A 72,089-nucleotide genomic window follows, 5' to 3' on the forward strand; every position below is an offset into this window, starting at 1 on the left:
CTCCCCATGGTATACTTTCCCCTCCTCCTATGCAGTGTAACACATAGTTAGAATTTATTCATGCATCTTCCATGACGGGATAAGCTTAGTGAGACCAGCGTCCACATCTAGCGTATTCACCTCTGTCATGCTGCATATAACACAGTCCTTAGCACACAGTAGGTGCTCAATAAATATTTAATTAATGATTGCCGCAGATGTTCTCCTATTGGTTTGTTTTCGTGGTCATTTTAAAGAGCAGTTTGAAAATAAATGGCCCCGCATCTACACTTATGTCACCGGTTTTTCACAGACCCTGCCAGAAGTGGGTGCTTAATTGCAGCCCCCCCTCTTACATAAACTAATTTCTAGAAGTAAGCTAACCAAGTCTTAGAAGATGTGTTGTCCATTTCGAGTTTCCACGTGAGGTATCCAGATGGCCTTGGAAGCATGAAAATGGCTTCAAAACCTGCCTTGCGTAATCTCAGTGAGTAGTTTATGCATTGATAGACTCCGATTCAATAAACAGTAGGGGCCATCTTTTAATTATGCTGGGTTCATTCTGTCATCTAAAACACTGCTGCACAAATTGTAGGTGTCTTATAAACGCTTATTGATTTAATCATCAGTTAATAGATGTGTTTTCTTGCAGAATGGTAGCTTAGTATTTCTTAATTTTTCACAATCATTTCCTCTTGCTGTGTGGATCTTTCTTTCCCACCAAACTGATGAACTCATGAAATAGGAGGAGCTCTCTGCTAAAAACAGTCATTCAAATCATGTTTCCAAACGCCTCTAGCCATGTTGTGGGTATAGTCTCTTTTTTTTTTCTCATAATATTTGTATCAGTTATCTACTACTGCATACCAAATTTTATGCTGTTGTTTTAGCTTGTCCTATATTTTAGTCACATAAAGTGGAATAATTATTATTTTATAAATTTTTAAATATTACACATTCTGAAATTATTATTAGACTTTACAATAATCTATTAAAATAGAAGACATGTGTGATCATCTCAATAAAAGGGAAAAAAACAATAATGTCATTAACATTCAATACCTTTTTATTATTAGAAATCCGCAGCAGGAGCACCAGGGCAGCTCATTTGGTTAAGCGTTCAACTCTTGATTTTGGCTCTGGCTGTGTTCTCACAGTAAGTGAGATGGAGCCATGTTCGGCTCTGCACTGACAGCAGGGAGCCTGCTTGGGATTTTCTCTCTCCCTCTCTCTCTGCCCCTCTCCCACTTGTGTACACTCTTTCTTTTTCTCTCTCAAATAATTTTATGACCACCTTTCCTATGTCCCAGAGGTTTTGGGTTGTGGTGTTATCATTTTCATTGGCATCCATGAACTTTTTATTTTCCTCTTTAACTTCTTGGTTAAAGAAGTTAACCAAGTTAACATTCTTTAGTAGGATGTTCTTTAGTCTCCAAGTATTTGTTACCTTTCCAAGTTTTTTTCTTGTGGTTGATTTTGAGTTTCATAGCGTTGTGATCTGAAAATATGCACGGTATGATCTCGATCTTTTTGTGCTTGTTGACGGCTGATTTGTGTCCCAGCATGTGGTCTATTCTGGAGAATGTTCCATGTGCACTGGAGAAGAATGTATATGCCGCTGCTTTAGGATGAAATGTTCTGAACATATCTGTTAAGTCCATCTGGTCCAGTGTGTCATTCAAAGCCATTGTTTCCTTGTTGATTTTTTGATTAGATGATCTGTCCATTGTTGTCAGTGGGGTGTTGAAGTCCTCTACTATTATGGTATTACTATCAATGAGTTTCTTTATGTTTGCGATTAATTGATTTATATATTTGGGCACTCCCACATTTGGCGCGTACATGTTTACAAATGTTAGGTCTTCTTGGTGGATAGACCCCTTGATTATGATATAATTCCCTTCTTCATCTCTTGATACAGTCTTTATTTTAAAATGTAGATTGTCTGATATAAGTATGGCTATTCTGGCTTTCTTTTGTTGACCATTAGCATGATAGATGGTTCTCCATCCCCTTACTTTCAATCTGAAGGTATTTTTAGGTCTAATGTGGGTCTCTTGTAAACAGCATATAGATGGATCTTGTTTTCTTATCGAATTCTATTACCCCATGTCTTTTGATTGGAGCACTTAGTCCATTGATGTTTAGAGTGAATACTGAAAGATATGAATTTATTGCCATTATGTTGCTTGTTGAGTTGGAGTTTCTGGTGGTGTTCTCTGGTCCTATCTAGTCTTTGTTGCTTTTGGTATTTATCTATTTGTTTTTGTTTTTGTTTTCATCTTTTCTCCCCTCAGAGAGTCCCCTGTAAAATTTCTTGCAGGGCTGTCTTAGTGGTCACAAACTCTTTTAGTTTTTGTTTGTCTGGGATACTTTTATCTTTCTATTTTGAATGACAGCCTTGCTGGATAAAGAATTCTTGGCTGCATATTTTTCTGATTCAGCACATTGAATATATCCTGCCACTCCTTTCTGGCCTGCCAAGTTTCTGTGGATAGGTCTGCTGCAAACCTGATCTGTCTTCCCTTGTAGGTGAAGGACTTTTTTTCCCTTGCTGCTTTCATGATTCTCTCCTTGCCTTAGTATTTTGTGAATTTGACTATGATATGCCTTGTTGATGGTCAGTTTTTGTTGAATCTAATGGGAGTCCTCTGTACTTCCTGAATTTTGATGTCTGTGTCTTTACCCAGGTTAGGAAAGTTATCTGCTATGATTTGCTCATATAACACTTCTACCCCTATTTCTCTCCCTCTTCTGGGACCCCTATGATTCTGATGTTGTTCCTTTTTAATGAGTCACTGATTTCTCTAATTCTTAAATTGTGCTCTTTTGCCTTAATTTCCCTCTTTTATTCTGCTTCATTATTCTCCATAAGTTTGTCCTCTATATCACTGATTTCTCTGTTCTGCCTCATCCATCCTTGCTGCCATGGCATCCGTTCGAAATTGCAGCTCAGTTATAGCATTTTTAATTTCATCCTGACTAGCTTGTACTTCTTTATCTCCACAGAAAGGGATTCTAATCTATTTTCGACTCCAGGTAGTATTCTCATTATTGTGATTCTAAATTCTGGTTCAGACATCTTGCTTGTATATGTGTTGGTTAAGTCCCTGGCTGTCGTTTCTTCCTGCTCTTTCTTTTGGGGTGAATTCCTTCGTTTCGTCATTTTGAAGGGAGAAAAGGAATTAATGAGGGGAAAAAATTGAAATTAAAAAATATTAAAATTAAAAAATATATTAAAATTAAAAAATTAAAAACAAACACACACGCACACAAAAATCGAATAAATGATGCTAGATCCTAGGTGTGTTTTGGTCTGCCTGTTGAAAGGGGCTTGATAGATTAGAGAATAAAGGGGAAAGGAAAAAAAAAGGAAATCATTTGAAAATTTGAAAAAATGAATACACTGAAGTACACTAAAATGAAATGATGGAAGTAAAATAGAATTTGAAAAAATTTACACAAAAGTAAAAAATATAGTAGAAAAAAATTAAAGAAAAATATTTTTAATAAACATTGAAAATAAGAATGATTTTTCTCTTTCTGTATTCAAGAAAAAGAAGCAAAAAAGAGAAAAACGAAAAAAGAAAAAAAGAAAGAAAATTGAAAAGATGGACCAGCGAACAGACTGAAATATGACTGAAATTCCTTCGTTTTCCCCTAGAAGTCAGACTATGAAGCACTTTATAGTCCATAAACTAAGGAGGCAGAAGAGACTTGGGTTCCTGAAGAGCAAGGTTGGCCCAGGTGGGCGGGGCTTAGTGTAATGGCTCCCTTCTCCACTAGATGGCGCTGCTTGGCTTACTGAGGTAGATTGTTGTGGTGCTTGTAGGTGCGTATGCGCATGCACCGGAGGAGTGAAAATGGCGGCAGCCAACTACTCAGTCACTGGGTCAGAACTGTGTTCTCCTGGATCAGCAATCGCGCACCCGTCCTTTGTCTTCGGCTTCCGTCCACTCCCCACTTTCACACAGTCTGAGACCAACCCCCAGGCAGAACCTCCCTCATGAGTTTTGTCTCCGACGCGGCTGTTTTTCCTGACCCCTTACTTCTGAGGGACTGCGGCTTTGACCCTTTCCGCCCCTCTGTGGAGTGTCTCACCGAGCAATGGCCGTGTGCTGGCTGCACCCAGGAACGTTTGCGGTCTGTGCTGCTGCTGATGTCCCGAGACTGCGGCCGGGTGCCAGCCCGACCCAGAAAAAGTTCGCGAGATAGTGTAGCAGCGGCGTTTCGGGGATTACGGAAAATCACAACACACGTCTGGCACCAGGCTTCACCCACAACGACCCTGTTCCAGCACCAGCGAATGTGGTTGTTCTCTGGCGTCTGCTGGGACCGGGAGGCCACAGTCTCCGCCAGATGTCCTCCCAGCAAGGGAGCCGCCTGTCCCGTGTGGCCCGAGGACCGCCCGGACCCCACTCTGCTCCTGGGGATTCGCCCTTCCCACCAGAGCACCGCCAGGTATGGAGCTGCGGCGTTTCAGACTGCCCTCCCCTGTTTACAGTCTTAATGGAAGTTAAACCCTCTCCTTTCTCCTTTCTCCCTTTTTAGTTCGGTCCCTGTGGCTGTTTACACTTTTCCACTTTCTCTCCAGCTGCTTTTTGGGGGCGTGCTTTTCCGTATCCCCCCCAACCCCGTCTCCGTCCTCTCTCTGCACACAGAATCGGCTCCCTGCCCTCCGCGGCTTCTCTCTCCCTCAGTTTACCTCTCTACGCCGCGTACCCGCTGAGTTCTGTGGTTCAGGTTCTGCAGATTGTTGTGTGAATCCTCAGATCAGTTTTCTCGGTGAGCAGGATGGTTTAGTGTCGGTCTGGCTGTAGTTCATGGACAGGAGACACATAAAAAACTTCCATGCTGTTCCGCCATCTTGGCTCCTCCCCCTCAAAATAAATAATTTTTAAAAATCCATAGTAAGCTAGGATAATTTTCAGAAACCTATGAAGAATATTTGTCCCAAACCTCAGCCCACATCATTCTTTTTATTTATTTTGTTTATTTTTTTTAGTGTTTTATTTATTTTTAAGAGAGAGAGAGAACGTAAACACGAGTGGGGGAGGGGAAAAGAGAGAGAGAGGGAGACACAGAATCTGAAGGAAGCTCCAGGCTCTGAGCTTTCAGTACAGAGTCCGACATGGGCTTGAACTCACTGACCATGCAATTATCACCTGAGCCGAAGTCAGATGCTTAATTGACTGAGACTCCCAGGCGCCCAGCCAACATCATTCTTTATGGGAAAACTTTAAAAGAGGTCCCTTTATATCAGGAAAGGATAAGAATGCCCATTCTCATGTTCTGTTTTACCTTGTTTTAGAAATCCTAGATGGTGGAATATGATAAGGGGAAAAAATTAAAGTCATAAAGATTAGAAAGGAAGAAATAAAAGTGTCACCATTTGTAGACAATAGAATATTTCTAGAAAACCTGAAAATCTTCAAATTATTAGAAATCATAACAAAATCTAAGTTGTTATATTTAAGATCAATATATAAAAACCACAAATGCCAACCATGCTTAGAAAATGCAAATAAAAACCTTGTGTGTATGTATGTATGTATGTATGTATGTATTTATTTTTCAATATATGAAATTTATTGTCAGATTGGTTTCCATACAACACCCAGTGCTCATCCCAAAAGGTGCCCTCCTCAATACCCATCACCCACCCTCCCCTCCCTCAAAAACCTTGTATTTATAACAACAAACTATAAAGAACTTAAGAGTAAACCTAACAAAATATATCCAGACCTGTATATAGAAAATTATAAAGCTTTATTAAAAAGCACTAAAGAAGGCCAATAAACAGTAAGATAGTTCATGTTTAAAGATAGCATAAGCCCAATATTGTAAAGATGTTAATTCTTTCCAGATAAATTCAATTAATTTCCAAACAAACTCTTAAGAGTATTTTTCATTGATTTTAAAATGTATATGTAAGACCATACAGTCAAGAAGAATCAAAGTATTGCAGAAAGGATGGGAAGAACTTGCTGTACTTAGTAACAAGGGTTATAAAACTAATTAAGAGAATATAGTATTGATTCAGGAATAAGCTGATGAATGGAACAAAAGAGGGAATCCAGAAATAGATATACCTATTTATGGAATTTTTATATGAGACAGAAATGTTTTAGATAGTTGGGAGGAAAGGACAGAGAGATCAGTAAATGCTAGGGAAGAACTGGTTTTCCATATGGCAACGATGAAGCTTAATCCTACCTCACACCATGTACAAAATTTGATTACTGAGTTTAAATATGAAAGACACAATAAAAGCTTGAGAAAAAAGGTATCTAATATTATCTTCTTGACTTCAGAACAGGGAAGAAGTCTTTTTGACTTTTTCAGATGCACAAAATAGTGTCAGCATTAAAATTTTAAATGTATTCATAAACACTATAAAAAATGAAAGACAAGCCATAAACTCAGAGGCATGTAACACATTTAATTACAAGGTAATGTTATATGTGTGTATATGTATTTCTATAAACCAATGAGAAAAATGGAAAAAAGACATTAAAATCATTTCTTATTTCTAATTTTATCTTTGACAAAGATTTTAGAAACTTATGGATAAAAATCTGTTGACTTGAACCTTATACTTTGACCTACCTTCTTTCTTAATTTATTAGAATTCACATTAAAATGTCTAACACAACTTTAAACTCTGTAGGTATTTGGCAGTAACTTTTCTTATTGTGGTAAAATATACCTAACATAACACTGACCACTTTAACCATTTTTGGGTGTGTCATATGAGTGCTATCAAGTGCTGTAGCCATTACCACTATCTATTTCTAGAACTTTTTTGTTACCCCAAAGAGAAACTCTGCCCAGTTAGCAATAATTCCTCATTGCCCCTCTTTCCAGATCCTGCTAACCTCTCTTCTGCTGTCTCTATGAATTTTCCTATTCTAGGTACCTCATATAAGTGGAATCATGCATTCATCCTTTTGTTCCTGGCTTATTTTACTCAGCATAATGTTTTCAAGGTTCATCCATGTTGTAGCATGTATCATAATTTCATTGATTTTTATGGCTCAGTAATATTCCATTACACGTATATACCACATTGTGCTTATTCATTTATCTGTTGATGGACATTTGGGTTGTTTCCACCTTTTGGCTATTTCAAATAATGGTGCTTTGAGCATTGATGTACAAGTATCTGTTTGAGTCCCTGTTTACAATTCTTTGTGGGTGTATACCTAGGAGTGGAACTAGTGAATCATACAGTAATGTTATGCTTAACTTTCTGAGGAACTGCCAAACAGTTTTCCATAAAGCCTGCACCATTTTAATTCCCACCAGCAATGCAGGAGGCTTCCAGTTGGGACTATCTTTACGTGTCACCCTTTCTGATTTTGAAATAAAAACAAAGCACGTAGCTTAGTTTTTGCCTGTAGGTGAAAAGCAATAGTTAAATAGAGAGCAAAACCATGAGATCATAAAACCGAAGATTTGTTGATTTCCTCTTGTTTGGCGGACTTTTCAGGAATCCGCAAGTGTTGTTGGCACAAGCTTCTTTGTCAGTAGGTAATGTGAAAATTGAATTTGTTGTTGGTGATAAAGTTCATGTCTGCTTTCTTTGGGGGGACATTGATTTGGGAATATGGTTTACTGTAACCTGGTAATTTCAGTAATGCAAATGCAACAAAATGTTACTTAAAAACAAAACATAAATTCAGTCGGGGGTGGCAAGGCAATTAAGGGGAGCTCTCTCCGTTTGGTTGTCCTTCTGGGGCATTATGGCAGCTGCAGCCAATACTGAACAGGGAGCTGCAGCTGTTTACAGATGCATTAGGAAGGAGAGGCTTTGGAACTCAGTTGCAGGATTTCTCCTGTGCAAAAGAGAGGCCAAAATTGTCAGAGAGGGAGCATATCTAAGGGATATAAGTAAATTTAATTTTCAGCCAGAGTGCAACGTGCTAATACTGAGCATTACAGTTGCAATAAATCACAATCTAGGTTTTGAATGGCCAAAAGAAAGGTGAGTTAGGTTCAGAATAGTCAAGCCACTTCTTTATTTCCCATATATCAGTTACTTTTATACAGCCCCACGAAAGCAGTGTGTACCAGTCAATTTTTCATTTAGAATATTTCTATAGTTCATTCATGCCACCGAATGGTTAGTGTTTGAATCATCTGTGGGTTGTAAGGCTGTCCATTTCCACAAGTATGCACCACGATAAGACACCAAATCTTCTGATATTTGATTATCCTTAACATAGAGCTTTGGTAATAAAAAGATTTTTGTTGAAAACAGTATAACTTCAAACTAGAATCCTAGGACTTAAAATGGAACATTTTTGACTCAGGGATCTTGGTTTTGATTTGTGCCTGGATGCTTAACAGGTGGTCTGCCACTTGCCTTACAACTCTGGTGACATCATCTCTTTGCCAAGATGTTGAAGCTGAACACACGCCCAGCAGAACAGGAGCTACCTCTGTAATTCAACAAATTATATTTATCGTCTCATCTGGCTATACCCAGTTGCCCAGGAATATGACTTTTGGTCATTACTCTTCACCATATATGTGGTTGTCATGTAAAAAAGCCAAACAAAACAGTCACAAAATCAATTTGTTAGCCGGGCAGAAAGGGGGCTTCAAGGCATGGAGGAGGACCCCAATCCCCTTGGGAAAAAAGCAGAAAGGTCAATTTGGTTTATTAAAGAGCTGATCCTTTTAGGTTCAGGATATAATATACTTCCTTTAATGCCATCTAATAGGAAATAAGAAACAGTCCAAAAGCATACTATTCCCTTAGGAGGAGTCAACACAAAATTAGTATCACCAGGCCAAACTCCAGTGCTTTCTGCTGCCTTAAGCACAGAATCCTGCAATGCAAATGTCATTTTTGACTTCTTGGAGTCAAATTTGAGGCCTGGTGCATGGAGGTGTTCTGGTGGGCATATATATGTATATATAAAGTAAAGGCAAATAAAGTATACTTCAGAATGATCCGGTAGCTTTATGCCATAGCCTAAAAAGCACAGAGAAATAAATGTATTTTTCTCTGAAACAACACATCAATGAACACACACTAATTAGGCTCTTGCTATTGCTCAGGGTGGGTTTCTCTGAGCAGATTCCTCAAAGGAGAAAGAGGAGGGGATCCAAAGCAGGCGTCCCAGGACCAAGGCGAGGCAGAAAGGGGATTATCTAAGGTAGAGCACCCCATAAGGGGTGGGGGTGAAGAGAAGACTGTGGTGAGAATCAGAGCTCAGAGGCACAGGGAGAAGGGGCAACGATCTGAATGGGGTGGTAAACTGCTCCTGAGGAGTGGCAGAGCTATAGGCCTCTTGGCCTGGCACCGGCTGTGCACTAAAAAAGGCACAGTGGCTTCCAGGTCCCATGCAGTGTGTGCCAGCAGGGGTTGATACGGACATGTGCCACAGGTAGTCCTCGATCTCAAATGACTCCCAGTGTAGCTGGGCAGACTCCATCATCACATGAGAAGCAACCAGGGAACAATTCAAATGAGCAAATAATGATGGACTAAATAGTGGGTTCCTGACAGTGTGAGGCTCAGAGAGGGTAGTTGGGGCAGTCTTCACAGAGAAGGGAGCTGGAGCAGGCCTTGATGAGGTTAGGGTAAGGGAGAGGGATCCGGGGCATCCCAGGCAAAGTACAGCATATGTGAAGAGCCTGAGGGTATAGGAACATGGCGGCTGTATGGATCCTGGGGGGCTGAGCCACAACAAACATGGTGCTGCAGAGATGGCAGGAGACTGGCCCTAATGGAGCAAATGGTGCCCTGTGAGGGCCAGTGGGAACTGGGCTGTCTGGAGAAGCTTGATGGCCAGCGAAGGACTGGATGAAGTAGGAAAGAGGGAGTCCTAAAAACAGTGTGAAGGGGAGGCTAGCCAGGAGGGGAACATGGAAAATGGGAGATGTAAGAGATAAGAGTCTGAGGAAATTTCACAGAAAGCGGATGAAGTTGTCTAGCCGTGATGCCCAGTTTAGAACCCAGAAGTGGGACAGGGGAGGAAGGGCTAAATGTTAGGACATTTTAGAAGAAAAATTAGTCAGTTTTGTGTTTTGACTGTACATGAGGTATAAAGAAGTAAGGAGTTGAGGAAAAATTCCAGAATTTCAAGTCTGTGTAAAAGGGAGGTCAGAGAAAGGAGACTTCCCATATGAACATAGTTTTGAAAACAATGATTATACGTGTAATAGTGGGCATACTGATGTTAAAGTGACATGTAAACAACCAAGTGGAAATGCCTAGTGAGCAGGCAGAAAGAAGGGAATAAAGCCAAGATGAGACTGGAATATGGATGTGAGCCCACACAAGGTAATTCTCAGCAATTTGTATGTTCATATATTATGATCCTGAGAGAAACTACTTTCTATATTCCACATGGGTTGTGAATTTTGTGTCCTTCAACTACTTGACTACACTTTCCCTTTTCAGAGGAAGCAATAAAATAAGTCAATCTCTCTGCTACCAGAATGCGAAGGAGACAAATCAGTTCACATATAATCCATGAATCCAATGGTTGACTTGGATGAGCAGTTTCTTTGAGTATTGAGACTCCTCAACCATTATTTGAAGGTAAAAAGGGAACCCATCAGAATTCTTCTCAGTTTTCAAAGATACTACTGGAAAACTCAACGTAATGAGCCAGAAGTAATTCTTTCCCACTGACGCCCAGCCTCTTGGTCTCAGTATCACTTCTGCTACTGAATGGAACTTCCTTCATGGAAACAGGTTGCTTTGTTTCCTTAGTGTGGTGTTCTCATCAGACAAATCTGTTGTTTAGTGTATACAGGTTGATTTGGTGGAATGATATTTGTGTGTGGTGTTATGTAAATAGAGTTATAGCCCATGTTCCTGATACTAGCATAGGCTATAATTAGAATGTATGTGTGTGTAAGGAAAGGGTGTGTGTGTGTGTGTGTGTGTGTGCGTGCACGTGTGTGCCTGTGCATGCTCATGCACATGTGCGTGCTGGGTGCAGGGGTAGAGAGATGTGTAAGCAAGCCCATGTTAAAGTTCTTGATGTAAAGAAAGTCACCAATTCACAAAGGAATTTGATTACCTCTATCCATTATACACACGCAGTGAGTGAGTGTGCTAGTCACCATCTGTCATCCATTTCATTTGCATCACCAGCACCTGGCCTGTTTATCTGCTACATTCGTTTCTTCACCGAATTCTTACTCTGCTTTAATAAAATACAGAAATGTTATTGTTAAAAACCAATTAATTTACAATCCTCTACAGAGATAGTATTACTTATAATTCAATTTGGCTTCTAATGATCTGCTTTCTTGCAAAATGACTTAATTCTTGTGTCAAAGATTAGTTATTAGATATTACCCCACTGTACCAGTCATGTACTGCTGAGGTAGGCAAAGCAGCTTGGAATGTCCCTGGCCATTAATCAGAAGTCTGAAACATTTTCTTGTTTAACTCCTTCAAGAACCTGATTGCAGGCATAATGTCCTTAACTCTTCCCTGACCAAATGCTCAGATACTGCCCTCCCTTGATTAGGTCTGATACGAGGAGATCTGGAATTTTCAGAGAAAGCTTTTGGTCACTGATCTGAAAACATGGATAAACATATACAACCCGAGACTCTTTCCACCTCCACACGGCCACATACATTTTTGTTGGACCGTTTCATGCAGTTTACGTTCCTGGGCAGCCATCTTGTGAATGAGGTACGGAAAGATGGCTCCTCTTTCCTTTAAAAGCCAAGGTGTTGGATTTCCCACACAATGACAGTGCTGGGTGTCATTTTGCTTATTGTTACAGGATTATCCACACCCATCATGCAGGCCAACCTGCTCACGCAGTGGCAGTCTGGCAGCCTTCAGCCACCTGGTCCACACATTTCACCAATAGAATCACCAAACATATGGCTATGACCAGCACATTCTAGAAACATCAGCTTGGGCCAGAGGTATCTGAGAGAAAATTTATTCTTACAGATGAAAAACCCTTAAAAGCCTTCAAAAAATTGTTTTTCAGTATAACATTCTCAAGCTGCTCATGTCTTTACTTTTTTAACCTTCTGATGTAACCCAGGATTTAGTGTGAGAACTATTATGCCCTTTCTCAATTCAATTTTAACACATAGCAAGTGACACATATCCTAACAGGGGGAATATTTTTATTATTTTTTAATTAAAAATTTTTTAGCATTTATTTATTATCAAGAGACAGAGAGAGACAGAATATGAGAATGGGAGGTGCAGAGAGAGGGGGAGACACAGAATTCGAAGCAGGCTCCAGGCTCTGAGCTGCCAGCACAGAGCCCACCGCGGGGCTCGAACTCACAAACTGCAAGATCGTGGTCTGAGTCGAAGTAGGACGCTTAACCGACTGAGCCACCCGGGTATCCCCAGGGGAATATTTTTAATATAATTTTTAATATCTTCTTTCCCACAGGGATATAATGTAAAATAAAAATATATTTACATATAAAATTATGAGTATAGAGACTTGGACCTGCCCTGAGAAACCTAATTAATTGCTATGAAAAATAGCCATGAAAATAATCACTGAAGATTAGTAATAGCTATGTGAAGATACTCCTCAAACCTTGAAATGACTCAATTAGCTTAACCTGAAGGGGCCAGAGAATTAAATAATACAAACAGAAAGCAGAGCAGTATTTTGATGTAAGAGTGTGTGTGTGTGTGTGTGTGTGTGTGTGTGTGTGTGTGTGTTGGGGGGTCTTTTTTTGTGGTTTTAATGAACTAAAAATCCAGCTACATTCTAGATTTACAAAATGTATTTTTTAAATGATACATTCATTCTGCTTATACTTTTCTAGTTTTATAAGATGTGGCTGCAGCCTGCTCTGGAACGTGTACCAATTTGAAAACCAGTTGTCGGGGGGTGAGGGGTGGGGGGGGGGGCTACCAAGATAGTGGCAGTTTGGTTTGACTTCTTCTCTGGATCGTGCCACAGTTGAAGCATGAGGTGCTCATTATTTTACAAAGGCAGAGAAACCAGCTTTGCGATTGAGACAGACAAAACTCGAACAGCTGTCTTATAAGAAGCATTTTCTTTTTTGTACGTTATAGTATCAAGGGAACTGTGCCTAGCTCCACACACTCTGTCTTACATAACAGGCTTTCTACAAATGATCAAACATTGGTAAACTCCGAAAGATCATCTTATTTCAGCTGTGTGGCTCATCCTGAATTCTACTCTCTGGTTACTCAATAAGTTATAGATATTATTTATTCTAAATAGTTTGTTCGGTCTGTTCATACACATTCTTTACACTCTTTTGCTAGTAAAACTAAACACAAAAGATCATACTGAAGATGAGGTTGTCCCAAATCTTGGAAGATTTAAAAACCAAATCTGAAATGGCCAAAGAGAGAAAACAATCAGGATAAAGGTGGACAAATGGTCCCCAAATTTGTTCCCTTGTGACTTTGACTTGGATTGATATGATTTAAAAACTTCATTAGGAATAACGAATAATTCACATCCCCGAATCACTTCTCTATATGCAAAGTAGGGATGGGAACCAAATGCCAAAATACGTCCCCAAAAAGAATAATCCCCAAATAACCCTATTTTCCAAAGTTTATTCTTCAGATTCAGACAATGCATCATCAACCTCAGAAATAGGAGCTGAGCCAAGCAAGCTGCAATCTAATATGGAAATTTGTCCTGGCCATGGTACTGTGTCATTCTTCTGAATGGGATCACCTGCACCCACCTCTCCTAGGAGAAAATTTCAAACAGAGTTAGCTCCTTAAACCTTCTAATTAAAATGAGAAATCCCCAGGCTTCCATGACTCAGCCTCAGAAAAAGATTATTAGGAATTTAATAGGGAAAATATAGCAGCTCAGACCATCTGTGACCCAGTGCTCTGTGAGAATTTAAAGAAAACTGGAGGGAGGCAGTGCACACTCCAATGCACGCTGGAGGAGTACTTTGTAGAAGCTGCAATAAATCAACATAGTTAGAGTACAGCCTTTTTCAGATTTAATTACTGTTACATAATTATTAGCAAAGCATTCTCCTCTGAAACTGTAAAACTCATTACATCAAAAATCCCCAAGCTCCTGATGGAATTTATGAACTAGTTACTTTCTTTCTAGCTCTGGGAAAATAGTGGAATAGAGTCCAGATTTGTCTCCGGCTTTTTAGAAGCAGAGGGGGATATTTCCCCCCTGTTTTGTGTCATTTTAATAGGTTTTGGAATTGGTTTTCTATGGATCATTCTCTTAGACATCCATATTTTCACCTAAATACCTGCTTAAGTGATTGAGTTCCAATTCAGCGGTAAAGGGTGTTTTAAGCAAGTACATTTCAAACGATACTGACAAGGAGCTGGCTGATTGTCAAAAGAGTGAAAGGTAAATAATTTTTGAATGTCTGTGATTCCTTTTGAAGATTCATTTAAGGTCAGAAAGATCACGGCAAGTCGTGGGGCTTTTGTTGGAAGGGCCAACGTCAACACAGGCGTCATCTGTATGCCATAGCATACAGGACCTGGCTGGGCATCCCCTCCCAACACAGCACACAGTGGCATTATATTGATAGCTTGATATTGGCCATGGTGCGAGGATTTACAATACAAAATTTGGTCAGTGCTACAATCAAGGGCTTCTCCCTGCAGAGCGAGTTGTTAAACATGTACCAGCATAGCACTGTTTCTGTGTTCACCAATGACACAAGTGTAAATGCCACTTCTATTGCCTACACAGCTCTTACACGCATCCTAGGGTAAATTCCCCTCACTGAAACTCTATGTCTAGCAAAGAGTAACTAAAATGGTTTATTTAAAGTCTGGCATGGGGTAGGGTTTTTTTTTTTTTCCCCAGGGAAGGAGCGATACTGTGCAGTAGGATTCCTTTGGAAGATGGGTGAATGCCCTTGCCTGTGGCTAGTTAGCGTTTACTCCAAAGTGTTGCTGAGCCCGAGACTGGGGCGTTCCTTCCAGTGTGGGTCAGGCAGCATCCCTGGATCCTTAGCGGTTTACCTGCAGAGAAGTGCAGCTGCTAGAAAGCAGTTTGCTCTTGCTCCTATACTCAGAATATACAACCAGATGTTTTCTGTTGTATTTGCAGGCTCTCCTGGGATTAGCTCTCAGTGAGAGGAAGATAAAGGCAGCTGAGTCTTAACCAGTCAGCTACCTTGGATCTGCTCCCTCTGTTGCCACATTTCCTAGCTACTGACTCTCCTGCAGCCCTGGGACACCTTTGTTTCTCCCTGGAGATCCCCTAATTTGTACTACCTGGAGGATCTCTCACTATACTCACTGCTCATAACTGCCATGTAGCCAAACTAAACGACTCCTTTCCCTGAACAAGTCCCATGTTCTTCCATGCCATCTTTTTTCTCCAGTAGAAGAGACGTTGACTAACCCTGCATGAACATTGTTCTAGAAGTCTGCTTTGATGTTCAATGCCATACATTCTGTATTTCAGATTAAGTATTGATTTTTTTTAGCAATCTATTTTTAATTGATAGGAGTTCTCACTTATTTTTTATAGCAGCCTGCTCTTTTAAAATTTATACATGTGATGGCTATGTTAATCTCTTGGAGAATAGTGTACTTAAAGTTTTCTTTTGTTTTTAGTGTTGATTCTCTGTTCTCTGGATGTAGTTCTTCTGTGTGCTAGGTATTATGTCTCTTTCATGCTGGAGTTTTTCTTGGATGTTTGGTGACTTTGCATTCTGTTCATATTATAGATGAGGATCTAATTTAAACAATATTGCTAGGAAGAGTTATCTCTCCAGCTCAAATGAAACTTCCTGTCTGACCCATGAATTTGGGTCCTGTTTGGAAAGTCCTGCTGGCTGGCTGGAGGAAGAAGCCATGCCACGGGGCAGGACTGGCTCTCCTTTCAAGTGTAGAGGTGGATTTTCTTCTGGGTGTGGAGACTAGTGTCTTAGTGACCATACGTTTGTTAGAGTGCTGTTTACTTCTATTGCCCCATACCAATTATTGTTAAGTCTCCCCTGTCAGAATTCTGAAATCAGAGGGTACTCCAGAATTAAATCCACTGCCAGATGCCAAATCCAGAAGCACGAGATTATGGAGCTGCCCTAACGTGTTTTAAGGCCACCTGATTTGTTAACTAGCCAGTCTCTCTCATCGTCCTCCTAGACTCTGCTGTTTCTGAGTTTGGAGGTCTTAGAGTTTCTGTCGGTGAAACTCACCTGGACCAGGAACTTTTTCTTTCTTTCCTTTCCTTTCCTTTCCTTTCCTTTCCTTTCCTTTCCTTTCCTTTCCTTTCCTTTCCTTTCCTTTCCTTTCCTTTCCTTTCCTTTCCTTCTTTCCTTTCCTTTCCTTTCCTTTCCTTTCCTTTCCTTTCCTTTCCTTTCCTTTCCTTTCCTTTCCTTTCCTTTCCTTTCCTTTCCTTTCCTTTCCTTTCCTTTCCTTTCCTTTCCTTTCCTTTCCTTTCCTTTCCTTTCCTTTCCTTTCCTTTCCTTTCCTTTCCTTTCCTTTCCTTTCCTTTCCTTTCCTTTCCTTTCCTTTCCTTTCCTCCCTCCCCCCTCCCTCCCTTCCTTCTTTCACTTAGAGTGGTTGTAGGTTTTTCAGTTGTATATTCTCTCCCTCTATTACTTATTTGAGGAAATATTCTCTGTTCTGGTGCTATGTTTTCCAGCGTTCGAGTGTTGCTGTGTTTTTAACTTTAAAAAAAAAAATATATATATATATTTTTTTTTCAACGTTTATTTATTTTTTGGGGGGACAGAGAGAGACAGAGCATGAACGGGGGAGGGGCAGAGAGAGAGGGAGACACAGAATCGGAAACAGGCTCCAGGCTCTGAGCCATCAGCCCAGAGCCTGACGCGGGACTCGAACTCACGGACCGCGAGATCGTGACCTGGCTGAAGTCGGACGCTTAACCGACTGCGCCACCCAGGCACCCCTTAAAAAATATTTTTAATGTTTATTTATTTTTGAGGAGGGGGGAGGGACAGAGCACAGAGCCTGACGTGGGGCTTGAACTCACCAACCACGAGATCATGACCTAACTCAAAGTCAGATGCTTAACCGTCCCTGTGTTTTTAACTTTTTAATCTCTTCCTGCATTTTAAATGTTTATTTTTATTTTATTTTTGAGAGAGAGAAAGACATAGCGCGAGATGGGAAGGGACAGAGAAAGAGACACAGAATCTGAAGCAGGCTCCAGGTTCTGAGCTGTCAGCACAGAGTCCGATGTGGGCCTTGAATTCACAGACGGCAAAATCATGTCCTGAGGCGAAGTCAGACACTTAACCCACTGAGCCACCCAGGCACCCCATTTCCTGCATTTTAAATGAAATTTGAGAAGAGAGTGGTGGCAAGACATGGCCCCAGCCATCTTGAACTACAAGTCCTCCTCTTTTCCTTTTTACAGGACTTAGTTCTGGCTCCATTATAACCATACCTGGAACTTAACAGAACTTAACTGTGACACTGTGCCAGTGACCTGCAAACACATCTTTAATGACATAGTATGAATCATCTAAAGGTATTATGGATCCTACTTTAATTAGGATACATAACAGTGGGCCTCCCCATCCATTCCATATTTCCTGACTCTACATTGAGGAAAATGCTACTTTTTATCTAAGATTCCTATGGGAGATAAGTCACCTTAAGAACAACTATCCGGGCGCGTGGGTGGCGCAGTCGGTTAAGCATCTGACTTCAGCCAGGTCACGATCTCGCGGTCCGTGAGTTCGAGCCCCGCGTCGGGCTCTGGGCTGATGGCTCGGAGCCTGGAGCCTGTTTCCAATTCTGTGTCTCCCTCTCTCTCTGTCCCTCCCCCGTTCATGCTCTGTCTCTCTCTGTCCCAAAAATAAAATAAACGTTGAAAAAAAAAAAAAAAAGGAACAACTATCCAATTTTTATTTCTTCTTTATTTTTGAATATGGTTTAAATTACTTCTATTAATTTCTTTTGTATTTTAGTAGAAAATTGTTATTAAAAAATCCACGAAAGCTTATGGTGCTAATAGTCTTCAGAAATCTTTGTGCAATGAACATCATGCGTTATTCTCTAGACAGTCATTGAGTCTGTGGCTGAAAAAATACTGAGCCTTTTGCTTAATGCCAACATTTATTGTTTCTTTTTCTAAGACGTCATTATCATAGACCCAAAGCTAATTCTTCAAGGGAAGGAATGTATTGTAAAGATAAAGAGGGAAATGCTAATATTTTCTTACTACAACTTGCTAATTGACAATAGAATTGCATTACAGCAGAAAATTCTTAAATATACATTTTTGGATATCAGTTATAATACTTGGAATCTTGTACTATGATCACATGACAAATCTATTTCAGTTTTTATTGCCATGACAATTAATCACTTAGAGATTTATTCTGTTCCTTTAATTCATTTCCATATATTGTCAGGTGGATGGAAGTTGCTCCGTGTAAATCTAGAATTCAAACACCTGACCTAGAGAGTAAATGCTATGCTTTAAATTGGTCAGCATGGCAATGCAGAAAAATCCTAGAGGGTTACAGATGATATCAATCACTTGTTAAGCTCATGACTAATTTAATCTCCTTCTTGCCATGTTCTCCCATCAGCGTAACACTGCATGACCTATCAGAAGCTCTGCCACAATGTGACTGGGCTACAGATGAAACAATTTGTTCAGTCAAGCCTATTTGGCTACATTCTGATTCAGGTTTTGTAATAACTCACCCTGGCTTGGTTGAAATTCATTTTATCATGGCCCATAAAGAAGGTGTTTGATTAGCAAGTTAGAGGTAACATGAATTCAGCATTGATTCTGGGTTGGGCACTTTTTTCAACATTGCCCATGTATTATCTCATTTAATCCTCACATCAATGCTATGAGGCAGGTGCTGCTAGTCAGTGAAATCTACAAGGGAGAAAAACTAAGGGCCAGAGAGAGTAAGTTGCCGGCCCAAGGTCATAAAGATGGTAAGCAAGGAAGCCAGAATTGTCATCCATGAGATGATGTACAGTCCGTGCGTGTTACCCCTTGCTTTAAAAAAAACAAAACAAAACAACATAGTATATTTACAGGGCTATATGTTAACTATTTATATATAAATTTACCAAATGGCCCCAAATAACAAATGAATTGTATCTCATTCATTAACTGAAGGATATATATGTATACCCAAATATTTTATTGAATTAATTCAGCTCACTTATAGACTTAAAAGAAGATGAAGTATATTTCTATTAAAAATATCTGTAACTCAAACATTGTCTTAGTTTATATTGACTTTTTCTTTCCGTTGACCTGAATACATTAGCTTTTACTCAGTGCTCATGGCTTCTAATCTGATTTTAAAAAACCTTCTGTATCCCTTTGAATTCTCTAGATGTCACTCTGCCTTTCTGGATCTTAATCCCTCCTGCAAGGTTTGGGACTGCCTATCCTCGCTCATCAATTCTAACCCTGGACCCAGAGGCACACCTGGGTTTGTGGATCCTGGAGCTTACATGACTGGGATGGAGGGGGAGGAGATCTTTAACAAAAAGAATGCAACATGAAAAATACAAACGAATACTTACTTAAGAAACGAATCACAATACATTATAGATTTTTAAAAAGCTGGAGAATACTAAAAACATGAAGAAATCCAAATACACACACACAATATTTTTAATAGTTAACTGGTTGACAAATTAAAAATAGCTTTCCCCGGGGCACCTGGGTCGCTCAGTTGGTTAGGCGTCTGACTCTGGATTTTGGCTCAGGTCGTGATCTCACAGTTCATGGGTTCAAGCCCCACATGGAGCTCCACACTAACAGGGTGGGGCCTGCTTGGGATTTTCTCTCTCTCCCTCTCTCTCTGCCCCTCCCCTGCTTGTTCTCTCTCTCAAAAAAAGAAAAATAAATGAAGTTAAAAAAACCTTTATTAATTAAAAAAATACCTTCCCCTACAATTTTTGGCTATATAATCATTGCTCATCTCTTCATATACCAACAATTTGGTAATACAATTTTTAATAGAATAGAAAGCTAACCCAGTCTTTCCTCTACCATTTTTATCCAACTTTTCTGCATGTGTGTGTGTGTTTATAAGTGAATTTATAGATTATCAGAGTAGATATACTTCACGTGTGTTAAAATCAAGATTTTGTAATTTATCACTTGCTTTATGGAACATTCTAAAATGCCTTTACAAATGGCAGCTAAAATGGTTATTTTATAAGCTTTATCAAATGAATATGAATATATCCCAGTAACCCCAACATAAATATATCCCTAACAGCTTCCTTGAGCCAGTTACTCAAATATTCATCTGTAAGAAAAGGTCATATGAGAGAGAGGCAGAGGGACAGAGGGCCAAAGACAGATGCCCACCTTGAGTCTTTGCTCCTCCTCTGGACAAGTTTCGGTGCCAGGGCCCAGAATTCCCTTCCCAAATGGCTCTGAGCTCACTTCTTGGGCTACTGACCTGCTGGTATGACCCCTCACAGTATGGACCATGCTTACTCAAGCTCAAATGATGATCAAGTGGAGTCAGGTGGGAAGAAAAAGGGGACAGGCTAGCACCCAGGGCTGGCTTCCTGCACACTGCCAGGGTCTGAGGAGAAACTCCAAGGAGTCCAATTATTCTCACTTCGAACCGGGCCTTGCCATTCATTAGGCAAACATATTTGTCAAGAGAGTTAGCTAGATTTATAACTTAGATGCTCTACAATAAATATGCAATACTGTATTATCTGAAATAATATTGGAAAATTTGTCAAATATTGAAATATTTGTCAAGCAAGCAAAACTTTAAAGGCCTAATGTAGCCATAAAATTTAGAAACTCTGGGTGCACTCGGGTGGTAGTTAAGAGGCTGACTCTTGCTTTTGGCTCAGGTCATGAACTCACAGTTGTGAGATTGACTTCTATGTCAGACTCTGTGCTGAGCATGGAGCCTGCTTAAGATTCTCTCTCTCTGTCTCCCTCTGTCCCTTCCCTGCTTGCACTCACTCTGTCTCTCTCAAAAAAATTTAGGGGCACCTCAGTGGCTCAGTCGGTTGCTTTTGGCGCAGGTCATGATCTCATGGTTCATGAGATTGAGCCCTGTGTCAGACTCTACACTGACAGCATAGAGCCTGCTTGGGATTCTCTGTCTCCCTCTCTCTCTGCCCCTGCCCTCTCTCAAAATAAATAAATAAACTTAAAAAAAAAATAGAAACTGTTCAGTATGTCAAGAAAGTACACTAGGACATCTGACTGCTAAAAATCGTTGGACTCTTGGAAGAATTGTTGACAGACCTTGGTATTAATACTCAGTATTCCTAGGATCGCCAAGCCTGGGGGACAGAGAAGTCACAACAAATACTGCTCCAGCTTCTGGAGAATGCATATTATAAAGCAAGACACTTAATACAGAGCTTGAGCAAGTAGAAACACACCTCACTGCTCACAGTGACAGGTGCTTAGTCACCATAGCTAAGACTAATAAATAATATGTCCCTAATGCCACTCCTGTGGAATGGAGCAAACGATAGAGATCTCAAAGACTAAGGCCCCCTTAGGTTGGCAGAGTCAGGCCCTCAATATGCTTATGACCACACAGCCAGAAACTGTATGTTCCTAAAAAGAAATCATTCTTGGACGAAAGGAAATTACTCTCTTTGGGAAGAGAGGAAGAGTAACACTCAACAGAATGGTGAGTTTTTATTACCCAGCTATTTAAAATTCTAAGCACTATTGTTTGTGTCACATTACACTTAGGGAATGAGATAATGAGGACACACAATCGGATACCTTCTCACTATTCTTTGACTGTTGTCAAATAACTGTTGGCGGTCCCCTCCTAATCTCATCTGATTGTGTGCCCAACAGGCATCCAAACCTCTTTCCAACAGAGGAGATGGGAATCCACAGTTTTAAGTTCTAAGAGGTTGCCTGCCTCTGCTGTCTGGGTTTAGGACAGGCAGGCCTGCGATCCCTGCCGATGATGATGGCAACGTCCGCCTTTCTTCTTCCCTCTCTCTTGTTTGCTATCCAGTCCTCCCTATCTAACCACACAGCTCCTATCTCTCTGCTGAAACAGGAAGCCGGGGCTTGGTGTCTGCTCAGCTGTTAGACCCATGTGGTTTTCTGCCCCACATCGCTTAGGAAAAGCTGGAAGGGAGAGATCAGAGCCCCACTAGGGCTCCTCAGTGTGATTCCCTCCTAATGATCCTTTTCCAATCAGAAGGGAGTAATTCTCCTCCACCTCATTATTTTCCTGCCTAGCTTTCTGCCCTTTGAAGCTGAGTTTTTCCTTCCATTAACAAACAACTAGGACCGTGTACTCACTAGTACTTTGTACTAATCTTGCAGTTTTATAGCCTGACCTCTGACCAACCTTTTGACATAAATGGTTTCTTAAAGGGGCAGTGCTGGCTTTTTCTAAACTTATTAGAAGATATTAAAAGGGATTCTACTTCCTTCTGGGATCCCCTGGAGAAAACAATATACACAAAATACAGTTATTTTTTATTTAGGCAGTGGGGTGCCTTTTTGCACTGTCTATATGTCAGATTCCTCATGGTGGCCTGGATACTTGGTATTCGGAAACCAGGCAAGAAATTAGCATTTTAAACTGTTCCTAAACACAAATTAGACTCATTCTCATCTTCTGCGACAAGAATAGCACTTGGTAAACACATAGGGTACTATTGGGGTACAAAATAGATGGATTCAGTTAAGCAAACATTTATTGAGCACCTGCTGTGTGCAAGACATTGTGTTGAGTGCTATACTGAATTCTGTGAATCAGCTGTGTGACCAGGATTTGCAATTGGATAGAGCATATGGCTTTACATGGGCATAATGTAGAATTTTTAATGTTCATAAAAGGAATAAACACAATATGAGCAAATGATGGAGTAAGTATCCCAGGAAGTCAAGAGAGGGACGGGCAATGCATTTTCAGATTGGGAAAGACAAAAGGAGGCCATGATTCAAATTTCCTTTTCTTGTATTTTCTTCTTCTAAGACACTTGTTAACAGTGTCTCTTCCCAGCTGTAATAATCAGTCACCCAAATGGGTCAGCAGCGCTTCAGATCTTCTATTAGGGTGCACCCTTTTCCATGGGCTGGGTCTATATCCAAACTGTTAGATTTACAATGTTTGCAAACATCTTATGTGTTTAGGGTAGTGGTAAAATATTCCAGTCGATCCTTAAAACTCGCAATATGCAAATAGTGTTATGGAACACAGTTTCTACAAAATACATAAGTCCTGCTTATCTCACCCTTAAAGCAAGACTTTGCCCCGACTTTACTAAAACAACTGAACTTAGACATTGCCAGGGTATTTTCTTTTCTTCCTTCCTTTCTTCCTTTCTCTTTTTTTTTTTTTTTTTTTTTTAAGCTGTGCTATGGACGGACTGTGGAGTTGAATTTTGAAAGACTTGGACCTAATTTAAATTCTGCCACTTGCTAACCAGTGTGAGTTTGGGCAAGTCACCCAACTTCACTGCTTTTCCAGATTTGAGACTAGTAGTTGCATTTATTTGCCACAATTTGTCAAAAAGGTTGTTGTGATAATCCATGCAAAATAACATAGGTATTCAGATGGAAGCAATCATTATCGCAACAAGCATTTTTCACTAGTTGTTACCAGTTACCAGTGTTATATTTCTAATTTTCTTCACTGATCTTTATAGAATGTTTCCTAATTGCATCATATTTTCTAGCTTAGGATCAAAACACAGAAGTCTTCTACAAAGATGTTAGTTTGAGGGGCGCCTGGGTGGCGCAGTCGGTTAAGCGTCTGACTTCAGCCAGGTCACGATCTCGCGGTCTGTGAGTTCGAGCCCCGTGTCAGGCTCTGGGCTGATGGCTCAGAGCCTGGAGCCTGTTTCCGATTCTGTGTCTCCCTCTCTCTCTGCCCCTCCCCCGTTCATGCTCTGTCTCTCTCTGTCCCAAAAAATAAATAAATAAAAAAAAAACGTTGAAAAAAAAAAGATGTTAGTTTGAGAACAGTAGCCCTTGGGCCTGTTTCCCTCACGTAGCCTTGCCCCTGTTTTGAGTGAGAGCATCCTTGTCTGGTACATATCCGAGCAAAGCTTATTTCCCTTCTGTCTTCTTGGCTCCCCAAACTTCCTCTCCCCTCAGTCAACCCCTCCTCCTATATGTAACAGAAGCGAAAAGGTGCAATTGCCAAATATAAAGTTGAGAAGCTAACTCTGTCACTAGGGGTTTTTTTTTTCCCTCCAAAGCATAGGTGTATCTCATCAGTTTAACTTTTGACAAATGGCAGTAAAAAGTCTCTGGCAAGACTTATAGAGTGAAATGTAGTGACTTAACCACAGACTTCATCATGATTGATAAAGAGATTCTTTCCGGGACAAAGTCTGGAAGAAAAGTGGTTTGAGTTGTCTGGTCTCTTCAACCAGACTTCATAATGGGGATGGCTAAGGAAGAAAAGCAGGTGCCCAGAACAAAATACATTGAGAGACTCTATGATGGTGGTCCATGAGACCCAAGATCCCAAGAAAATAAAACATTAGAGGGAGTCACAGGTGAGAGACCTGTTTTCTTTAGGCTAATTGCTCTCTTTTAGGCCCAAGAAGGAAAGTAATTATTACTGGAATGACGCAAATCATGTATCTCATTCATTAAGGAACTTGAACTCCTTCTCATGGAAGCATGAAATCTAGCGACAACACATAAAGCACCTATCATTTCTGGCAGGATCACGAAAAAGAGAGTTTAAACTGAACAATTCTTTTATCTCAACCTTCTTAAATAAGTCAAATAGGCTGTGTGCGTGTGTGTGTGTGTGTTTCTCCTTCATCTTCTAAGGAAAAACAGTGAAAAGAAAAAGTTGGGAACTAGAAAAAATACAAAAGTCTTGGCTAGTTTTCGAGATTGGGTGCTTTGGTTTTTCTCCATCACTAAATCTCCACATAGCAGTTGGCCTATAGATTTTAAAAAATATATTTAATATAATAAAAATAAGAAATAAGCCAAACATTTAATTCCATAATTTGAAAGCCAGTGTTTCATACTTCGATTGGGTCAAGTGCCCTCTGACTTGACATGCCGGGCTATTCGTAAATGATTCAATGGAGTGACCAGAAACCTAAAATTGAAGCCATATGGAAACTTACTGTGCATATTAAATTGTGTGTAGCAGTGTTAACAGCATCTTGATTTGTGGCTGCAAGTAATAAATGAATTATATTAATTTTGTAGCTGCAAGCTAATTTCTCCAGAATTACTTTTTAATAACCAAGCATCATGTTCGCTGGTAAGATTTAAATACATTTAGGAACAAATTTGTAGACTTTTAAGTAATGCTAGATTATCATTTTGAAAGCTTAAGAGTTCATTTACTATTTCCCCTAACACCAAATTTTTAGGGAGAAACGATTTTGTTCAAACTGGATAAGTTTGTTGGTAAACAATGTGTGTGGTATTACCCAGCAGGGGTCATCACCCTACTATAGCCAGATGGGAACTGCATTGTTGTAAATATCCCCCCCCCACACACACACATTTTATAGGTGATTTGTCTTTATCATATTTTCTTCCTAATTATGTTTGATAATGGATAATATTATAATTAGTTTGCCTTCCCTGAAGGAAGAGGTAGAAAAGGAAAAACTAGTTTGTACTGAAAAAAATATTGCTGTGGGTAACCTGTACATGAATAATTGGAATGGTATCACCAAAATATTCAACTCCTTCACAAATACTAACAACGATCATTGCTTATTGAGTGCTTACTATGTGCCAGAAATACCGAGTGATTTACATGCAATATGTAATTTAATTGTCCCCTAAATGTTGTTAAGTAATTGCTGTGGGATCTCACAATTGCAAATAAGGGTACTGATGGCACAGAGGTTAAGAAAAGTTACTCCAGTCACTTCCTAAACTGATGGTTCAGCTCAGGCGACTGAATGGGATAGAGTGGTCAATTTTAGCCTTTTCTTTTCTTGTTAAAGTATCTGATTTCATGACAGAAAACTACACCAAAGGACTGTTAAAAACCTGTACAACAATATTGTTCCAAAATCTTGTGATTAGGAACCATTTTTTCATTTGTCTGCACGGTCCTCAGTGATCCTACCCAGAGGTCAAAGGTCAGTTATGGTACAGCTCCTGCAGAGGATTTGGGGATAACAACTCCAATACAAACAGAGATGGTATCCATTGCCACGGAGCTGTACCCAGAGGAGCTGTACCCAGAGAAGCACTATTGGCGCCCCAGTCTTACTCCTCTTTTCAGGCTCCACACCCTGAGTTTGAGCCCACCTGTGTCCTGAAGTTCAACTGCAGCACAGACCTTTCTCTTGAACTCCAAACTTAAAGAGCTGCCATTGAACTGCCTACCCCATCACAGGACTGTGACTATCCACAAAGCGCTTAATCTCAACAAGTTACAAACAAACCACAGATGTGTAACTGTTCTTCATCCGCTCCTCTCTTCCTCATTTCAGGGTTCAGGCAGTAATTACAATGGTTTCTCTGTGCTCATCACCCCTCAGGGCCTCTGCCTTCCGTTCTATTCCACAGTCATCTTTCATTGGAGCTACTTCCTGGTAGGTTCCCTGGGTCCTGGCTTCACCTCTCACTTTGCCACCACAGCAATGCTCCTGAAGTGTGCATGTGTTGATGTACTTGTCTGGAAAGACCCGTCAGCAGACTCCCCTGCGGAACTACAAGGCTTTCCATGGTGTCACCTTGGCCACTGAATCCAGGCTCACCTCAGGACAATCCCAGCTGACTCCAAACACCCCTCTCAAACTGAACTTGCAGTTCTGAAAGTGATTTGTACCTTCCTCTCTCCAGGTGAACATTTCTGCCTGAAACTCCCTTCTGTTAGAGTTTCAGAGGGGTTCCCAATAACTAACAGCTCCTTAAAAAGATAAGAAATAAGGTTGATGAAAGCCAGAGATCAACCTTATAATTGATGAAGTTAAGGTCAGAGAATTTTGAGTGTGAGCTAAATGAGCTTGCTAGCTCAACTCTAGAAATGGAAAGAGTGTTCCAAATAATCATAGAAGACACTGGAAGACCTCAGAAGACTGCAGTGCACCCGCAGTTCCTTAACTTGGAACTCTAGGGAACACACAAGAGCAAGCTTGCCTGGAAAGGAGGAGGGGTTGAAGCAAGTGTGCCCAATGTTCTTTTCCAACATCCTCCAATTGGATTAAGGCATTCCTTCTCCAGAAAAAGGGTTTAGGAGGTACTGAGAGGCTGAGGATGTCTGACCTTTCCATCTGGATGGAAACAACAGGAGGAAGAAAGAAACATTCCCACTGTACACCTTCTCACACTGGTCCACCTGTGAAATGTCTCTAACTCGAGCATCTTCTACAGGAAACTTCTGGTCCCGTCTCTCCCATGGCCCAGCCCAGGATGAAAAGCTTTTGTCTCCATCCGTGTCCCCTCCACCAAGGCCTTTGATTGACCAATTTCTATTTAGCTATATGTCTGTCTTCTGTCTTAGACTCCTTGCTCTTAGAGAGCCATGTCTTTTTCTTTTTTTTTTTTTTTTCGACGTTTATTTATTTTTGGGACAGAGAGAGACACAGCATGAATGGGGGAGGGGCAGAGAGAGAGGGAGACACAGAATGGGAAACAGGCTCCAGGCTCTGAGCCATCAGCCCAGAGCCCGATGTGGGGCTTGAACTCACGGACCGCGAGATCGTGACCTGGCTGAAGTCGGACGCTTAACCGACTGCGCCACCCAGGCGCCCCGAGAGCCATGTCTTTTTCATTTTTTGTATCCTTCATATCTAGTGTAGTACCTAAAAAACAGTAGTTTAGTAATAGATATTTGTTGAATTAATGGATGTTCTTTTGGCCTTGATTATTCAGGCCCCAAGGAGCAACGTAGCCTGTTCATCACTGTGTCTACCCCTCTCCCAGAACCTTCTACAGCAACTGGTGCAGGATGAAACTCCTGAATGGCATGTTACCTGGGTGAGAGACACACAGCCGTCCTCGCTACACTGAAACTCCCCAAGCATGGGAAGCTTGCTTCTTCTTACCTCACTGTATCCTCACTACCTAGAGCAGTGCGGGACTTACCAGAGCAGGGACTCAATAAATGATTGTTAAATGAACAACTCCTCTCATTATGTCCTACATTTTTCTCCTCCCTTTAAGACAGAAACATGTGAAGGCCATGACCCATTATTCAGGTGTTTTATTAAAGGCGTGGAGCAATTGCCAGAGCATTGCCCTGGTGTTCTTTCAGGAAGGTTGGTAATTTTCTGTCCCTCTCTTTATTGGATATTGAGTCCAAGCTAATTGGAATATATGGTTATAGAGCCCTGAAAATCTGACTAGGAACGCGAGAAGCTAGCATGTATGTATGTATGTGTATGTGTGTATGTATTATATATATATAATATATATATATATATAAATATTATATAATATATAATATATATTATATAATATACATATACATATATACATATATAATATACATATATATATATAATATACATATATATATAATATATATAATATACATATACATATATACATATATAATATACATATATATATACATATATATATATAAATATTATATAATATACATATAATATTATATGTATATATATAATACATACACACACACACATACATGTGTGTGTGTATATATATATATATTTTTTTTTTTTTTTCCCACAATTCCAGTTCTCCACAGGGTGCTGGCCAGTCTACATTCCTGTCTAGATTCTCTTTGATGTGACATGGAATCTCAGTGGGGACTGAACTGTCTCAGTTTGCAATTCTCCAAATGCAGTAGGGAATGAAAAATTTTTATGTTGTCTTGAGGATATCTCTTTTCTTTGTCAATCTTGGGAGAGGATCTTGTAGAACATACACAAAGACCAATTTTTCCATGATGACAAGCACAAGCATACAACCCTGTTTGCTACTCCATGGTGCTGCCCTTAAGACACTGCCATGGGGCAGACTGCATTCAGTGCTCCCAGGGTTATAGTAAGTCTGGATCCCTCTACCACCAAAGAGGAGCGAAGGTCACAGCTTATGATCCACCAGGATTTCCTTTGTTATCTCCAGTCATGTGTTACATACAAACACACAAACATACACATGACTAATTTTACTTCGATTATATTTTGAGAAGAAAAGGATATGGAATGTTCGGCAAAGGGAATTTGAGAGTAGGCATATTTCAAAACCGAACAAGGAAGAATGCCCAAATGTTGGGGATCATTGCTCTCCAATGACAAATTTCAGAGTCTTCTACATGTGCATCCAACTTTTTGACTAGTGTACTGACTGCTCAAAGGTTGGAAAAACAAACAGCCATTGTGTTTTGGCAGATCACACACCTTTGATATATTTTTTTAATTTAAATTTTTTTATTCTTGAGAGAAAGAAAAGGAGAGACAGAGGGTGACTGGGGAAGGGGCAGAGAAAGAGAGGGAGACACAGAATCCGAAGCAGGCTCCAGGCTCTTAGCTGTCAGCACAGAGCCCAATGTGGGGCTCAAACTCACAAACTGTGAGATGACCTGAGCCACCCAGGCGCAGCCCCCCTCCCCCACCTATGATATCAGCCGACCAATGCTGTTTCACAAAGGCTAGCACAACTCATGTTATGACTTCACTTTCTTTCTTACCACAAACACCGATGGGCACCTGGACTTCCTCCTCTTCCTTACTCTATCCCATCATCTGTGTCAAACTGTCTGGCTGAGAGTGAGATGCTAAAGATTTGGCACAGGATAGTGTGCAGATTTTCTTTCATTAGCCTTATCTGTCACTCCGAAGACCTAGTTCCTTGTTTAGTGATGTGAAATGTACCTGGTGCTGGCATTCCAGGAGTTCATGTCGGCCAGGTAAAGCCAAAGACTCAGCAGGCAGAGGCGAAATCTGAGTTCTGGTATTCCAAAAATTATTTCCTGGGTGATTCTGATGCCAGAAAAACTTAGGAATCCTGACCTACAAATCCAGGACTTGATGGGACTCTTGCAGAATTCTGATGGGGTCTTTCACACTTTTTTGGTTCTTTCTTTATACTTCAATGTAAGTCTCTGAACTGATTGGGTGCCTCTCCTCTTTCTAACGTTGAAAGGATCCTGGTTCTTTGCCATCTTCCTCTGAGAGTTCTCATTGCAAGACTGACTTTGTCAAATTCTGGAAAGAAATAAGGTCCCTGACTTGGCATTTTAGTGGTTCTTGCTACTTTGTAAGAGTCATCTCTGGCAACTGGCAGGTAAGCATGCGGGGAACCCTCTCAAGCATTCTCACCTTTCCGGTAGGAGAGGGCCTGACATAAGGTATAATGCAGTTTGTAAGGTTAGGTCTAGGTGTCTGTAGGGCCTTGGTGTCTGGCTTTCTCATTTATTTACCCTACCATTGTATCTTGTTGATCAGTGGCTTTCCAACTTTTTTCGTGTGTGTGTGTGTGTGTGTGTGTATCTGAAGCAAAATTTCAGTTGAACTAATACATACTTTTACTTTGTGTGAGGGACTCTTTTTCTACAAATAGAATTTGCTATATTTTAGATTTAACAGAATTGTATTTTATAATATACTAAAATTATATTGATTAAATGCACTAGGCTAAATCGGTATTGCAATGTGCTACTTGGATCTAACCTGCACTGTAAAAAATTGTTGTTCGTGTTGTTCAGATTTTGCAGGAGTCAATATGTTGATACCACGTTAATAATAGAAACAATAGCAGGTTTCATCAGCTGCCTGCTTGCTTTGAACCAGGAGGTGAGCTAGTACTTTTCCTAAATGATTGCATTTTATCTTCGCAACCCTATGACGTATATGTCATTATTCTCACTTTATAGGTGAAAATCTGAACCTTAATGTCAGGTGTCATGGAGTGTGAAAGATTCATGCTGTTTTGCTTGTGATTCATGAAGTTCTTCTGTAATAAAAGCCAGAGCTTGTATCTCCAATCACATTCACTAGTCAAGAACATAATGAGTATGTGTACATAGAGACACAAAGAAGATTAAATATTGCCCCTGCTCTCAAGGAGTATACAATCTAGGCATATCTATAAGTTACAAAGCAATATGTGACTTAAATAAGATTTTGAGTATAGAAATATGTAGGCAGTGAAGATTTAGATGACAACTATGTGACCGAAACAAGAGAGATGTGACTTTGGAGCAGCATGATGCAACGACAGACTAGAGGGATCTGGAAGTCTTCACGTAGGAGGTGGCCTTAAAGGACATGTGAACTTGTGGGGCGCCTGGGTGGTACAGTCGGTTAAGCGTCCGACTTCAGCCAGGTCACGATCTCGCGGTCCGTGAGTTCGAGCCCCGCGTCAGGCTCTGGGCTGATGGCTCAGAGCCTGGAGCCTGTTTCCGATTCTGTGTCTCCCTCTCTCTCTGCCCCTCCCCCATTCATGCTCTGTCTCTCTCTGTCCCAAAAAATAAATAAACGTTGAAAAAAAAATTAAAAAAAAAAAAAAAAGGACATGTGAACTTGAGAAAGTGGAGACTATAAACGAGTCCATCTCAAACAGGTGGAGCAGTGCAGGACCCCAAAGCAGATGGACATACAAAAAACAGGTTCAACCTCAGGACCATTTTCCTGTAGTACAGAAGTTGTCTAACCTTGCTTCTCAGACATATCTGAGGAGTTGGAACACCAATGAGGATGTCTTGGTTCCTGGTCCTCCATTCTTGTCTTTACCAGGACCAGAAACATTTTTACATGTACACTAACTCCTAAGACATCATTTGAACAAAGCATATGGATGCTTTTTAAAAAGTGGGTGAAAACCATTGATAAAGAAATGGGATATCTGGTTGGAAAAATGGACTGTGTATTCCACACACAAGGCCTTGGGTGCCAATTTAGGGACTATGGAATACTGGCTGGGGGTGGGAGCCTCAGGACTGGTTTTGTCCACCTTTGTCCATTAGCACTGTGCCCATGGGCAAGTGACGTGTCTCTGTTGATTTGGTTTCCAAATAAAATAAGGGCCGTATGAATTATTACCTAATGCTGAAGTTCCTGGGACTAAAAAAGGTGAACATGTAAAAAGTATTTTGTAAATTCTAATGTTCTATATGACATCATCAGTTCTCAGTTTTAATATGGAAGATTTAGATGAAAAAAAATGCATTTAACTGTTTATCAGATAGAAAATAAGAACCATGAGAGGCGTCACTCTGAGGGACTGGTGTGTTGGAGTAGTTGGGGAAGATTAATCTGGCATTGGGAAGTGGGCTGGAAGGAGGAAGGTGGAACCAGGGTAATGAGCTTGGAGGCCAGTATGTTGGTCTAGGTGTGAAGTGAGAAGAGAAAAGCAATAGAACTGGGAGATCAACCTGAAAGGCCAGTGGCAAGAAAGCGAAGGAACTATGAAAAATATTAAATATCATTTTTTTCCTACACATTGCAGCAGAGTTCTGGAAATGACTGGCAGGAGGGGTAGTGTTTTGGAGAGGGCTTCACTGTCCACATGTTGAGCTTTTGAGGACCATGGGATAACACTGAGGTATTTGGGGGCCTGAAGTACAGGTCTGGTGGTCCTCACATAGGGGGCACAGGAGGAGAAGTGGGATCCGCAAGACAAGACAGGTGCAGAGGGCTGGGTGCCCGGGAAATATGACAGAAGGAAGAAGAGCTTGTAATGGAGTAGAAGAAGAGTTACCAAAGTGTCAGGGGGCCCACAATAGCTGGAGAGGGCAGGGGTGGCCAGGGAGTGAGCAAGAGAAGGACTGAACAGTCACTGGATGTCAGCAACTTGTGTTACTTCTTATGATCCTCCTTTTACCAGAAACCAAGAATCTGCAAAGTTGTGTCCCTCGCCTAAGCATGCAAAGCTAATGGACACAGCTGGACAAAGCTGGGCCCTCAGGCTTACACCCTCAGCAGATCTTGCACACCCCCTTCTATAATGCGATCTCTCGTCAAGAATTCCAACCTGCTATCCCAATTCTTTTCATCGGTGGTTTTTACACACTTTCATTTTTAAACATCAGTATGCTTTGTTCAAAGGATGCCACAGTAGTTGGAGTAAATATTACAACACATGCAGTGTCGGTTGGATGGTAGAAGTGGAGGCAGGACTACAGCAGATCAAAGAGACAGGGTGCTAAAGAAGGTGTGACATTTTGTGTCCAGCGCGTATTGAAGAGCTTTGACTAGGAAAGAAAGAGAACGAGAGGCTAGGCGGGGCTTTAGGATGAAGAAGGGTATTTTGTTGTTGTTGTTCTATTAGGGTTCTCCAATTTGGGAAGGAAATCTTATATACCTAGCTGAGTCTCTTCCTAAGTTAGAACATGGCATTATACACTTCGTATGAAAGGGCAGGGTATAGACCCTCCCCTTCCATCCCTAGTATATAACTACTCAAAAGAAGAATTTGAACCTTGTCCTAATTTGGGAGCCTGCATTAAGAAACAGGGTTCCTGTTGGAGAGGGGGATACCTACAAATAGAGAAAGTATCAGATGCAATGAGGCCAACTGAGAAACGGAGCCCAAGGGGAAACAGGCTGCAGTGGCTTTGAGGACAGCACAAGGTTATGCTTGATCTCCTGTCTGGGGCGGCAGAGCATCTTGGGACCAGATGCCACAGGGCTGAGGGGTTAAAGCAGGAGACCCTCATCAGGAGCCTGAGCACCCTGCCTTCCCTTCAAAATGAGAACATGTTTTCTCTTATACGTCAGAGACACACAGGCAGGTGATGAGAGACAGAAAGTGGTTCCAAGGGAGAGTGCAAATCCCCAAACGACATTAGATGGGAGTCATAGGTGGGCTGCTGGGGTAGAACACCAACCACGTGACACTGCATTGGAGGCGGAAGCCGCACAGCAACCTGGGGGAACAGGAAACCCTCTCCTTCCATGTCTTCAAGACAGCGAGAGGCCCGAGGCCATCCATTTTGCAGGGGGTAAGGAGGACTGGACTTAAGAATGAACCTACTTAGGGGCACCTGGGTGGCCCAGTCGGTTAAGTGTTCGACTTCAGCTCAGGTCATGATCTCGTGATCCATGGGTTCGAATCCTGCATCGGGCTCTGTGCTGACAGCTTGGAGCCTAGGGCCTGCTTCAGATTCTGTGTCTCCCTCTCTCCCTGCCCCTCCCCTGCTCGCTCGCTTGCGCTCTCTCTCTCTCTCAAAAATAAATAAACATTAGAAAAATAAAAAAAAAAAGAATGAACCTACTTAGATTCCACAAGCTTGGGGAGCCTAAGAGGCCATGTGGTAACACAGATGTGTGCAGTCTAATGGAAAGAGACAGTAGAAACAGAAACCAGAATACTTGGGCAAAGTGTATGATCTCAGAGAGGAGAAGAAGGAATTGGTAGACAGCAGAGTTATAGGCACAAGTCCTGGAAAGAGGGAAACGAACCTGGCCACTCACGGCTGGGGAGGGAAAACGTATGTAAAGATGGGGCTCATGATATTAAAAAAAAATTAGCTAAGACAATCTCTTGTCTGATAGACTGAACCTGGGTAAGTCTAGTGATGCCATGCAAAAATGTGTCATGTTAGAGGCCGGGGCAGTGTGGTGTGGGGAGGAAGAGGGCAGTGTGGTTCAGGACAACCCCGTGAGGGCATTGATGAGGAATGGATTGGCTGTAGCAATGGTCCAGCTGAAGTTTGAAGTGCAGTGTGTCCCATGAGCACCCAGAAGGAAGGCATGTTTTGCAACGACATATGCCTCTTGAACTGTCAGGAGGATTTTGAAAACAATTAAAAATCTTATTGAGCACCATGACGTGCAAGGCAGAGTGCTGAGGCGGTCCACACAGTGTATGCAATGAGGTCCAACCTCTTGAGGATTGAGAATCCAGAAAGGGAGGCATGGCAGAGATTGCTAAGTGCCTAATCAGCATCCATCTTCTTCTTTCTTACTTGCAGGTGGCAATACGCTCTGATAAAAAGGATAGATTTTCCAGCTTCTCTTAAATCTAGAGGTGAGATTTAAATATCAGTGAGATGTTAAGTAGAAGCCATTGGGTGGGACTTCCACAAATATTTCTAGAAGGGTCTGGTGAGGTGGGTGGGACACCCTTTTGCCATCTCCTTTCCTTCTTAGTTGGAATGAGGACACAACGGTTAGAACCCCAATAGCCATGTGGGGCCATGAGGCGAATCTGAGAATGGAAGCACCACACTAAGGTTCACGGAGTGGAAAGGTAGGAGCCAAGGCCTCTGGTGCCCCTGGACAGCCATTTAAGTTCTGTACTACCTACTACTTCTTTCATATAAAGGTAAATACATCTTTGTTTTGTTGAGAAAGGACGGGAGATACAGGAGAAAGGACAAACATTGTAGAAATACAAGATTTATAATATAAAAGATAAATATAATATTCACATAATTCAACTCAAAAGAAGCCTTTCAATATGAAAGGCAATAATTATTTAAAACATTCAGAAAACAGAAAAGGCTTTTCATCCTGTCGTGTTGGGAGATGAGGAAAGCAGGTCAGAAAGAAAGCAAGGTATCCTGACCTCCATATTGGATGTTGTATCCTGCCTGTCTCACTGAGGCTGCAATAAGAGGTTAGTGGTAAGGCAAAATTTTAATCCAAATCTGACTCCAAGACTTCCTGACCCTAAAGTGCGCTGTCTATACTATACCATTCCCCCTTCCATGGGAGTAATACCTTAAAAGGTAAGATTTTGCAATGCATGGCATCTGTGATGTTGGTGTATGAATGAACAAGTCATAATTTCTCAGGATTGAGGTGCATAGGGAATTGCTGACAAAGACAGTGAGCTTCTGATCTTGGTTAGTGTAAAGGGGACCAGCTGGGCGGCTCCCATACTGGGGGTCATTGGTGGGATGGGAAGGATGAATAAGCCACAGAGATCAGTCTCCCACACACAACTCACATACACCATGGCATCCCAGATTCCTACTGGCAACAGAGCACGCATCAGATTTGTGCACCCAAACCATAGAAGAAATTTCACAATCTCTGGGGTCTGTGCCGGAAAACCCCGTGCTTTTGCTTGAGTTTATTTCCAACTGAGCCCTGACATAAGACACTTCTTCTGAACATTTGCTTCTTCCCCAGACATTCAGCCAGCTGCGTTTTCCTCAGCATTCCATATTGCCAGAGGGAGAGGGGAGAATGCATCTCCTGTTGTAATCTCTAGCTCCAACATGGATTTGTGACCCTGGAAAGACTGTGGTCAAAGCCTGTCTGGACCAACAAGACACTGAGCCCGTGCGATGTTGTTTGAAGCGGGTCACCTTGGAACAAGGTGGGGGAGACCTCACTTATTCTGTCAGTGACTAAACAGAAATGCCTTACTTTTTTTTTTTTTTTTTTTTTTTTTAAGTCAGATCCTTCTAGTTTCTGATGCTTCCTCACTTTCTTACTCTTTGCTCAGACGGGGTGAGCAGTGATCAGACTCTTGGGGTCTGAGGGGCCTTGAAGAGGCCTGGCAATCCTGGACACGGTCCCAGAGAGGGCAGGTTTTCTGCGTGTTTGCCAGAAAGCCAGGGCGAGTCGCTCCAGTGTCCAGACAGGGAACTGACGGCTCACTACCCCGGGCAAACGTCTCTCCACCCCTAGAGGGCACACTTCCTCCTCTTTCCCTGACTTCTTTGCCCTCGTGGGAAAGGAATGAACAGGTGCTGTCACAACCACTTAGAAGGGCGCGTGCATCACCCGCCGAATCCCACGCCAGCAGCTGCTTGGACCCCTTTGCCCTTCGGAGCGCGGCTGCAGTGCGCTCTAACGCGGGGGGAGCTGGAGAGCCGCTACCCCTGGAGAATGGGTCGCAGGCCTCTCGGCCTCGACTCTAGAAGTCCCGCAGGCATGGGAAGGCAGGACAGGGACAGATATCAGCGGAGTTTGAGCAAACTGGAGCCGCCACCTCGGCTACCCCCACTGCAGCAGCCCGAGCGAGAGAATGGGCGTCGCCCTTTCCAGCCTCTCGGGTCCTGGCCCCAAAAGGTCCCCTCCTCCCCGCTTCTGGACAAGGTATCTGGGCAGGCCGGCTCCCCATGCCCCGCAGCCCCTTTCCGGGAGGGCGGGGTCAGCTCGGTAGCCGCTAGCCGGGCGCGGGCCCCCGGTCCCAAGGGCGCCCACTGTGGGCGGGCCACGGGCGGTGCAGCCTGTGACCCTGTGCACCGGTGACAACCGCGGGGGCACGAAGCCGGCTCCAGCCCCCCCCACGCGCCGCCCTCCGGGAGCCGTCGGGCCTGCGCCGGCTCAGGCAGTATCTGCGGGGCGCACGAGTGGGCAGCGCCGGCCGGCGGTGAGCGCGGACCTCTTGCCAAGGCCCACCCAGACCCGCTCAGTCCCGCCACAGCGGGACACATTTCTGCCACCCTCGCAGACCTTCGCAGCTGTCCCCCTCCTCCCCCTGGGGGGGTGGGCAAACCGGCGCAAGAGGGCATCTGGAAGGAGGTCACTGCCACCTTGGCTTTTATCCTAGGAGGGACTCAGTTCTGCCTAAGAGGCTGAGCTCCCCAGGCGCTATTCAAGTGGGTTTTTGGTGGCCTTTTGTCAGGAAACTTTTAATCACACAGAATTTAGCCTCTAATCGGCCAGACTTATTTAAACCGCGCAGAGTAAAACCTTCCATTTTTAACATCCACTCTTGGTGTTTGCTGGAAATTTGCCACCGAATTTCGGCTGGAGCTGAAGGTTACCAGGATTTATCATTGTTTCCCCAGGATGTTTAACCCTTGTGCGCTTCTCTTCTTTCATTTAAGATACTCAAAAAAAAAAAAAAAAAAAAAAAAAAAAAAAAAAAAAAAAAAATTCTTGTAAGCGCTTTGGCCATTTTGTTTAAGAAATTTGTTTTATCTCGTACGGTTTTGAAATAAAGAAATGTTTCTGCAATGGGGAGGAGGGAGTGTCAGAGACAGAAAGCAGCTGTGTACCAGGAAATAATAAGTATCATGCAAAAATATCACAGCTAATGGATGTCCTTTAGGAGTGTAAATATCTATGTTTAATTGCTTTAAAAACGTGGGGTGGAAAAACACAATTATACATTGTGATAACAAACCTGTACAGATAATTTTTGAACAATACAAAACAAGAGCTGAAAAATTTTTCTTTACGATTGAAATAATTGTTCCCAAATCATGACACCGTCCACCCAAATATCATGTTGCCCCCTCTGCAGAACTTGAAGAGGAATAGTTACCAATTGAATGCATTTAGATTCATCCTTAATAAAAAGAAAATTGCATAGCTTTTTATATTGTTGCACATCCTCAAATGCATCTTCCAATATCAATGTCACCTTAGTGTTATTCTCAATATTTTAAATTTTCAATTTTCAGAGATACATAATATATAATTGCTAGTAATTATAAACACATCATTTTATTCATCTGATTTTAATAACATGCATTTTTATAATTACTGTACAACTGAAATAGACATTGAGTTATGCTGTGTGCGTGTCTTTATTCAACAGTATATTTTTAGACACCTTGTTCAAACAAATTAAGTGAATTTAAAAGAAAATAAAACATGAAAAAAATCCTTCCAGTAGAAACAGAATCACAGTGCTTCACAGACAAAAGGAAAGGAAAAGAAGTTCTCATACGAAAAGAGATTTATTATTACATAGAAAATTCTCACAATAGTTGAAACACACTTCAGAAACTAGTAAACACCTTAGATAGAGTTGTGCCAATTATTCAGCCCACAAGCATCTGCTTTGTCTTAATTAGACGGGGGAGGTGAATGACCACTGTTTATTTTCATTTTCCTCATTAATTATGAAAAACTGCATTTAATTCATCTTGCATGGTGAGAGATTGGCTGCGCAGATGTAAGTCGTAAGGGAAGTGGCTGTCGGTGGGCAACCTGAACATGGCACCCTGCCCAAGGGGACCCCTGGGTGGCACTGCACAGTAATGCATGCCGTAATTGTAATTTTTGCCATAGTCCAAGGTTTCTTCTTGCTTCAGGGAAAATATCCCATTATAGTTAATTGGGGGAGGACTTAAGGGACCTTCAAACTGAGGGCTGGCACACTCAGGGGAAGTGCTTTCATAGAAGGATTCATACGCACTGCAATAATTGTAGGGTTTCATGGACTTGGAATTATCAAGAGTTCCATGCCCTGGGGGAGTGGTGAGCTCAGGGCTGTGGTAGGGCGGGTAGAAGGTAGAGTAGGGTGACCTTGTGTGGTGCGCAGCCTCCCCACCCTGACCCATCAGGAAACTCCTGGCGTTGAGCTGCAAGCAGCCTGCCACCAAGTTTGTAGTCGGCTGGGAAAGACCTTTGCATAAGTTTTGGACGAACGTGAGCAGATCAGGTCTCTTGCCGATTCTCAGGATTTCAGAAAGTGCCCAGATGTAGTTTTTGGCCAGTCGTAAAGTTTCTATTTTGGACAGTTTTTGGGTTTTGGAGTAACAGGGGACCACTTTTCTTAAATTGTCCAGAGCGTCGTTGAGGCCATGCATCCTGTTTCTCTCCCGCGCATTAGCTTCCTGTCTCCTGAACTTGACCCTCTCCAGTCGGAGCTTGGTCGTCTTTTTTTTCCTAAGACCCCTCCTTCTGGGCAAGCCATTTTCATCTTCCTCTTCCCTGTCTTCCTCCTCTTCTTCCTTCTCGGTTTCTTCTCCAGGGGCCCTTTTGATGCTCTTTCCTCGAAGGACAATCTGTTTGGAAAAGCTTTCTGGTTTCTTAATTTGCTTCTGGTCCTCACATTCTCTAGAAAACTTTCTGCACATCTGGGATTCTGGCATTACAACAGACTCATCAAACGGTAGTGTTAACATGGTTCTCTAATCTTAAATTACCTGAAAAAATGCCAGCACAATATTTAAAGTGTTTTCATTTTTAAAGTTTATACACTTAAAGCATATTTAATGACTTAATCATAAGAATACAAAAAATGAAAAACGTGAAAAAGTCTGACTCGGGGACCAATTTTTTACATTAACTATAATTTTTGAGTTTGTGCAGACTCGTAATTATAAAAACTACATGGACACATGCGAGAGGATCAATTTATACACGCAAATTATCAAAAGAAAACAAAACAAGAAGCATTTATTACATTGCCACCACCATCTCCATTTTCCTTTGATTTTGAACTATTTTTAATGCACAAAAAGGACCTTTGAATTCCAGCAAATGCAAAACATGATATAGCAATGCAGAATTTCATTAATTCCAATTCCCCTGAGTACAAAATGCAAAGAGACACCAGTTTTTAAAATGAAAAAGTATTACCTCTCCGTCAGCTGACAAATTTGTGAGGTGTTTCTTTCTTTTTTTCGAAAAAGAAATAAGCCTTAACTTTATTTGCTGTATTATGTAACTGCAAATTTAGATAAGTGGCTGTTGACATTTACGAATTTAAAGAAAAGATTAATCAGAGCCAATTTTTAAACTGATTTCTTTCTGATCAGTGAAGAAATATATGTAAAAGGGCACTGTTTTCCCAGCCTTCACACAAAAAAAGGGGGGGTGGGGGGTCAGGCTAATTTGGAATAAACTCCATAAATACATTTTAAAAGACAAGAATCACTGGCATTTTTTTTAAATCAAAGAAAATGTTAAAACTGCTTTTACATTTAAATTTTTTCCAAATGTAATCGTCTGTTTACTGCTGTTCAAATCACCCTGGACAAAAAAACCACTCTCGTAGTGTTTTTGTTCTGCGAGCCACAGAAGTCTCCCTCTAGCTAATATCTGACAGGAACAGTCCAAGGATTCTGACTGCAATTGTGCACGTGTGTACAGAATCCCGAATGAAAGGGGAAAATAATTTGTGTTTCAAATACAATTTTGGCTTTCGTTTGGTGAAGTAGCAAGTATTTTCATCTAAAGTCTTCAAACAAATAGGCACGTTAAAACAGACTTTCGAATGTAACAATCTCCAGCCCCCTCAACACACATACATACACACACACACACACACACACACACACACACACACACAACTCTTAGCAATGTCCACATACTTGCAGTGTTACATAATAGCAGTGAAAGTATGTGACAGTTACATCATAAGAATGAAATATGATAAGAAGTTATAGATGGCAAAGAGCATGTAAATACTATAAGACAGTGACACTGTATCTTTAAATACTTGCATGCAAAGCCAGCATCAATTGAAGTATATCTTTATTTATATTACCTTAGGTTTTAACTTCATTCAATAATCGGTTTTCATTTTGTATCTTCCAAATCTTTTCAGGCTGAGTGTCGCATCGTCTCCTGGAGTCTCTAGATCTGTGTATATCTGCACTATCTCATTGATCTCTAAAAAGTGACATTGATGCCAACTGCCAGAGCTGGTACCCATGCCATCTGCTAGTGACGTCACAGGGCAGAGAGAACCATGTGATCCTCTCTCTTGGGACCTTCATTCTGCACTGATCATCTGGCATCCCTGTAAGTGGGTACCAGCATTCATGCATCAACACAGAAGGTTAGACTGATAGGGAAAAAATCTGCACCAGCATTTCACATACAGTAGGTGCGTTTCTCTCCTAGAGCTGCTTCAGCTTCACTGGCAGTCTGTAGAAATAGCTGTGTTAGTGTTCAGTTTCGCCCTGCCAACGGTGCAACTACTAGGTAGTCGTTAATATTCCATTCATTTACAAGGTGGGCTTTTGTGTGAGCGAGAGGTTTTTGTTGTTGTTGATGTTGACGTTTAGTAAAGATCACCATCCCATTCGTGCACCTGGCTACCCAGGGAAAGAACGCCGGGGAAAAGGAGCCGAAATCAGGAAAATGGTCTTGAGGTGCTTAACCAAACTAAGATTCGTGTAAGCGAACAGGGATCAACAAAGGTCTCCTTATTTCCTTGTTTTGTTTCATGGCGTGTAACTTATGGGCGTGTGTCTGTGTGTTCTCTTATTAACATGTACGACTTCTGTGCTTCTTAGGAATTTGGAATAAAAGAACAGTTTCTCCATCTGGGGTCTGTGAAAGACATCCTCAGACGCTCCCCTTTCTACACTTGCTGGTGTCTTTCAACAACTTTTCAGAGAGCTTCTTTATCTGTATCAAGGCAGAGACGTCTTCAAGTGCACCGTGAAGGATTTCAAACTACATTCTTGTGTCCGGTACCAAAAGTCACACTTCCCTCTTGCACTGTCCCAGACTCCTTCCAGTGGTAACTGGCTTGTTCTTTCTTTCTCATTTCATTTCCTACACAGTAAACATCAAAAAAAAAAAAAATAGCACTTAGGTTTTTGTCTTTCTCTTCCTGGCATTCTGCTGAGTATATTAATCAAAGAGAGGCTTTTCTGTTTTCTCAGATTTTTTTTTTCCTTTCTCATAAAAATCTTCTCTTCACATTTTTCCCCCTCAAGACTGACAGCCAATTTAAAAATCTCCTCATTCTTACATCAGTGTCCAGTTTTTTTTTCTTTTTTCAGATTTATTCCTATTTCTCTTTCTCCCCACTCCCCACTTTTGATTTCTTAACAAAAGCAGGGCAGAAACAGTTAGGCGAAACTGGCAAGGCCTTGTAGATAAAATGAACTGTGAAGCCAGAGGCAAACTCCACCTTCCTCTCCTTTTCCCTGCTCCCCTGTCACCCCCTTCCCTTGCAAAAAAAAAAAAAAAAAAAAAAGGAAAAGAAAAGAAAAAAAGAGGATGTTTTATTTCAGAGTCGCCTGTCAGGAAAGTAAAAAGTGTACTTAAAAAAAAGTTCAGAAATGGACAAACACAACCTTTGTTGTTTGATAACTGAATAATCTCTTTCTATAAAGTGAGACAATATGCTTTTGGTATTAAAGTAATCCCTGGCAGAGTTGTAACTGTTGAATCTGTGTTAGCATTCCCCTTATAAATCCCAGTTTTGAAAGGTTTAGAATTCTGCTGCTTTAATGCTCTTTGGTTCCAAATTGGCACCGGGGGTCTCAAATTAAATTCAGTTTTGCTCCTGTCGTAGCCCACCCGTTTCCGTCCCCCTCAAAGTTACTCAACTTTGCCTGGACGGGTCTAGAAAAGATAGGGACGATGGCAGAAGGGAGAGGTATGCTAGGTAAAGGAGAATAATTTTTCTCTGTCGATGGTTTGGTAAAAATGCAAATTTAAAATAAAAATAAGCCTATAAATTCACAAGTGAAGTGGGTTGGCCTGGCTTATGTTTAAAAAAAATCAGACCTACCCAAGGCTTTTCAAAATGTGCTGCTTAAGGGGATATTACTGGTAATGGGTGTGTTGAGTATATTTCATGTAGCCTTTGGTTCAAAAATGCACACACCTTTTCTTTCAACACAGAGAGTTTCTATAGGAAGACCAGAGGCACACTTTTGTTTGATCTCACATATAGTTTAGTTTTTAAATGTAAAGGAGCATAAGTACGAAGAGTCAGGAGCCACAAAGTGTGTCACGCATTTTGCATATTGTACCATATTCTAAACTTGCAAAGTCTTCAGAAGCTGCATTATATTATAGGCATCGCAAACACGAGAATCAAAATCTGAGGAATAGGTAACATGACATGTTAGTAGAAAATGATCACCCATGTAGCTCACCGCAAGGATAGATTTATATTTTATCTTTGCAATGTGCAGACAAATGAGAAACAGTTTTTTTGATGAAAACATTTGGGACTGTTCTATTTCTGCCTTTGAACGTGAAATAAAAACCTTTGGTGGTGGTGATGAGGTGGGGTGAGGGGGGATAAAATCTGTGTTGAGGTTTTTCTGAGTATTAGTCTATTGTTTGAATGTCTTAGATTTCTTTTTCAAAAAAAAAAAAAGGGGGAGAAAACAAAAAAGTTGTTATGTCAAGATTTAGCAAGGATTCAGTGTGTTTGTACAATAATCTTTCAAAAGGAATTTTGTTATGCATTTTCTACTATAGTTCCAGATATGCAAATGCATGTGCTGTTAATATGCATTCATAACATACACCACAACGGCTGTTCTACTCTCTGCTAAGAAAGCACGTTAACACCAATACTCCAAACAGAAATACATTCTGAATTGTAGACGAATACTCCGAGTATGGGGAGTATATTATCACCATCTCTATAATAGATTTTCTCATTTTGCAGCAATGACTGCACACCAAAGTTTATATCCATAACTGAATTCAACACTGATTTAGCTGATATGATCTTTGCTTCTGGGGCCAAGACATTTTATAGATTTTTTTTTAAGTCCCCAATGTCTGTATGCCCCTGTCTTGCTTTCACTGGGTAATTTTTCATATTTCACTTATAAAAGTGACCCACAGAAAATGTAGCTATAATTTGACTCAGTTGCAAGGCAATAGAAGCCAAAAGTGCAAAGTAAGGCATAAAAGTGTTGTTATTTTTAGGTCATCCAGTTGGTACCTGTGTCACAGCAAAGGAGAATTCTATTGACTCCCTTTTTACACTCCTCTCATAACTTAAGAGATCAGTTTGGAACATGGCAGGCATTTTTTCTCAGCTCTCCTAGGGTGTAAGGCAACAGAATGTAGACCTGGGCAGGATCAGGCAGCAAAGCCTTAGGACCATTTTTTCCCCCTAGAAGTAGGGTGCTTTCTGAGATAGATTTTTGGACAATTTTCTCTATTGCTTTTTTTTTTCCTTTTCTTTTTTTTTTTTTTTTTTTTTTTTAAGCTCTTAGACAAATGCTTCAGGGCAGCCGGTAAGCCTGTGAGCGAGCCCAGCGTTAATCCTTAGAGTTTTAACTCTGTGATCCCCCGTGGCTTGAAAGAGTTTTATGGCTGTGGCAGAATATTCCACTTTGGAAAACAGACCTTGGGATTTAAATAAAAGTATTGAAAATATAAGGCAAAACACAAAGCAACCTTATTCTCCTTGAAGATTTAGAGGGCTTAAAAGTATAATTTAAACATAGATGTCTAAATATTTTATAATGTATATGTCTATATATAGTATACACATACATATTTGTATATATTCCTGTGTGTGTGTGTGTATATATATATATATATATATATATATATATGTATGTGTATATTATACATCTATATACACCAAAGATTACTTAGATTAAACGATAATCTGGAAATTTGAGGACAACGTTTGAATTGCCTTTATAGATTTACTTCAGGGTGAGGTAAGCCGAATTGTACTATTATTTTGCAATAAACGATATTGTCATTTTTTGCAATTCATAAAATATAGCAACATCCAATCTTTTATTTTAGTCTTTGCACAAACGGCACTGTTGTTCTCTCCAGAAATAGATTTTATAAATTTTTCCTCCATGAAGTATACTTTTTATTTGACTCCCCAAGCTGCAAGTGTTAAATTCATTTCCTAATTTGTTATTAAATCAAGTCATGTAAATCTGCCAGTTAAAACTTCTACAGGTCTGAGACAACCAGAGTTATTGGACTGAGTTATTATAATCCCAGCCATTCATAAAGAAATGGTGCTTTATTTTGTGATGTTACTGTAAGAAAATGTATAGTTTCCTTTAGTCTTTTACAATATGAAGTATGAGTTGTCACTGAGTAAGACTTTTTATGATACGGACTTAGAAATTAGTGTTATATTCCAATAACATGTATTGTGATGGTTATTTTTAAACTTAGAAAACAGATGTACCATTTCTTTTTTTCTGTTACATTAATCCACTGTAAAATTGGAGTGGGAACTTTAGGCAAGAGATATTCTGCAAAGGTTTCATGCAAACTGCATTTTGAAAATCAAGCTTTATGTCACACGCTTGTATGGTGACACGCAGGCTCTCTTAACGTGATTTCTGGGTGGATTTCAAATGGTTCTGGAGCTTCCTCAGATTATGTGCAAATTTGGCATGTACGTACACATGTGCATTTTCTGAAGAAAGACCCTCTGCCAGATTCCGAAAGGTTAAGCGTCACAGTGAGTGTTTTGACGTCTTACGAAACGAGCTTTAAATCCTGATCCTGATGTTTAATGGCTGTGTGTCCTTCATTCATTCACTTATTCGCCCATTCATCCACTCAACAAAGGTTTATTGAATGTCTGTTTTGGAGTCTTTCTTGATTCCTTTCTTTCTCTCACCCCCTAGAACCGGTATGTCAGCAAATCCTCTCAGTGCCATCCTAGAATTACATCCAGAATCTGACCACTTCTTGGCAATTCTGCCACTTCTTCCCTCATCCAAATCACGAGCATCTCTCACCTGGCCCAATGGCTTCTGTGTTCTTCATTCTTGGCCTCTTATATTCTGTACCGAGTCCTCAACTCAGCAGCCAGAGGCATCTGGTTAAAACATAAATCAGACTGCGTTCTTCTATATTCAAAATCCTGCAGTGGCTTCGCCTCCCTCAGAGTCAAAGCCAAGTCTTCACAGAGGCCCAGAAGCTTCTTCTGGTCTTTCTGTTCCCATCTTCTATTGCTCTCTCCTCCACTCACTCAGCTCCAGCCACACTGGCCCTGGCTGTTCCTTCCACCTCAGGATCCTTGCACTTACTTCTACCTGGACTCCTTCTCCTGAGTATCCCCATGGCTCGTCCTGACTTCCTTCAAGTCTCTGCTCAAATGTTCCCTCTGACCATCCTACTTTATATTGTACCCCTACACCCATCTGTCCTTCCTTATCCACCTTCCAGTTTTGTTGTTCTCTGTAGCACTCATCACTTGCTAACACAATACTTAATACATGTATTAATCTTGTGCCTCCAGGTGAGAGGCAGAAGTACATACTTATTGAATGATGGGTTTGTTCCAGGCACTGGGTTAGTGATGGCTGTTCGATGGCGTGTAGAACGGCTATGACAAACTGTTGGGGAGTTTAGAGGCCAGAAGGGGGATGTAGGCAATAAACAAGTAAACACAGAAATGTGCAATTTACCTGTTGGTGGCTACAGAGAATCATGAGAAGCCCTACTTGGTTCAAGTATCTGGGAAGCCCTTTCTGAGTCATCCTCCAAGTTGAGTCTGAAGACTGAGAAGCAAGCAGAGCACATGTCTAATGTTCTGGGGGAAACTGCAGTGAGAACAAGGATCAGAGCCTATGAGATTGTGTAGGTCATGTGAAGTATTTGGAATCTATTTCTTTTTTAAATTCGTTTCAAAGGAAGTCATTGGAGGGCTTAAGGAAATTTAAGATTTGAAAAGATTACTCTAGGGGCACCTGGGTGGCTCAGTGAGTTAAGCGTCCGACTTCGGCTCAGGTCATGATCTTGAGGTTCATGAGCTCAAGCCCTGCGTCAGGCTCTGGGCTAGTAGCTCAGAGCCTGAGCCTGCTTCAGATTCTGTCTCCCTCTCTCTCTGCCCCTTCCCTGCTCATGCTCTCTCTCTCTCTCTCTCTCTCTCTCAAAAATAAACATTAAACAGAAATAAAAAAAAAAAACAACTTTGAAAAGATCACTCTAGCTGAAAAGAGTTGCAGAGAGAAAAAGAAGAAGCAGGGAGGACATACAAAGCCTATAAGGGGGGACGGACAGATCACGTTGCGGGAGTGCTGACTGCGCCCAGCTTAGAGTGGGGTAATGGAAATGAAGGGAGGAAACCTAGACATGTATTTTGGAGAGACAATCACCAGAACTTACTGATGGATGGGTGTGGATGGGATGGGGGGAGCTTACTTAACCTCTGGTCATGGTGACGATGAACTGTGCTTCCATACGCAGTCTGCCAAGCACCAGGTGAGGTACTTTACATACGAGGTCTCATGGGATCCTTGCAATACCGGGACTGTCTCCCCGGTAGGAGTAATGAAGCTGCAGCTCAGAGAAGTTAGCCAATGTACCCGTGACTGTTCCATTTTTAAGTGAGAGGATCATGGTTTAGACCTAGGTCTGTCTGAATCTAAATTCTAGTTTCTTTCTTTTTTCTTAAAATTTTTTTTCAGTGTTTGTTTATTTTTGAGAGACAGAGACAGAGCATGAGTGGGGGAGGGGCAGAGATAGAGGGAGACACAGAATCCTAAGCAGGCTCCAGGCTCTGAGCTGTCAGCACAGAGCTGGACGCAGGGGCTCCAACCCACAAATCATGAGATCATGACCTGAGCCAAAGTAGGACACTTAACCGACTGAGCCACCCAGGCGCCCCCTTCAGTTCTAGTTTCTTAACAACTATACTTGGTAACCTTAGGCATTAAGTAATCAAACGTCAACAAGCTGCCTCTGTCTCTGATACATAACAAATCCTGGATTAATAATAAATACTAGATGAAATAGAAAAACTTAACCACGAATCTATTCACAAAGTTAAGAATTATCCCATTAATATATCTGGTGACTTAAACTTTTTTACTATACATTTGTCTTTCAGATCAATGTTTATAGGTAGGTCAGTAGACTGCGAAGTGATGTATTCATATAACAATGATTGCAATCGTCATGACAGTGAGCTTCTATGACGGTTGAGTTGTTCATTTAAATCCTGATCCTGCTGTTTAATAGCTATGTAACATTCATTCATTCATTCATTCATTTATTCATCCCTCCATCTCTGTTTTTTAATGACAAGGAGTTGTTCTTTCCTTCTTTTTCATTCACTGAACACAACACTTTTTGCATGTTACCACTGTAGACATTGTAAGGAGAAGTAAAGGTAAATAACCAAGATCCCCACCTGTCAAGGAAGTTCGAGTTGAATTAGCACATAAAATATGTCCACAATAGTCTAATTAAAAACAGTATGAGCTCACTGTGATAAGAGAGGTTGTTGGCAGGGAATGAAGAAAACATTGGAGTACAGATTGCAAGTATGTAGAAGGTTTTTTTTTTTTTACTTTTATTTGAAGTATAATAGAGACTAAAATGCATGTGGACAATAAGTGCACAGCTCAATTAATTCTGATAAACTGAATGCATCTGTGTAATAAGATCTTGATAAAGAAATGGAACATTACCACTCTTCCTGCCCCTTCAAGGTACCAACCACATCTCCCCAAGAGACACCACTCTCCTGACTTCTAACAGCATTGATTGGTCTTGTTCATTTTGTATATTAAATACACAGAATCATTCAGTAAACACTTCTTGGGGTCTGACTTCTTTATCTCAGCATTTTGTTTTAAACTTTATCCATGTTGTTGCATGTAATCATAGATTGTTCACTGTCATTGCTGTATAGTATTCAGTTATGTGACTATACCACAATTTGGTTTTTTTCTCCATTCTGTTATTGACGGGTGTTTGGATAGTTTCCAGTTTGGTGTATTGTAAGTAGTGAGTGCTATTCTAGCACATACTTTTCAGTGAATATATATATGTTAGGTGCATTCCATTCCTAGGTACATAGCCAACAGAAATGCATGTATACGTGTATTCTGCAAGTATGGTTTTAAGAGAAGCTAAAAAAAGTACATTCACAAAAATTAGTTTTTAATAATTACCTCCATGACAACCACATGCTTTCTAAAATCATTAACCAAGATCAATAACATTATCCCCAAAGTTATGGACTCATGAGTTCTAATTGAGGAGGGCATTGATTACCAATCTACCAACAATTATTGAAGGATTCATCTGCATGAAGCCACTATGATTTTGGGGAAAAAAGAAGAAGAGACAATCCTTTTCTTCAAGGAATCTAGAGTTCTGTTGAGGAGAGAAAAGTAACCAACTTAAAGCATTGAGATGCACGAAGGACAGACTATGGTACAGAGTATCAAACAAATGACTACCTTCTTTGTTTATCTAACACCCTTTAGGAAGATAACACAAATTTTAGACTCTGCAGTAGTATTGCCACGAACATATTTCAGAATATTTGCACTTAAAGAGTACTGCATTTTAAGTTTTAAAACACAATAGCTAAATTACAAAGGTTAATATTTGATCGATGTTAATATTGCTTAATATATACATTTTTTAAATATTTACTTTTGAGACAGAGAGAGAGAGACAGAGTGTGAGCAGGGGAGGGTCAGAGAGAGGGAGACACAGAATCCGAAGCAGGCTCCAGGCTCTGAGCTGTCAGCACAGAGCCCGATGCGGGACTTGAATCCACAAACCGTGAGATCATGACCTGAGCTGAAACCAAGAGTTGGATGCTTAACCGACTGAGCCATGCAGGTGCCCCTGTGCTAGCTTTTCTGCGCATGTTATAGAATTCTCACAACATCTATAGGAGGATGATATATATGAGCAGACTGGTGCAGCGATTCAAGCACAGTGACGAGAGGCCAGCCACCCTAGTTCTGCCACCTTCTAGCTGGTTGACTCTGAGCAAGTTCCTCTTCTTCAGCTTTTCCATCTGTCACATAGGGATGATTGTATTCTTACCTTACAGTTTGTTAGATGTAAATGGCTAGAATAGTACCTGGCACATGGTATGCACTGCATTATTATTTGACAGATTATTTTAAAATAAAAATGGGTTTGGAGAGAATTGAGTATAAAGCGTTTCTCAACCCCTTGTGAAGGAAAGGTTCATTTCTATGGCAATGACCTCTGATCACCCAAGCATTCGGGGTATAGATGGGAGCACATGTTATGATGTCAAAGAAACCAGTTGTGCTGAAAATATTATAGATTTCTGCTTGCAATGTAAGTACCTTGGGCCAGGGAAGATAGCAATACCTTAAGGACAAATGATTTCGGAATGAAGGCTGAAACAAGCAACAGATCTTTTAGAGATCTGAATTTCTTTCCTACAGAAACACTGAAGTGTTTCTCTTTGTCTCTACCTGCTTTTGAAACTCTTAGTGGCTCTGAAGGAAGGAATATACTGCACACCCAAAAGATAAACAGAAAACATTTTTTTTTTAGTCCTAATGTTCACATGCTTGCTGATATAAGCCCACAAGATAACTTTGGAAACTAAAGCATTAGGTTGAAAGGCTAACCTTGCTAATGCCACAGATTCAAAAGCACACAGACATGATCCGATCACTCCCCAGGGAATGTACATATTTGTCCTGGGATCTGCCATATGCAGGTAGATCTTATAACCGCTAAATCGCATTAAAAAAAAAAAAATCATGGTCCACACCTATAGCAATAAAATCAGCAGCTAACTAATCCTACCCAAAATGAAAAAGCCCAAATCATTATGTGTCTTTTTGTATTTTAGACTTCTGGTTGGTTTTCTCTGTTTGGCTGGCAAATCTCATCTAATTACAATATATTTTTCATTTGTGTTTTAAAATAGCAATCCCAGCCCACTGTTATTATAACATATGCGGTAAGTTGTTGTTCCTGGGGTGGTGATAAATTCGTGGCGATCCATTCACATCCTCATGGGTTGGAATTAATCTTTCTCCTCTGATTTCCCACTACACTTTGTGCTTCTATTATTGTGCTTGCATAATTTGCTTTGTAGTGTAGCTATTTGTGAATGCATCTGTCTCCCCCACTAGATTGTGAGGACAAAAACTATCTCAGATTTCCGTTTCATTTTCCTTTCAGTCCCTATGTCACCCAATACACTTATTTATACATAGTAGGGACTCAATAGATATTGATAGTAGAATTGAATTGATTGATTGCAGTACAGCACATTTGGCTGCAGAACACCTCAGAGCAATGAGGCCCATCTGTCAATCAAAGCTGTGATCTTTGCTTCATTAACACCGTGGCTAAGCAATGAAGTAACAAGTCAGTGACAAAGAGCTTCATGCCCCACATCCTGTAACTTAGATGCTAGATTATATACTTCTTTAAGCAGCAAGAATCCTTCTGAAAGCAAGATTCTATGTAGTGGCAATAATGATCCATAATTTTATACAGTCTGCATGTGAAGATTGAACCCCGCTATCTCTTTCCTTGCTGTTTATCCAAAAAGGCTGCTCCAGGGCTAATTACTTCTTTCAAAAGCTAGAGGAACTTTTTCCACTAAGCAGTTTGCAGTTCATTTTGGCCATCAATATTGGTACAAGATCCAGTCTAAGAATGTGGCACATGGCTTTGAATTCTTTTATTGCCCGTGTCATTTTCTGGAGTAAATATCTCATTAGCTCTTTGATCTGAAGATCAAGCATTCCCCAGCTGGATTTTCTACCATTCGCCGAACGTAAGTTTGGCTTGTCCGTGGTGATAATAATTTGCACTACACTAGCTCTACTTTTTCCACTGCTACCTTTTTTTGGAGACGGTTGACATAAAAAAGAATGGAAGGAGCCGTCCTCCATCACACTCCATCTGGCCCTGCTGGTTACTTGGCGACTGAGGCAGCACATACATTTGGTGGACTGATAAGGAATGGGAAATCCACGATATTAATAATGGTTCTCTGTTTTCCAAAGCAAAAACCTTTCCAGATTAGCATCTCTCTTACAAACAGTCCATGTTGGGAGGAGGCTAGGCAAGATTCAGTGCTGAAAGAGAGAGAGAAATAAATGAATTAAAGACCAGCCAGGACACTTAAAGATGGCGTGTACTTCAACCGCTACAATTATTGAACGCCTAGCATGGTAAATAAATAAAACAATGTGCTTTCCCTTGAAGAGCTCCTGGTCTTTAGGGGCATTTAGACTCATGTAGATATATTGATAAGGTAGTAGGGCAAGAGGGGCACCTGGTGGCTCAGTCAGTTAAGTGTCCACCTCAGCTCAAGTCATGATTTCGTGGTTCGTTGAGTTTGAGCCCCTCGTCGGGCTCTATGCTGACAGTGCAGAGCCTGCTTGGGATTCTCTCTCTCTTTCTCTCTTTGCCCCTCCCCTGTTCTCTTTTTCTCCCTAAAATGAATAAATAAACTCTAAAAAATTACTTTACAAAAAAAAGTAGTAGAGCAAGTGTCATTTCATATGGCTCTGTAGAAGTCTGTTTCTTTCAGGTCTGAAATGACCCTTGACAGTTTTAGCAGTGATGGCAGTAAAAATATGATAGCCCATTGGCAATCTGAATGAAATCAGCCTTTTTTACCTGGAGAATTATAATGTTTCTACAACAAGAAACGACAGATTGAAAGGAAATTGTAAAATGTAACGCTTAAGGTCTTTTGAGTGCTTGGTTTTTAACTATTCCTTACTTTCATTTTCACTTACTTTCATTTTTACTTTTGTTTTCCATGGAACTTCGAGTCATAACTTAATGAAAAGTATAAATTGTATAGGTGAGAGTATGGCTTTATTTTTTTTAAGGTTTATATATTTATTTTTGAGAGAGAGAGAGAGAGAGAGAACACAAACAAGGGAAGGGCAGAGAAAGGGGGAGATACAGAATCCGAAGTAGGCTCCAGACTCTGAGCTGTCAGCACAGAGCCCAATACAGGGCTTAAACTCATGAACCATGAGAAAATGACCTGAGCTCAAGTCAGGCTCCCAACTGACTGAGCCACCCAGGCGTCCCCAGAAGTGTGGCCTTTAACTCGGAATCTTTGGGCCGTGTGAAATGATAACTTTTGTGGGCCCTGGACGCTTGGCTTTCATAGGCATTGTCCTCCATAAAAATAATAAAAGTACTTGATGATTTGTTGGTATAAACAATATATAATACAAGATTGATTATATTAGTTTTTATTTTTGTGCACTGTGCCGATGGAGAAGTTTACCTGTCATTGGAGATAGGGCTTGACCAAGAGCATTTTTCTAAACCTCCACATGAATGAGAATCACTCTGCTTTGGAAGTCACCTGCTACCCCACAAGGACCTTCGGAATAATCTGTGGGAGTGGCTGCCTTCTCCACTTCCTTCAACTTCCAGTTTTCATAAGCCACTCACTCTGCATATGAAACACACCTGGTGTGGGAATATGGCAGAATAGATATGCTACTAAAATAGCCAGATTTAGCAAATCAAAATGCAGGACATCCAGCTGAATTTGTATTTTAGATATATTTAGGTGTGGGACAAAGTATGCATTGTCTATCTGAAATTCAAATTTAACTGGGCATCCTGTATTTTACCTGGCAACTCTGTATGCTTCCTCTGTTCTTGGAACTCAAGTTGTTTTTCCCTCATAAAATATACTTTCTGATTAATATGTCATGCACTAATAAAGTGTTTCCCAAAGAATGCTCTGTAGACTATTAATAGGAATCACTCAAACAAACAAACAAACAAACAAACAAAAAAACCCACCAAGACTCACATGGTCAAAGATGTTTGCTTTCTCTAAAGCACATTCTCTTGGGTTCTTCTGTATACTAACGTACATTATGACTCTCCAAGAGCAGAATGTGGTAGGCATATGTCCCAAACTTACCATTCCACTGAGTGGTTTCCTTTCCTTCTGGAGTTTCTCACAGGACTGATATTTCTGATGGGACACACTAATACCCCACCAAGGGCCAATGTGTCTTTATTTATGATGAAGGTGATGGATATTTTGAATCTGCCTCACTGATTTGCTTTACTTTCCTCTTCTCTTTTGCTCTTGGCTTCTGTGGTGGGGAATACACAGCAGGGTGAAATGTGTTTTGCTGGCTCCCTCTTTTGACTGGGTTAGGTTTAGTTAGAGATGGAGTTTACAGTGTGGGGTCTCTGGAATGTGGATTTTACCTTAGTATTGAATGAAGGACACCTGAGGCAGATGTACAGGGCCAGCTACATAGTTTGTGGAGTCCAGAGCAAAATGAAGATTTGGGCTCCTTGATTAGAAATTACTAAAAATTTCAAGATGGCGACAGCAGATCATTAATCCAAGCATAGGGCACACAGGTGGCACGACCATGAATTCAGCCCTGCTGGAGCACCGTCCTCAGTGCCAACATACTGGGAGTCCTTACCCAGAAAACTCCAGAAGGAGTTTCCAAAGGCTAATCATCAGGACTATCTTCAGATACCAAAGGGTCAAAAGTGGAAGCAAGTTCACTAGACTGGGCCCCAGGGGACATAAAATTTTGGCATTTTGTTCATTGTGGATTTTTACATTAATTTTGATTCTTAAAAACATTGTATTATGGCTATTTTGTCTTGCTTTTGGTGCTGTCTTAGTTTTCTCAGGTTGCTGTAGCAAAATTCCCTAGACTGGGTGACTTAACAGAAATTTACTTCTCACAGTTCTGGAGCCTGGATGTCCAAGATCTACCTGCCAGCAAATTCAGTTTCTGTGAGGGAGGGTTCTCTTCCTGGCTTGCAGAAGGCCACCTTCTTGCTATGTCTTCATATGGCCTTTCCTTTGTACACATATGGGAGGTAAGAGGAGTAGGGAGGAGACAGAGAGTGAGAAGGAGAGAGAGAGAGTGAGGAAGAGGGAGGACATCTTTTTCTCTTCTTATAAGGCCATTAATCCCATGATGAAGGCCACATCTTCATGACCTAATCTAATCCTAATTACTTCTCAAAGAGTACCATCTGCAAACACCATCACATTGGGAGTTACGGCTTCAACATATGAATTTTGGGTGCACATACTCAGTTCATAACAGGTGCCCCCCAAATTTTATGCAAGGCCCTCGGCCAAATTTTTGGTCTAGCAAAAGATGATGAAGAAAGTATGCTTTATCATTATTTACTTTAAAAAATATGTTTTTAAAAGAAGAACATTTTCTTAATTTATTTTTGTGTTTTTATAAATTTTTTTAACATTTTTTTATTTATTTTTGAGAGACCGAGAGAGGCAGAGCATGATAAGAGGAGGGGCAGAGAAAGAGGAAGACAACAGAATCTGAAACAGGCTCCAGGCTCTGGGCTGTCAGCACAGAGCCTGATGTGGGGCTTGAACTCACAAACCGTGAGATCATGACCTGAGCCAAAATTGGACACTTAACTGACTGAGCCACCCAGGCGCCCCTTAATTTATTTTTGTTTTACAACTCACACACAGAAATACATACATGTATACATCCATCCATATACCCCAATGAATAAATGTGACTTCTTGGAAATAACTGGCACAAAATCTAGAATCATTCTTTAAGATGACTTTAAACAGAAATGAAAAATGTAAGATTAATCTATTATTCTTTCATTAGAATTATACATATTTCATATAAACAATTATCCCAAAGAAGACAAATTTCTTTTTAAAAAAGTTGTAGCCTGGAGCACCTGGGTGGCCCAGTTGGTTAAGCGGTTAAGCGTCTGACTTAAGCTCAGGTCATGATCTTATGGTTCGTGAATTCAATCCCTGTGTCAGGCTCTGTGTTGACAGCTCAGAACCCGGAGCCTACTTCCTATTCTATGTCTCCCTTTCTCTCTCTGTTCCTCCCCACCTCTCTCTCTCTCTCTCTCTCTCTCAAAAATAAATAAACACTAAAAAAAATTCTTTTTAAGTTGTAGCCAAATATATTTCATCTGCTAATTTATCAGGTATATGTTTTTTTCTTTATATTAAAACAGTTACCTGATTAAGCATAACTTCTAAATGATGAGAAAGAAATTTTTTTAAAAGTTATTTTCTTAAGTTTCTAGAATACTTAATTGTTGGTTTATTGTTTTAGGTGTCATCTGTTTCTGAGTGCCAAGAGTCATTTCTTCACATTTTGGCAGAAATGCTCTTCTTTTCTTTGGTGGCTGAAGCCTCCTCCACTGTCAGTCCCCATGCCTTCCGCGGGGCTGATGCCATCCCCAAAGATAGGCTAGACCCAGGGCTCAGCCATGGATGATCAGCAAATTCTATCTCCTGCCATGGAGTGATTGCTTGTGGACCAGCAAATGACCTATGTGATACCAATGAGAACCAGCCCCAGGCTTTTGATGGAATTATTAGAAAAAGGTACTTCCTGAGCTGGAAGAATGTCAGCCTGGAGCTGCAGGAGCCATCTTGGCCACTCCTGAGGGGAGGCAGACAGAAGAATGCGCACACAGAGGGAGAGGAGTCAGAAACCTGGCAGCGACAGATTCCTGATGATGGTTTTTGAGCACCTGGATCAAGCCATGTCTGAAGCAAGTCCCACCCCACACTTATTGTTATGGAAACAACAAATTCAGTACTGACAAACATTAGGCACAGGACTGTCAGAACTGGAGGGGAGTGATGATTGTAGGGCAGATGCAGCTTCTCAGTAATACCACAGTCAGTCTTGAAGATTCATTACTGACACCTCCCCTCAGACTATGTTAGAGGCCTCCTTATAACCTGGATGGCCATACTTGTCATGAGAAATTTTAATTGCCTGCTTACCTATCTGTCTCCTCATCTGGACAGAGATAGGCTCCTTAGGAGGCTGCTTTCATGGGACAAAGCATTCACTTGGTGCTTACTAAGTGTTAGGCTCTACTGGATCACAGGCTCCTATAAAGTACCTGTGCTGTTTTGTTTGTGTTCATGTGCCTGGCTTGTAGTCTGTCTGTGTGTGTCAGGGGCCAAATGGGTAGTGAGGAAGTCTCTGAATTTACTTTCCTTTAGAACACATATTAAAACTCAATAACAACTGAATCAACTCTTTAAAACAAGTGTAGATAAACGTTTTCTCCAAAAAGACAGAGAAATATTTAAAATAAAAATTTAAAGGCTTTTCAGGTTCTAAGGTCTCTTTTGCTGTTACAACATGAAAACAGCCGTAGACAACATCTAAGCAAATGAGAGAGCTGTTTTCTGATAAAACTTTATTTATGGACACAGAAATGGGAATTTCATACAGTTTTTACATGTCATAAAATATTGGTTCTTCTTTTGGTATTTTTCAACTATTTAAAAAGGCAAAAATGTTCATAGCTCTTGGCCTGTACAAAACCAGATGGTGGACTGAATCTTGCCTATAGGCAGTAATTTGCATACCCTGTTCAGAACTTAGATCAGTACTTTCCAAATATGTGAGCCACATATGTAATATAAAAATTTCTGGTATCTATAGTTAAAAAAACACACAAAAAGAAACAGGTGAAATTAATTTTAGTAATGTATTTCATCCCCTCCAATATAACCATTTTTGATCATTTCAACATATGTTCAATATAAAAATTAATTAATGTTATGTTTTACATTCTTTACATTTGTACTAAATTTTTGAATTCTGGTATTATTTTACATTAAAGCACATCTCTATTTGTATGCTACGTTTCCATCAGAAATACTTGATTTGGATTTAGATTTCATAACATTTGCAACAGAAAACAGATTCACATACACAAGTTGTTAAAAAAAAAAGCATTCTTAAAAGTTTTCCAGTAGTTGAATCAAGAATCGGTTTTTAAATTTTTGTAATATCTATTTATTTTTGAGAGCGAGGGAGGGACAGAGAATGAGGGAGACACAGAATCCGAAGCAGGCTCCAGGCTCTGAGCTGTCAGCACAAAGCCCGATGCAGGGCTCCAACTCACAAACTGTGAGATCATGACCTGAGCTGAAGTCAGACACTTAATAGACTGAGACACCCAGGCGCCCCAAGTATCAGTTTTTAAATGTGTTAAATAAAATTAAAAATTTAGTTTGTTAATTACTCTGGCCATATCTGAAGTGCTCATAGCTACGATGTGATGTTGGACAGCACAGACTCAGAACAACAAAAGATTGTATTTTTTTTGCCGAGAGGAGTAATTTCCCTGGCATGATTTAGAATGGTTAGTAAATGGTGATTATAAAAAGAAGATCGACTATGACAGTGTTTTAAATGTGTTTAAATTCTTGGCAGACCATATACACCCTCTAGAGCCTGCAGCTAGGGCCGACCTCCCCTCCTTGGTTCACCCCCCCCCCCCCCCCCGAGCCCTCATGCCCAGACTGTAGTGACTAAGGAAGAGAAAGAATATGAAATATTGCCGAAGAGGTAGTTAGCAGCAGATCATGTAGAGCCTGGTGAACAAGGATGAGGATTTCAGACTTTCTCCTCAGCCTGATGGGTCGTCATTGGAGACCTTTGAGTTGCTTTTGGAGAACAGGCTTTGAGGGGGTGAAGGTAAAGTGGAGGTCAGTCATGAGACTATGGCAGGTTTGAGGTGAAAGAAAATGGTGGTGCAGGGCCGTGGTGAGGTAAAACAAGGAAGGTACCTGGGGCTCTAAACTGGAGGACGCCTTCACCCTAAGGTCATGCTCCTGAGGTTGCACAATCCTGGGAGTGAGCGGCTCCTTCAGTGTTGGCCCTGCTGGCTGGGATGTGAGGGCTTCTGTGGACGAAGTGAGAGGAGTCACCAGGATTGGCATCTGTTTTGAAGGAAGAACCCACAGAATCTACCGATGGACTAGACATGGAACATGGGAGAAAGAGGGGAGTCAAGTCTAATATCACAGTCTTGATTTTCACCGTGGATCCAGCCCGCCCTAGTGAAGCCCGCACAGCTCATCCTGCTCTGTTGGTGAAAGAGCGGACCTAGACCGGCCGACTCCATTTTGTTCTGTGTCCTCCATCTTGCGTGACTATGTCCCCGACATGGCCCCCTTTCCGGAAAAACCGCAGAAAGAAATTCCCGCTCAAACCTCAGACCAGGCTTCCTCCCTTTGAGTAACTTCCTGCTCACCCTTTCAAACTTCCCGTTCAAACCACACCCGGCAACCTGCACAAGGGGACTCTGACCCTTCCCCAGCCAATCGGCTAAGGCCACGACCATCACACCCCCAACTGCCCCTAGATCCCTATAAAACCTTTGTGCTTTTGAAACATGCTCTCTCTCTCTCCGGCATCTCACTGCTGCGTCGGTGCAGGTAGGGGATTGAGCTCGAGCTATCTCGAATGAAAGCTTTTTGCTTTTGCATCGGACTCGGCTCTCTGGTGGTCTTTGGGGATCATGAATTCTGGGCATAACATTGGCAAGTCTACCAGAGCACAGAGGTGTCCTGAAAATAGGAGATTTCAATTAAACACGTTTCGAAATGGCAAGTTCAGTGGTGCAGCCCCAATCTCCTTCATTGTAACAAAGGTCACACTGTCCATAAAGCTGGATGGTTTATGGTCCCACTTCATTGTGAGCCAGCCCAGGGCTGCCTTGTCCTTAATACACCTGTAAGAAGTCCCAGCAGGCACGTGGGCCCTGGGGTAGGGCTGCATGAACCTGTTTTCACCCAATCTCCGATGCAAAGGCTGCCTTGACCCTTCACTCCATCCAGCAGGGCATCAGCCCATCCCCATCCCCCTTCTCCCCACTTGGGCTGCTCCTCAGCCTGTAATGGAAATCCAGCCTCCTTCTTCCCCCCTCCCCCACCATCTCCACCCCTCTTAAATTCCATTTTACAACACACAAAGCAAGATAGCCTTTGTTAAAAAGTTTAATGTTCTTAATTAGTTGAATCGGTTGGGCTAATTAGAATACCAATTAGAACTGGCAGGGCTATTGTTAATTTGAAAGTGCTGTGGTCTAGTGTTAATCGCTATTAAACCTTATAGTTTGTGAAAGATAGAGAGAGGATGAATTCACAAAATGCATTTTAAATGTGAAAGGTCTGTGGTCAGAGGGATCCCGCCCCATCAGGGAGAGTTCCAGGGAAACAAGACCACAGAGAAACGCAGTTGCTAAAGATGGGGCCCTGTGAGGCGCACAAGACCCTCTCTTTTCAAAAAATGTTAAAAGCCTGCAATGTGTTTTAAAAATAGCCAAAGTGTTTAATTCATCTAATGGACTAATGATCTGGAATGATTCTTTTTGGAAAAAGAAACAAACAAACAGTGTTTAAGTTACCAGGGCACAAAAAAGTTTCTGTCATTACCAGAGCGGTGCGTCCCTTTGGATTGTAACTTCCTAACTCTAAGGAGCGACCCTCAGGATTAAACCTCTTTTGTTTCTGGTCACTGTGTGACTGGGGAGATTAAAAACACAAAACCAGAGAAAGTCTTTGCGCGAAAGAAGTTCCATGTTTGGACGGTGGTGATGCATGAGTCCATATTTTCATGTCTCATTTGGAAATGACTAAATGGATAAGCAAGTCCTAATTTATGTTTTCAGACAAGTATAAAAATCACTCCTCGTTTTCTCAACAAGCAAATATGGAATGGACAATTATAGCTATTCTTACCGTACATTTTCGGAGAGATGACTTTATTTTCCCTCTATTCCAGTGATAAAGACAGAAGGTATTGCCATCCATCATCGCTGGTGTCCTCTCAATATATCTGTGATACATTTCCAGAAAATAAACCATGCAGTTTATAGAAAACAAATATAAAGATGTATTTTATCATATGTATTATGGCACTGTTAGGAAACAAGGAATCTTTTTAAATGGTGAATTGCTTTACAAAGGATATAAAAATGTTCAGTGCAATTGCCACCTCAAATCTTCTTGGAGCTAAGTGGAGCATAAATTTAAAGCAGACAGACCAACAAATAAATAACTGACTGAGTGACTACCCGTGGAGTGTTTGTGTACAAAAACTTGTAGGAAAACGAAGGTTTATAGCCCAAAATGTGCTCCAAGTGTTTCTTAAGATACACGGTGACATTGATATCAAGGATACTAGATAGAAATCATGTCTAAGTTAATCCAGGTCATTGTGTTAAATCCTAGTTGTCCCTGATCCAGCACCACCAGCATGATAGGCCTTATGCAAGGTGTCTGCCCTGCAGATGTGAGGCATACATTGTTGAAAAAGACCTGATTGGAGTCTATTAGGGAAGACTGAGGTCAGGCAAAACAAACAAAATAATACTCGATAACATCAACACAGATGTGTTTTCTTTCAATGTGGATTCACGCACCCCATCAGGCCTTTTGCCTCGCCGTTGATGGTTTTATGTTGACTTGTAATCCTACTCACCAGTTCCAATTCTTTCAGGTCAGCTAGTTAAATGTTAGCTTTAGGGTATGGTTAAAAAGAATATTTTTGTTTAACTTTTTATTTTTAGCCTATGGGTAAATAAGGAGCCGTTTTTTATGAGATGCCAAAGAATCCAATTTTCGATATCTGTCAAATATCTATTAAGTGTCAGAGATTCCCCTCTGAGCACAGAGAGAGGGGAAAAACCAAGAGGAGTGAAGTGCAGACCTCAGGTAAAAGTTTGACCTGGGAACTATACTGATCCACTGGTTACTTTTATTTCCTTTCATTTAATTTGACTGCATTGCGTCTTACTCATTTCCTTGCCTATGTTTTGTAGCTGCTTTTTCTCCTTATAGCCAAACCCCTAGATAAATTTGTTCTAAAGTCAAACCATAAATGCCTTCGTTAATTCATCCATGCAGTAATTTAACACTTACTGTCTACCATGTACCAGGTAGTGTTCTAGGCTCTCAGGTACAGAAGTGCAAATATAAGACACCCATGTCAAAAAAGTTCTCGGTCTAAGAAGAAAGGGAAAGGTATAAAGAAACGTTGTAATGCAGTCTAACAAGTAGTGGTTCAGGGTCAAGAGTAAGGTGATTTGAAGGATAAAAGATGGAGTGAGAAACTTGCTCTGTTGGCAGAAATGGGGAGATGAATTCTGAAGAACAGTAGGACCACGATGGGATTGTTATCCTCCAGAATGTTCAGTGGAGGGCCTCTGGCTTATGGTTTGGTGGTGTTGGGAGGCATTTGATGTTATTTGAACCTGAAAAATATAATGCAAAAGCAAAGTAAAAGTACAACTCTGATATAAGATGCAGGTATATTTTCTTTCTAGAATCTCTTGAGGACAGGAGTTGAGCCACAACATAACGGATTGTGTGGTTCAGAAAGTTACTTCATAAATTAACAAAGCTCAGTGATAATTTTTCATCCACAAAGCCATCGATAGGATTGGGCCAATATGACATATTTTCAGAAAATGCTTCTGGCAGCCGTAAAAGGTATGTGAACATCAAAGAAAGCATATACAGTTCAATTTCCTCTTTAGAATGTTCATAGAACAAATGAAATAATTTTATTTCCTTTTCGGTTCGACTCGAGACTAAAAACATCCCTTATTACTAAAGAAAGCATTCATACCAGGTCAAGCTCCTTCCCTTGAAAATAGAGGTCCTATCAAGATACCATTTCTCATTTGTCCTGTCTCCCCAACCTCCCCGGAAGTGTGTGAGCAAATCTCTCATTTTACTGTGGGTGCTTAAGGCCTGTTATTTGATGTCTGTGTGTCTGCGCATCTGTGGGTATGTTTATAGTTTATTTGACCCATGTCATTCTGCAGAAATGGATTCACTCAGTCAACTAGATGGGAGAGCTTTGAGCTTAGCTATCAGCTGGAGGAACAAAGGGACTACAATCAGGAGAAGCCCCTGCGGGGAAGGTAGTCTACCCAGGCAGTCCCCTGAGGGTCCTCATCAACATTGGAGAACTGTTTTGACAGAACCACTGAATTGGGTGCAGGAGTCAAATTCCTGGGACATCAAACCAGGACAGATTTCCTGCTCACCCACAAACAACAGAGACCCCTCTGCCTTTGGGGAATAGGAGGAGCCCAGTCTGAGGGGCATGCTGGCTTCCAGGGTTGGTTGGAATAACTTGCTGTAGGCAAAAGGGCAAGGAACATTGAGTAGCAGAAATGGAAGCAAATAATTTATTTTTTTTTCAAACTGCGAGCCCTGATGTCTGGCCCCAGATATGTGAGCATATTCTCCATTCTTCGAACAAAAGAAACACACATGCTTATTCCACCCTTTTCCGCCTCATCTGGCAGCCGCTTTCTGGTCCAGCAGACACTAACATCTAATGAGTCAAACTTCTCATTTTCAGACTAATCAGTCGGCTGCACTAATTGCAAATGCAAATATGCAAATTTATATTAATTAATTACTCTGCTAATTAGTTCTGCGGTCTTTTTTGGGTAATAAATCATTGTGCAGTGGAAGGGAAACAAGTCCTGTCCCATTTCACTCCACATAAAAATTTAATGTACTCATGGAAGAAAATATATATATATAAAAAAAAAGACACCCCGAGTTGATCACTGTGCTTCTACTGAGGAGCCCCCTCCAGAAAGGTGCAATTGTGAGAGGGCTTTCACATCTTCAGCAAATGCCATCACTAAGGTGCCTGTTAGCAATTTAATTATCACATTATGAGCTTCAGAAAAAGCCAGTTTGCTGTGCTGCAGGCTGTGACATGGAGCTCGGCAGTTCACCCACTTTGCAGCAAAACACTTATAAATAAAATGAGAATATAGAGAGGGAATCACATTTCTTTGCAGAAACGCTGTAGCTTGGGATCCGACGTTTTCAGGGGTTTTGTTGTTACTGTTGTTGTTTTAAGCCAAAAGGATCATCTTGAGTTCCGTGCCTTTGAATGAAAAGTTTTATCGTTCAGGTTTAGGGATGCATTGAAGGACTGTGTTGGGGGAGGGAGGTTGGGAAGAGGGAGGTGACGAGGAGCTAGCAGGAGAGAAAACTGTCTTCCACATGTCTAGGAGTGATGAGCACTCATTTATTTCATAAATTCTTATTGGAGACCTACTCTGTTACCAGGTACCCACTGTAGGGCAGATAGTGACATGTAAGTGATGCGTGGAAATGATCTCTCTCAATTAGACTATGAATTCTTTGAGGATAAGAGGCTCTGTCTGATCATCTCTGTGTTCCCAGTTTTATACCCAGATAGAACATTCAGTAAGTATTTGCTGAATGAATGAATGAATGAATGAGTGAATGAATGAATGGCGGCAGCCTTCAAGGACCTCAAGTCTAGTTAAGGTAACAATAACTGTAACTCATGTATAGATTTGCCTTTTTGTTGGGCAGGTGCTGAATGATACTCAGTGATTAGGAGATGAGAGGAAGGACCTATGGTGGTTAAGACTGAAATCCTCACATGTGAAATGTCCTCTCATTTCCTTCTCCTTCTCAACAAGAAATTTCTACTTTAATCCCCCGTGCTCATTCCTTTCTATTGTGCCTTCTCCATGTGGGATTTGATGTGGAAGCATTAAAGAGGAAACTGCAATCATTACAGCTGGGCAACTGGCATGCAAGCCCTAGCTCAGCCTCTGGAGGTTTTGTAATCTTGGGCAAGCCATTTAACCTCATGGAGTCAGTTTCTTCATGGGTAAAAACAGAGTGATGGGTTTATCATCAGCACTGTGGAGGCCAGAGCTTTGTAGTCAGGCAACTCAGCACCCATTCCTTACCTCCCACCTGCTCTCTGTGTGATGTTAGGTCTTTATTTTTTATTGTTTATAAAAATTCTTTACTTTGGGGGCACCTGGGTGGCTCCGTTGATTAAGTATCTGACTTTCGATCTCGGCTCAGGTCACGATCTTAAGGTTTGAGTTCAAGCGCATCGGGCAGCATGCAGAGCCGGGCTGGGATTCTGTCTCTCCCTCTCTCTGCTCCTCCCCAGCTTGTGCGCACTCTCTCTTTCTCTCTCTCAAGATAAATAAATAAACTTAAAAAATTCTTTACTTTTGGATTTTTTGAAAAATTAGACTGCAGGACACATGTACATGGTATGAAAATTTAAAACTACACAAGAAAATTAATAAGAAATGAGTGTTCCTCCTTGATCCCTAGCCTCTCTGTCCCCTCCCCAGTGCCAACAAATAATTCTATGCATCCTCCCAGTGATACAGAGATAGTGTGTGTGTGTGTGTGTGTGTGTGTGTGTGTGTGTTTTCCCACACACAAATGAATGATAGTATACCATAATACTCTCATGCATCTGACTCTTAACATATTGGTACCTGTAAGCTACCTCACACAAATTTTTTTTTAATGTTTATTTTATTTTTGAGAGAGACAAAGAGACAGAGCATGAGCAGGGGTGGGGCAGAGAGAGGGAGACAGAATCTGAAGCAGGCTCCAGGCTCTGAGCTGGCAGAGAGTTCAGGGCCTGAACCTGTGAATCGGGAGGTCATGACCTGAGCCGAAGTCAGATGCTCAACGGACTGAGCAGCCCAGGCGCCCCAACCTCATACTCTTTAAACCTGCGTGTTTTCCATTGTATAAGAACACAGTAATTTTTTTTTGTATTAGCCACTAATTGATGGACGTTTCATTCCCATTTTTCTGCTACTACAAATAATGTTGCAATTAATATCCTTGTACATATGAGATTTCACCCATGTGAAGGTAGATCTCCAGGATGATACCTATAAAAAGATTGCTGGACCAAAGGATACATACTTTCGAATTTTGAAGCGTTACTAAACTTATCCTCTCTCTGAAACCCTTTTTCCTTCTTATTATATTTCAATGTATGTTAATAAGCTATAAATAACTTATTTCTTTGCTACACTCTGTTAGCAAGGACAATGTTGCCCAATCATATGTGTACCGTAGATACTTGTAGGTCGACTGGTGGATCCAGAAATGTTTCCCGTGCTTGTGACAGCCTCCATCGTCCCCCGTGCAGCTCACTTCTCTTATTTTCTGCCTTGATGTGAACACAATTTGGAGACTATTTTCTCAAAGATAAAACAAAATAAACATCTTTTGAATGTTCCATGGCTTGTGCTGGATGATTAACAATTCTTCAGCAGAATCCTCCAACCTGCTGGTCTTGGAACAGCCTTGGGAGAGGCCTGTGAGGCACTTCCGTGGGCTTCTGTGTGTGGGAGAATTCCTACCCTTCCACTCTGCAGGGCATATGGCTGTGCTCTATAGGGCCCAAAGGGGAAGAGTTGGGCTGATTATTTATTTCATATCAGAGCCTGAGACCACTAACAATCTTAGATCATAATTAGACTGATAAAAGTGGATAGTGATGCAGATTTTAAGAATACAAAAGGGTGTGGTTCAAAATCTGGAGCACCGAAACTTCAAAACTCCATCTGAAAGGAAAAAAAAATGTTATTAATAAATGCTTTATGAAAGTGAATGGGAAAAAAATGTAAGCATGTTTTCTTGAGAAAATTAAATTAAAAACGCTATGCCATATATTAGATGTGTGATGTATTTGAGTCATATCTTTCTAGAAGAAGAGATATTTTTCAATAGATTATTTTTCCTAGCTCATGTTTTGAATAAGAAATCATTGAGTTTTCGTTTTGGTCTTGGCCTCACCATTTCTTAGCAATCAGCTATAGTTACAGGATGATGCTAGTGAGCTGAGGTTGAGTATTTCATGTCCTAAAATGACCGATTGGCTCATCGGAAGGGAACTGTGCTCTGTACCAGCATGCTGTAGCCACCTCTTGTGAAAACATGTGCTGCTGCTTATAAAAAGAAATGCGTTAGGTTTCCAGGAAAAGCAATTTAAAATCTATGCCCTTTTCAAACCTTTTCTTTTATATTCATGCTTTTGCATTAAAAAAATGACAATCACCTCTAATCTTACAATCCAAAGATGACTACTATAAACATTTAGGGTTATACCCTTCCAGACTTTTATCTCTAGCTACATCTAGAGCTGTGAGTATGCGTGTCCATTCATACTTCTTTACAGATATGTCCTTGACATTCCTGGGATTTGCACTGAGGCTGCAGCTAGATCAGTAGGTTAGAGTCAGTGCTCCCACATTTGCAAATACTTTGGGAATCACCTGGATTCTGTTTAACAAAAGTGTAGTCAACCTCTCCCTACTGTTTTGGGGTGTGTGTGTGTGTGTGTGTGTGTGTGTGCGCGCGCGCGCACGTGTGCGTGCATACACCATGGTTGTGACTCATTGGTGTCATTTTTTCCAAATGCACAACCTCATTTTTATTTCTGTAGAGTGTTCAGTTGTGGGAATGGACACTTCACAATGTATTCAGCCAGTCTTATGTTATGGGACATTTTGAATTGTTTTCAGTTCAGTTGTTTTTAAATTCATATGTCATCCTATTTTATGTCTGTGAGCCTCCCCTTTCCTTTGTTACCTTTGTTGCCTACATTTCTTTCCACTAGTGGTTTGTTCTACACTTAATCACTCTCTAGTACTCATTATCTTTTTGTTGAAAATATTTGAATCAATCTTTATCAGCATTAGGATTTAATCAGTTTCTGCTAATTTCCCCACCCCCAATTTCCTGTGAGAGTAGATACCTTTGCTTTTATTATCTCTTCCCACCTCCAATTCTCAGCTGATGTTTAAATAATTGGGGACTTTTAGATCCATTTCTTGAGGTACAATTTGTGTCTCTTCAGAATTATGTTTGGCATTTGCATCACTTTTATTCATATTAACAATTGTTTACCTGTTAAGTCTGAACTTTACTGCTTTCGTTGCTCACTGTCATTTCTTTTAAGTAACATTTTACATACATTTAAATTCTTTATTTTGATGCCTTTCTCAATGAACTGAAATACTTCTTTGAGGACATTTTTCAGAAAAGATATGTGTTTGATCAACGTTTTTAGCTCTTGCCTATCCGAAAAAAAAATCTTTCTCTTTTCTCTTGTTTTCGAACATAAATGGCACAGGATTTATTTTTAAGTTTTTCTTCAAATTTCTTTGTGTATTCCTCCCAATTAATTTCTGGCTTTGATTTTAATCCGCTTTTTTTTTTCTTTCTTTCTTCCTGGAATACCTTTTAAAAAAATTACTCATGCCTGAATATATATAGATTTTTTTCTTCATCTTTCAAGTAGAAAATCATAACTAGAATTTGTGTATGTGTATGTGTGCGCATGCCTTTCTTCCTTATCTTGTGTAATGAACCCATGGAATCCAGACTCATCTAGCATTTTTTTCATCACAGGAATCTTTCTGCTGTTATTTCTTAGACAATTAATGCTCCCGTATATTTCTGTTTTCTTGTGTTCTTCCAATTGTGCTCTTACCATGTCTTTTGGGTTTATCATCCATGTCACTGATCTTTCTGCTTACCGTTTGTTTTATGTGTGTATTTTCACACTGAGTTCTGGGAGAAGCTCGGAAGCTGCTCCCCCAATTAAGGCATCCAGTTTTCTGCAGTACCTATCCTGCTCTTCACCTCTGTACTTGCAATCTTGCATTTGAAAATCCTGGTTTTTGGGGGCACCCAGGTGGCTCAGTCGGTTAAACGTCCAACTCTTGATTTCAGCTCAGGTCATGATCTCAGGGTTTGTGAGTTTGAGCCCCACGGGGGGTTCTGCACTGACAGCACGGAGCCTGCTTGGAACTCTCTCTTTGCCTCTCTCTCTCTGCCCCTCTTCCACCTCTTTCTCAAAATAAATAAATAAACATTAAATAAAAGAAAATCCTGTTTTTAATCTGAAATAATCTTTTCCTGGTAGCAGATTTTTCCTTTGCAGAGACGCAACGCTGAAATATCCTGACTTTACAACAGTATGGATGGTCATATAAATGGAATATGCAACTTCAAATGTACAATTTTTACAAGTTTCTGGTCATAAATCTACATAGTTTTGGGAATTTGTGTCTGCTGCTTCTTTTGGTCAAGTGAATCTTTTCATATGTCTGGTGAATTTTCACCTTGGAGGGAAGGAGCAGAGATAGACGCTTTATTTTAAAGTACTATGATGGCTTCATTGGCAATTTCATAGATCTCTGTTCGTAGGTATTTTAGCTCCAGACAAAAAGAAGTGAAAATAGCCTATATTTTCTGGGGTCTTATTTTTGCAGATAGAGGTTCCAGATGCTTGAGAAGAGACTGAAGGAAATATAGCTGGAAGCGATTTGAGTTGCGGACCCCATGATTTTCTTCCTGGTGTCCCTTAGTGCCTGGCCTGCCTTGTGCAGCCCAGGCAACAGGATGACATTGTTGTCAGTCCCATTCACACTTTCTGGAAGCCCCTGGCAGGGTCTTTCTTTTCACCGTCACTCACTCTTGCCTAGAGATGCTGACTACTCCAGATTAGAGGCAGAGACAGCCCCCTAGGGCTTCATGGTCTCTACTGGTATCGTTTATAGCTACTCCAGATTGGCTTTGCACTCCAACTGGCCAAGTACAAGTTAAGAGAGAGATGTGTGACCCATAAACTGCCCTATTACATGGCATCATTCATAAAATTGAGATTTGCTCCCATAGCCCACCCTTTACCCTAGCCCCTACTCTTGTTAGTCTGGGGGTGTTTATGAGGCTGATGACTAACTTTCTTCTTAGAAAAGTACATCCTTTCAGAACCAGAAATTTCAGCCTGGGTATTCCAGTCCTCAATCTTGATCCAGTCAGCATTATGTCTGGCATATATCCTATGACATTCTTGGCTTCACCTATTTTTATGTTCAGTGAATTTGCATAGTTGAAGCCATTAACCAAAATTATTGAATGACTATAAAGGATGTTGAAAGCTATGACGATTTCCACCCAACAGACTTGTCAGTGGGTCTAGAGGACATGGAAATATCTGAATGAACAATTCAGGAATCATCATGATCCATCGTCTCTGTGATGTGACCCATTCACCTATATATAGATATTCAGGCTTTGAATTTTCTTTTTGATATTTGATGTCATAAAAACATAGATGCCACCCATGGATCCTGAAGATCAAAAAACATTTTTCTCCCAAGCCTGAAGATCTTTTAGGCAGAGATACATTCCAGTGAGGTAGACTGATCTGGTCCCCTTGGGACTTTTTCCAGAGTGTTTGTAAAAGGACGGAAACAATAAAGAGCTTGTTTACAGCTTTCATTCAAGTTGCTTTGCTCTTACTCCCACCTCCTGTCTTAAGGCACAAGCTGAGCTTTACAGTTCAGAAATCAAGCACATCAGAACATTTATTTAAAGGCAACTGCACTTCCTGCTCTTTCTGGGGAGATGGGTTTACCATGTCACTAGACCTCCCAAGTGGTTATTCACATTAGGGTGGTGTCCCAGCCTTTGGGGCATGGCTCCCCTGTTGTCAGCAAGTGGTTTCCTCCACAAACCTTTTAACACCACAAATTTGCAACCATTAATTCTTAAGGGTTTTGACAAATCTCCCCAGTTAAATATTAAATAATAAATATGGACCTGATGGTAGCAGGGCTTTGTGAAGTCTGTTTGAAATGTTCTTTAAAATATTAAATTCAAATAAATGATTGAATCAGAACAAAGGATATATCTTAAGACAAATTCAGCCAAGTCTCTTTAACCTTTGAGTTTTCAACATAGATTAGAACGCTAGGGCAGCACATGCTCTCATAGCAAATTGAAATGGGATTTTTGAAGCAGGTCTTGCAAATACAGGTAACCCATACCTAGGTTTGATCTGCCTTTGCCATTTTGGGGGAGAGATTTTGCTGCCTATTGTTTAATAAGAATGTGTGTGACTGTTTTTCTAAAAAAAAAAAAAAAAACAACTTACATTCAAAGAAGCAAATCCTTGAAAACACTAGCTTTGGGCGCTATGTTTATTCCTTGTCAATGTCTTCCATATGAAATCTGTTCTGCTTATAATATCTACCACAGTTGGAGCTCTGAAAGAAATCTGTTTCATATCTGCCCTTTGCACTTAGCTTATTTATTTTACACTTTCCCCAAGTTATCTGTCTGTAAGCAATCTTGCTTAGAAGCAGACAGTCCCGGGGAGGAGGACTTGGCGAGACCACCCTGCATTTAGGAAGAACCAGGACTCCTGACACTCGGGCCATATCTACCTTGGGGAGCAGGTAAAGGAGAAAATGGTGGCTTCAGCAGCTGGGATAGAAAGACTAATAAAGACTACCAAACCAAATTCTGCCTCCTTCTTACTCCCTCACCCTGTGCCAGGCTGGTTTATCTCTAATCTTGAGTTTATGCTCTGCCACCATGTTTCCATCTGCTCCATCTGTTTCCCCACTAGTGAGCAACCTCCCATGGTTCTCAGTGGAGTCTGCCCTGGGACAATGACTCCATGTACCCAAGCTTTTCAGAAGTAGAGTGTGGCATGCCTGGACACAGAGCACGCACAATAAAGAAACCTTGTTATAATTGGATGTGGGTAGCTCCTCAGGAGAAGTGCGGTTGACTTCATGGGGGCATCATGGAGATACCCACCAAACATCTCTGGAGTGAACGCTGTGGGCTGCAAGGGCTTCTGAGAGGAGTGGGGATGAGAGCAATTTCTCACATGGGCTGCAGTATGGGATGAAAGGATGTCTGTGCCCACCTGGGGATAGGATGTTCCAATACAAGAGAGCGTGGGTCTCAGCTAAAGCCCTGTAATCTGACCCCCATTTTTTTGTCGACCTTGTCCCCTTCCCCCACCAACCCCCCAATGATGTTCAATCTGGGAACAGGGGTCTCCCTTGCTTCAGAGATAGACAAATAAAGCAATTAGCAGATACAGGAAAGCTTAGAACTTACCCAAACCAGTAAGGGGAGGTTTAAGATCTAGAGAAAGAAATCTCCCTTGGAAACCCAGGAATAAGATGCCCATCTTTCTTCTACAAGAAAGAGAAACATTATCTTTGGGGCAGCGCCCATCATTGTGGAACTACCTTTGATGGAGCCTTGTCTGGAGCCTGAGTTGCTAGGCTGTACTTCTCCCAGGGATCATGGTGCAGACTTGGACCTCACCCCTGTTTAAAGGAGTGTTTAAAGGCACTGCCTTTGGTTCATATATGTCCATCTTGTTCACGCCACTAGAGGTCCTCGTTGGTTTATTCAGGACAGAGCAAAAGCCAGTTTTTGAAATAGAAACCACCAGAAAGAAGCTTCGATTTCAATTCTCTGTCATGTCAGGCTGTGTGGTTTTGGGCAAGTTACTCAGTGCCCCTGAGTCTCAGAGTTCTCTTTTTCACAATGGAAAGAAAAAGGGGTCAAGAGTTTTACATTTGTTGAGGACCTACTCTGTGCCTGATAGAGCTTTCATTTTCGTTGGAATTCCTCCAAACAAAGCCAGAGACAAGAACTTGGGTACAGTGGCTTATTTGGGAAATGTGGATCACAGTAAACAGCAATGAAGGTCAAGGGTGATTGTGATAGGAG

At 40.9% G+C, this 72,089-nt stretch overlaps 1 protein-coding gene and 1 long non-coding RNA gene across 3 annotated transcripts; one reads left to right on the plus strand and one right to left on the minus strand.

The window, feature by feature from the left end:
- Positions 1-4,183: 4,183 nt before the first annotated feature.
- LOC123383932 lies at positions 4,184-44,610 on the plus strand. The gene is made up of 5 exons (XR_006594361.1): positions 4,184-4,440; positions 34,732-34,787; positions 35,897-36,086; positions 41,007-41,203; positions 41,701-44,610. It is a non-coding gene; the product is annotated as an uncharacterized LOC123383932 (long non-coding RNA).
- NEUROD6 (neuronal differentiation 6) lies at positions 38,388-41,074 on the minus strand. 2 transcript variants are annotated; one of them, XM_045052562.1, is made up of 2 exons: positions 40,947-41,074; positions 38,388-39,459 (listed from the first exon to the last, which is right to left on the minus strand). In XM_045052562.1, the coding sequence occupies exons 1-2, from the start codon at positions 40,962-40,964 to the stop codon at positions 38,566-38,568; spliced, it is 912 nt and encodes a 303-aa protein (XP_044908497.1). In that variant the 5' UTR covers positions 40,965-41,074; the 3' UTR covers positions 38,388-38,565. The 2 variants fall into 2 exon arrangements, with proteins under 2 accessions (XP_044908497.1, XP_006929353.3); XM_006929291.5 differs by having other exon boundaries at positions 38,388-39,600.
- Positions 44,611-72,089: the final 27,479 nt, after the last annotated feature.

Source organism: Felis catus, chromosome A2, assembly GCF_018350175.1.
Source record: "Felis catus isolate Fca126 chromosome A2, F.catus_Fca126_mat1.0, whole genome shotgun sequence".
In the NCBI taxonomy this organism is placed as follows: Eukaryota; Metazoa; Chordata; class Mammalia; order Carnivora; family Felidae; genus Felis; species Felis catus.

Excerpts from the sequence above, each read along its gene's own strand:
- NEUROD6 (XM_006929291.5), bottom strand. The coding sequence starts at position 39,579 with ATGTTAACACTACCGTTTGATGAGTCTGTTGTAATGCCAGAATCCCAG.